Genomic DNA, 60,948 nt, shown 5'->3' on the forward strand with positions numbered 1-60,948 from the left:
AGCCCGTTCTTACTCCCAGCTCGTCACATACCAAAACTTGGTCAGGGCCCCTTGGCGTCACTTTTTAACACGCTGAGTACCCCTTTAGTGTCATTTGTCAACATGCAGGGTAGGCCGGTAGACTTCTACAGAGCTCCCACAACATCTGAAATAGACACCATGAGACTGATGACATCTATATAAAGTGACAAACTTCCATATTCAGAGGTGGTGGGTTGGGTGGATGGCTAGATAAATAGATGGCAAAAACTGGACTTTGCTGCAGGAGACCGCTGTTTGCTTTGCATTTCCAACCTCAGTTTTTATCCACAAATCAGCGCAGTTTTAATCGCGGGTCGGGACAGTTTTTAACCCAAACCATGATCTTTCCCTAACCCTAACCAAGTGGTTTTTGTGTCTAAACCTAACCAGACCTTAACTACAGCATTGTCACACCATAAAACATAATTATTTTTTTAATAGTGACTGCTGTGATACTGCACATTGAAAAATGACGCTAAAGGGGTACCCAATGTGATAAAAAGTGACACCAAGGGGTGCCGACCAAGCATCGGTATGTGATGAGTTGTTAGCAAGCAAGTAGCTCCCGGTCAATGCCAGCCAATGCAGAAGTGCCTTAAACCTGCATTGTTTCTAATGGCCAGCTCCACCCTCATGCCCAACTATGGTCACTTCTGGCTCCAAAAATCCAAGATGGTGACATTCAAATCCAAGATGGCAACGGTCAAATTGCTAAACTCAAGGCTTCAAAACAGCAGTCCACAAACCAATGGGTGACATCACAGTGTCTATGTCCATATTTTTTTAGTCTATGGTTAGGAGTGAGAATGTGTTGGTCCCTGTTGGTTAGATTCAAATTGTGACTGCTGTTTCTCTTTGCCAACTCAGTTTGTCTGTTTGTCAAGTCTTGTCTTGGATTTTGAGATGATAAATTATTTTGCAGTTTTTTTGACCCCTGCAAAGCCTCAGCCTTTGGTTCCCTGCAAGATTCTACTCTGGAAAACATCCACTGAGAACAGATTGAGCCTGGCAGCTGATAGCTGGTCTAATCAGCAAACTATTGGGAGTGGTAAGTGGAAGATTATGATGTGTCTCTCAAAACCCCTGTACCTCCTAACAACTATATAAAGTAGATATGTAATTAAGCTTGATTCTGCAAATGCATAACCTATGCCTTGTGTCTAGATTCATTCAAATGACAATGTAAGTTGACTATTAGGAAAAAATAGACCATATTTACAGAACAGGGGCCATAGTTTTCCTTGCTGCACAAGAATTTACTGCAATAGGACTAGAGCCTGCTTGAAATGTTGAGCTTTGCCAGACCACTTCTAACAATGCTAGCTGTGCTAAGCTACAGTGCTCCTGCATTCTGCTGAAATGCCCACATGATTTGGTATGTCAGATCTCTCTTTTACAGCTGACAAGCCCTGTTATGCTGTTTTACCTGTGAATAAGCCCCTTCAAAGCCCTAGTTATTGTAAAACCCTTCTCCATGAGGTGTTTACATTATATTATCTGAGCAAACTCCATTGAAGTTCTAATGTCACAAGACAATATCAGAGGAGGAGAAAACATTTTAACAATCTGACCCTTAGGGAGAAATTTAAGGAGTAAATCCACCATTCCTTCCTGGCTATCTTATCTCAAGTTTCCCCTCTAACTAGATGTGGTGTCACCTTAAAAGTCATATATCATGGCCACACATATCACACAACTGTCAATTTCAGATATTGTATATTGTAGGCAGCAGTGGTTCATCATAATCATCTAATCAAATTCTGTGTTGCTTGCAGGGCATGATTTCTTCCAAGGGCAAATCAGTTCAAATTGTCAGCTTGTAGAAAGGCTTCAAATCCTATAGTTAGCACCACCTGTCAAGCTTTTTAAACTTTTTTCCCCCTGTAGTCTTGATAACATTATGAAAAAGTGGTACAAAGTGAAAAGTCAAACCTCTGAGACGTTTATATTGCCTAACCAACCCCTGACAGAATTATGTAATGAACAAATTTTATATTGAAAACAACTCCTGCTGAGTGTCGAGTGATTTTGAGATTAAAAATGCAATAATGAGTTTTATGATAACCATCCCTTCCCTTTGTCTCCACAGAATGCGTGCCTGTCTTTGACACTTTTTTCCTAATGAAAGGCACAGCAATGCCATTTCAAACATGTCTCCTTCCTTACCTGAAATGGGGTGCTATGATTGGGTGACACACAAATCTGGTGTCCCAACCCCTGATGTGTAATTTATGGAAAAAGCAGGAATCCTTTATGCACTCAGGTGTCTCGCTGTGTGTACTAATCAAAAGATATGTGGTGACAGAATAGAGCAGGAAGAAGCACTTGATGTTTTGTCAGTTGGAGTGGCACTGGGAGACGCAGGAATGCTGTACGATTCATCATTTAGGTGCTTTTATCAAAGAGAAAATACACTGGTGCTCCAGAGAGAGAGCGAGCAACAGAGAGAGACAGAAATATGGCAAGTGTGTCTGCATGTGTATGTGTGTGTGTGTGTGTGTGTGTGTGTATATGTGTGTGTTATGTAAGCACCATTTTTGAAAGATCCACAGGGAGTCAAAGTTAGGGAAGTTTTTTCTTTGAGTGTGATGCAGTGATAGATAGGTTAATGGGTGTTTCAACAGCATTTTTACTAAGCTGTGGTTTCTGTGATGGCCAGACACAGATGTGTTCATCAATGTCCTTATGAGTCACTCGCCATAACAAAAAGCAATGATAACTCAATGATTTTCTTTGGTACATGAATCAAGGACAATCAACGGGGTGGTTTTGCTTTTAATTAAGACTCAGATGGAGTGTTTCCAGTCACTGGGAGAAAATGGAAAATAAGATGAGAGAAAGTAAGAGCAAAGGTAGAGATATAGTGTCATATTAATCTGCACAGAGTTCTGCTTGAATGTAAATCAGGACATTAATATTGAAATTTCATAACTCAACATTTGCCAATATGTACCGAGATTTGTAAATGTGTGTCCATATTTAGGTTAGATTTAGATTAACTTCCAGTTTTAATGCCCTATCCAGCTATTTGTGACACTGATTTGTAAATCTAGGCATGCATTTACAAATATCTGTATGTATTTTCAACTCTAGGTATGAGAAATCTTGTTAAATATTGTTGTTGTACCCTTAATATCCTCTTCTTCTTCTTCTTCTTGTACCTCTTCTTTCAACTGTCTCCATTAGGAGTTGCTACAGTGGATCATATGTTTCCATCTCTTCCTGTCCTCTGCATCTTCCTCTGTCGTGCCAACCACCTGCATATCTCCCTCAACATATGCATAGACTTCCTCTTTGTCCTTCCTCTTTTCCTCTGGCCGGGCAGCTCCATTGTCAGCATCTTTCTCCAAATATAACCAGCATTTCTCCTCTCCAAACCATCTCAGTCTCGCTTCGCTCGCTTTGTCTCCAAACCGTCCAACCTGAGCTGTCCCTCTAATTTACTCCTATATATATATTCCTAATCCTGTCCATCCTTGTCACTCCCAATGAAAATCTTAGCATCTTCAGCTCTACCATCCTCCAGCTCCACCTCCTGTCTTTTGATCGATGACATCACCTCTAAACCATACAATATAGCTGGTCTCACTACCCTTGTGTAAACCTTCCCTTTCACTCTTACTGGTACCTTTCTGTTGCAGATCACTCCTGACACTCTTTTCCACCCACTCCACCCTGCCTGCACTCTCCTCTTCACCTCTCTTCTGCACTCTCCGTTACTTGAAGTATTTAAACTCATCCAACTTCACCACCTCTACTCTTTGCATCCACACCATTCCGCTGTTGACTTTCATTCCTTTTCTCTCCAGTGCATATCCCCACCCGTCCAGGCTCTCCTCAACGTGCTCCCTGCTCTCACTACAGATCGCAATGTCATCCATGAACATCATAGTCCATGGAAACTTCTGCCTGATCTCATTCGTCAAGCTGTCCATCACCATTTTAAACAAGAAATGACTCAGAGTCGATCTTTGATGTAATCCCATCTGCACCTTGAACCCATCCGTCACTCCAACCGCATGCTGCTGTCACATTGCCCTCATGCATATCCTGCACCACTCTTACACACTTCTCTGCCACTCCTGACTTCCTCATACAGTACCACATTTCCTCTCTCAGCAACCTGTCATATGCTTTCTCTGGATCCACAAAGACACAATGCAACTCCTCCTGACCTTCTCTATACTTCTCCATCAACATTCCCAAAGCAAACATTGCATCTGTAGTGCTCTTTCCTGGCATGAACTCATACTGCTAGTCACTAATCATTACTTCTCTTAATCTAGCTTCCACTATTCTTTCCCATAACTTCAACATGAAGCCACAGCATGAAGTTATGGGATCAACTTTATATCTCTGTAGTTACTACAGCTCTGAACATCAGCCTTATTCTTGAAAATCGGTACTAGTACACTTCTTCTCCACTCCTCAGGCATCCTCTCACTTTCCAAGATTGTGTCAAACAACCTAGTTAAGAACTCCACTGCCATCTCTCCTAAACATCTCCATGTCTCCACAGGTAAGTCACCAACCACCTTTCAACTCTTCATCCTCTTCATAGCTACCCACACTTCATTCTTGCTAATCCACCGCACTTCCTGATTCACTATCCCCACATCATCCAACCTTCTCTCTCTCTCATTTTCTTCATTCATCAACCCCTCAAAGTACCCCTTTCACCTTCTCAACATACTCTACTCGGTAGTCAGCAAATTTCCATCTCCATCCTTCATCAACCTAACCTGCTGCACACCTTCCCAGCTCGGTCCCTCCCTCTGTCTAGCCAATTGGTACAAGTCCTTTTCTCCTTCCTTAGCGTCCAACCTCTCATACAACTTGCCATATGCCTTTTCCTTAGCCTTCGCCACCTCTCTCTTTGCCTTACACCGCATCTCCTTGTATTACTGTCAACTTTCTTCATCTCTCTGGTAATCCCACTTCTTCTTCACCAACCTCTTCCTCCATAGACTTTCCTGTACTTTCTCATTCCACTACCTAGTTTCCTTGTCTTCCTTTCTCTGTCCAGATGACACACCAAGTGCCTTCCTAGCTGTCTTCCTCACCACTTCTGCAGTAGTTATCCAGCCATCCAGCAACTCTTCACCACCACCCAGAGCCTGTCTTAACTCCTCTCTGAACTCCACACAGCAGTCTTCCTTCTTCAACTTCCACCATTTGATCTGTAGCTCTGCCTTCACTCTCTTCCTCCTCTTGGTCTGCAAAGTCCACAATCAGACCACAATCCAATGCTGCCTAGGTATGTTCTCCACTACCACCACTTTGCAGTCTCCAATCTCTTTCAGATTGCACCTCCTGCATAAGACATAGTCCACCTGTGTGCACCTTCTTCCACTCTTATACGTCACCCTGTGCTCCTCCCTCTTCTTGAAATATGTATTCACCACAGCCATTTCCATCCTTTTCGCAAAATCCTCCACCATCTGTCCTTCCACATTACCTATTTCTCCTCCCATCCACACCATGGTAGAACAGTTTGAACCCACCTCCGATGCTCCTGGCCTTACTCCCCTCCCATCTGGTCTCTTGCCCACACAGTATATCTATCGACCTCCTCTCCATCATATCAGCCAACTCTCTCCCTTTACCAGTCATAGTGCTGACATTCAAAGTTCTGAGTCTCATCTCCACACTCTAACCCTTCCTCCTCTCCCGATACCTCCCAACATTGCTTCCCCCTCTCCTTCTCCTTCGCCCAACAGTAGCATAGTTTCCACCGGCACCCTGTTGGTCAACAGTACCATTGGTGGCTGTTGGTAACCCAGGCCTTGATTGATGCTGTATGGAAATCTGATTTATGATCTACATATTTGATTTGGCATAGGTTTTACACCACATGCCCTTCCTGACGCAACCCTCCCCATTTATCCGGGCTTGGGACTGGCACTAAGAATGCACTGGCTTGTGCATCCCCGGTGGCTGGGTTAAAAGTTATACATTAAATATAAAAGTCATAATTTCACTTCAATTTTCTCCAAAAATTGCATGACCAACCAAAAAGATGACATGTGTGAAATGGCCAAATACTGCTAGAAATATTTTTCCATAGCCCAAAAATGTTAAGTATAGTCACAGCTAGAAACAGGTAGTAATTTCAGTGTAAATAATCTGACATTGAATTACTTCAGTGGAAAGGTAATAGTGTTACATTCAGAGTCATGGGTGGATGGATTAATTTAACCTCAATTTTGGCTGTGTCTCAGGAGGTAGAGCGGGTTGTCCACTAATCAGAAAGTTGGTGGTTCTATCTGTGACTCCTCTTGTCCACATGTTGAAGTGTCCTTGGGCAAGATACTGAACCCTACATTGCTCCCACGAGCACCCTGCATGGTAGCTTGCTGCCATCAATGTGTGATGGCAGCATGTGTGTGTTTGTGTGTGTGTGTGTGTGTGTGTGTGTTTGTGTGTGTGTGTGTGTGAATGTAAGTGTGAGTAGGTGAATGAGCTGCAGAAGCATTTTAAAGTGCTTTGGATGAAAGTGCTATATAAATGTAGCCATTTACCAAATGCAGCCAATTTGGATGACCGTGGCTTTATTCCAGATTTGTGTGAATTAGTTTTCTACAGTGATTCAAGTCTTCATTGTGATAGTGTTTTACTACTGACAGTAAAATTTGATTGTAATCTTAATTAAATGGTTTTACCTGTGTCATCATGATTGGTTAACTTTTTTCATGAATCAAAGAGTAAGAGAACCTGATATGTCCAATTCATGCTATTGTTAATCAAATAACGCACTCACATTTGGGGAAGATGCTATGCGGACTGTATCAGGTTCTGCTGAAATGAACTTAAGACACACACCCGAATTGGACAACAGTTGCCACACTTCAAATATACTGAACTCTTCGGACAAACTGTATCAGGTCTGGAAGAAACTCAAACTCATCTGCATTCTTCAAACTCCATGTCACAACAATTTCCAACTTCCCCAACGCAGCTACCAGAAGACAACGCTATTACTAATCCACCAACCTAGACTTTAAATTATAGTGCCTCTCTCAGAGACATACCTGGGGGACAGTCTTGACTTGAGTTTGACTTAAGCCTGCTAAAGGATACAGTATTTATGCTTGCAGACACAAACAGATGAGCTCATACTGAAGTATTTCATTATGAATGTGGATGTGAATCTTTCAGTTTGTTCAAGTTTTCTTAATACCAGTTTCTCTGGAATCAATGCACCTAATAAATAGCAGCTTATAGGGCTTGACCTCAAGGTCTAAGCTGATGAGTGTATTTGTCTGAGTGAGAAGGCAGACAATAGGCAAAGCTAATCTTGCTATCATCATCAGCGCAGGGAATCAGATAGAAAAAGTGAGAGAGGCAGAGAGGGACAGAGGAAATGAAGAAAGAAGACCATGGGCATTTTGGTCATTATTTACCCCAACTCCAAATAAAGAAAGAGAGATGAATGCTGCTATGGTAGAGTGACCATAGATAATACAACCTTTTCTTTTCATGCTCAGTCATGTCAGCAGCAATATACTAGAAAGACAGCTGTTTTCACTGTGAAGATAATGAAATCAACGCAGTATATCCTTAGTAAATGTTCAAATGAAAATTGGCTGTATCTCCAGTCTCTCTTTAAGGCTCTCGGATTGTAATTTGTTTGAAGATGGGCCAAAAATCTAATTCAGCCAAAAGCAGCAGAGAGTCTCTAATCTAGGTGGATCATTTCCCCAAAGCAGCATACTAATGTCATGAAGTTCTTGCTTTAACATTTGCTTTTCACTGCAGGTTTAGTAGGGTTTGTGTTAACTAATTTTACCTAAACCAAACGCCTAAATGGGCATTCTGGAAACACGGTACGAATGCTCAACAACTTAAACAGGTGAAAAATATTAAGTCCATTTTGAAAAATTTCAAAATGTCTGTTGAGGTAATGATTGCAACTCTGGTGGAAGATGACAAAGTAATTGCCAGCCTGTGAAGGGAGACGAAACAAGACTATTCTGGTGTTCTCTTTTAGACCTCATGTTTTCTTTGTATTGTAAAGTCTCATCTAACTCAGTTGAGATTACACAGAATCCTTAGCTTCCTCCCATTTCCCTTCATGCTCTGCTCACATATGAAATAGAAAACCAATTAGATTTTTGAAGAACAAGATACATAGACGAAGCAACATGCAATGCAGATATGGCAACTAAAAAAAAATCACATTGACAATAGCTTGGTAATTTATTGGATAGTACAGTTCTCTTGAGACTTTTGCATGGATTCATGCTTGTGTATGTAGTTCCTCACTCTTTCAAGCTGGTCAAATCAGAATTTTATGTGGCGCAAGTAAGCATTGTTCAAGAGGTCGCACATTGTGACAAACACAAAGGATCATCATCCAACTCTGCAGATCCTCTCAGCTCTATTGAACATTTTGGCATCTCTTAACTCATTGTTTTATAGCTGAAAACGTCACTGTTCTGGTTCATTCTCAATGCTCTGATCAGTGTTGTTTTCAGATGCAAAAGCAGTTGTTTTCAATGAATATTCTCTAAAAATCCACTGTACACTACCTGCCCAACAGTTTAAGAGCCAGATATTTCCCATTGGAGTTGGTGGATAGCAAAAAAGAGCTGAAAGGAAAGTGAATATTGGAATTAGATTCATCAGGTGGCCAGATAGAGGACTCCATATGAATGCTAATGTTAGTCCATGTCTGCTGGATTTGTAAATAGCCAAATGTTTGAAAACATGTTCACCACATCAACTTTATAAGATAATGATATGTTAATGTTGTGTTTACAGCTTGTTGCAATGCCCCAAGTGGCCAAAAAAGTAGTTCTGTTGTGTCTCCTTCAATATAACATGTCTATGATATTTTTTGACTTTATCCATGATGTCAGTGGAAGCAATGCATTGACCCTTAAATTATTATTTCTGTTTCAAATTCAAACAGTTTCATCAAATAATGTTTTTGTCTCTTAATTCACCTTCTAGTGGTTATAGTGACAATTTTACATAAATCAAATGTTGATTACATAAGAAAAGTTACTGCTCTAGAGCTTTGACAGTCACCATAAAAACAGTAATTACATGTTAATGATTAAAATAGCCACCTTAAGTTATTCACAGGGTAATGATACTGACTATCCACGATATTTGACAGCAGCATTTGGCTATAACTAAATCATATAAACATAGTTGTAAGCAACAAGGGACCAGTCAGAGCCAATGAGACAACACAAACAGATTACTCAACTTCCAAGAACAAAACATTTACATTACAGGTTTCATTAAAAAGACCACTGTTGCGACAGGCAGGTTAAGTTGTCCTGGCCTGTAAGATTTGCCACCATATTATATACGCAAGCAGCAGAAAAATCTGACTTGGATCTCAACCGCAAAGATTTTCTATTCCTGTCCAGATCTCTCTCGCTTTACTCCCAGAGATTTGAAGTTATAATGCATGTTCCCCCTCCAATCATTGAAGTGAATATGTATTTCCGACCTGTCAGCTTAAGTCCCTAGCCACCACTGCGGACTTCCTATTCTAATGTCAGTCTTTAGAAATGCCCTACATCTGCCCTCAAGTACTTCTTACACTCAGTCAGCCATCCCCCCACCTCCTCTGAGGCTCATTCATCTGTGTGAGTAATCAAGTGTTTGCGCAGGAATGACTTTTGTGATTGGGATGAATTTTGAAAGATAAATCAATTTTCAAAGTTTAATATTTAAAAGAAGAGAGCGCACAGGGCATCGTTGAATAATGCATTTGGTTATTTAGAGTTAGACAGAGGGAGAGTCTGGACAGGCTCCAAGCCGGAGGATACGAAAGCTCCAAAACAGTCCGCTAATGAAAAGGAGACATATTCTTCTGCCCTCTCGTTTGAATTTCATAACTCTGAAATCTGCCTTGTTGCTTTTAGCACATGCAATCTCTCTTTCTTTCTCTTTCTTCTTAACACACACTCACACACACACACACACACAAGACATTTGCCTTTAAAACAGGCTCAAATTCCCAGTGCACCTGACTCACTCTCATTTCAAGCATCTTCTCTTGGGAAGTCATTTTTTGAAATACACTGTGCACCTCTAAAAACATGACTTCAAAGCAGCATTTAGAGCTCAGTTACCAAATGAATATCCCAACAAGTCCTCCAAATTAAACAACCGTGTTTTTAATTGGTCTCTAGATTGCAATCATGGGTAAAAGAAACCAGCCGTGTCCATGAAGGAGATGAGAAAGGAAGTCTAACTTTTTGTTAACCTATCCAACTATTCTGACCTCCTCTCCCTGTGGATGTTGTGGCTCTTTAACAGTGTCACACTATTTCTTTATTTGCTCCTGATGCACATCATTATTCTTCAAGGCGCTCTCTCACTTGAACATGCTGTCGTTTTTGGCTATCCACTGGAACAACTCATGCTTTCTTGGGAAGACAGTTTTGAATACCCATAGGGTTTTCTTATGTTTGACCTTTATCACTGGTGGGCTTAGTATTATTTTTAATACTAGCACTTTTTTTTTCTTACCTGCAATTATTTTAAGACAGAAGGGTGCAAAATCACAGACGCTCTTGATGGGATTAAATCACTGACCAGCACAGGTTATATAGACTTCCCCTGGAGAAATAAATCCTGATTGAATGTGGCGTTAGAGGTTTTCTTTCATTTGTTCAAAGTTGAGGCATGTTCCTTGGATTTTCTGACCATATTACAAGCTAAACTGGTACCTACTGGGTCACAAAGTAAATAAATGTGTAATAAAGTCATGAGTACTTGTTAAATGAGTAATAAGTAAAAAGTAAACAATTACATTTTCCAAGTAACTCACCTGACACTGCAGTGGAATATAATGTGCAAATTCATACAAAAAGATGTGTTCACGCAGTATTGTGAAGCAAGTTGGAGGAAACAGTACATTAGATGGAACAGAGACTATTATAGTATAATTGTCATATTTGTAAAGCTCCTCGTCTCTCTGAGGAGCATGTTGTCATGTGAATAGAGCTCGGTTTTGTTTCTCAGCATGTATCTCTCTTCTCATTTCTGTCCTTTCACTTTATCTCTATTTGCTGATCCCACTGTGCAATCAGATATGCAATTGTTACTATTTCTTTAGACAAAAACATGTTTTGAATGAAGGCATCTGCTGAAGCTGACTCCCCAGAAAATTAAGCAACTGTGGTTTAAAGGTGCAGTGTGTAAAATTTAGTGGCATCTAGCGGAATGGACTTGGCAGAAATATTAATAAACATGTTTTAATCAGTGTATAATCTCATGAAAATAAGAATGGTTGTGTTTTTGTTACTTAAGAATGAGCCCTTTACATCTACAGAGGGAGCGGGTCCTCTTCCACAGAACCTACCATATTGCACCACCATGTTTCTATAGTAGCCCAGAATGGACTAACCAAGCACTGGCTCTAGAGAGAGCCTTTCATGTTTTTCATGAGTTTTGCGGCCACCGTAGGTTCTCCTCTCCTTCCTCTTGGAAGGGGAGGGGAAGGAAAAGGGGTATTCATTTGGTTGAAATCTGCAACCTCACTGCTAGATGCCACTAAATCTTACACACTGAACCTTTAATTGCTTCTCCTCTGCTCTAGCAACTATACTAGTCTTTTCCTTTTAATTCATCTTCCCTCCCTCTTAATACAGACAGAGAATAGAGGCACAAAATCCAGTTTAATAGGTTTGATTCACCATGACATTATTAACCCAGTGTTCTTGTCTATGTGTTCTTGGGAAAGGGTACAATTTGTATAGCTAAGATAAATCCACAGTGTCCTGTTAACTCAGTTTCTGCGGGATCACCCAATTTGAACTTTATGTCCTGTTGGTCTATTTGTGTTGACTTGAGGGTCTGGTTAAGCTACAGCCTGTGAAAAATCAATACAAGCCCTGGGAAAGTCTTTAGGGAAAATATTGCAGGCTTGGGAGAGAAAGTGCTAAAAATTGGGAAACAGAACTCACTTGGTAGGTAGGTTGGTCTGTGTGCACAAAACATATACACTCATGTCATAGCTGCAGTTCAATACTGTCATCATTCAGTATGTCTCGAATATAGAGAATCACAATTGATAGATTGCCTTTTGCCTTACATCTCACTTGTGTGAGTGGAGGATTGTGTACACCTCACCGGTGAACTTCATTTGAGCAAACAGGTTTTGAGTCGTTGAGTAGTTGTAATCTTCACCTCATTTTGGAGTTATTTTTTTCAACAGAAAACTTTAATTTTAGACTTCTTTTCAGGCTCAGGGCCACTGCTAAACACCACTGATAATTGTACTGGAAGGAAGGGTCTTGTGCTCATGGTCACTTCGTTCAAACAGCTACTAGTAGTCATAGGGTCTTAGGGCCCAGTCGCACCAGTATTTATAGACAGCAAAACTTCACACCAAATTCAATTAATGGAATCACTGTGGAAAGTGGATTTCCTCACAGCAGGGAAGATAGGTTCAGCTCAAGTTCAGCTCTGTAGGACGGTCTAACTAGAGTGATCCTTTTGAAGAGGCAGTCAAAAATGTGTGTCTAAACTTGAATAAGATGGTGTTTTAGCTAATGTCTTGACTGATGAAAGAAAAATTCCTGTGGTGTAGCTTGCACACAGTCACGATGCTATGATGCTGTGTGTTGAGAAGACGGGGAAATGTGTTTTCATCCACTTGTTTTCATGTGCATTTCAATTTGCACAAAAAAAAAAAAAAAAAAAAATTAAATGCCAGTAAATAAAAAAAAATTGAAGTAAGAAAAGTTGCAATATCCCCAAGTTTTGTATGTTTGGCTGAGGTGGAGTTATTGATAAGAGACAATATGACAAAGTAAAATGGGAAGAGACCTAATAAATCATGACGTACTTGAAGGGTGTGACTTAAATGACTTAAACATTAGACATAACCTTTTTCTCCACTCAACAGATGAAAAATAGTGCCAGACAAAAACATCAGATCTGTTGAGATGCAAACATAAATGCCATATTTCCATCACATACATTTGACGTTTAACTGGCACTTCTCTAATTACGTAATTTCATAGCACCCTCTGGTTTAATGGCACCCAACAGGAGAATTTGTACCACCAGCCTCTTGACTTTGTGCTACGTTGTAAATTTCTAAAAGAACTTCAGTATTAAGTTAAGAGGTTGTGATATGTAGCACAACAGGCTAACAAAGCTCTGTAAATAGAGCCAACTGAAAATGTGATAGCTATTATCACTCTTTAGAGCCATTTCTAAACAAACTATGGCAACTGTTGTCTTCATGGAGAAGACACATGTCACCTAGTTCAGCAGTGTGACTCATTGATGTGTTTTTAGTAGTTTTTGGACATCACGGAGCAGAACTTTTGCACACCTGCAGATCGACAGGTGTGTCAAAGAAGACCATGGGCCGACAATAATAGAACAAAGAACTCCTACGCACTGTCTTCTGTTCTTGCAATTAGAGGAGATTTATTGGGAATGACGTTTTGGTACACAGACCTTCATTAGGTTATTTGATGAAGGTCACAGACCTGATGAAGGTCTGTCTACCGAAACATTATTCCCAATAAATCTCCTCTAATTGCAAGCACAGAAGACAGTGCACAGGAGTTCTTTGCTCTAATAGTTTTTGGAACACAAAGGAAGTCTACGGCACAGAGGAATATGTTATATCAAGCTTTGGATCAATTCATTGTTGGTTTGACTCTACATTTTGGGATTTGCTGTCAATCAGAAAAAATATAGAAAATTGCCAGCCTTATCCTTTCAATGGTCTTTGTTTTGAACTCATACAGCCCTAGCTAGTGTGTGGTACTGCTCTAGAAGGAGGAGGTGACAGAAGTATTCAGATCATTTACTTAAGCTAGAGTAGCAATACCACAATATGAAAATACTCAGTTACAAGTAAAATGTGTCCTCTGTGATTATCAAACCTCTCTAGCTTCCAGACAGCAACTGTGTCAGATAGATCTGTGTCTGTGTGTTTCACATGTCTCTCTGTGTGTAGCGGGTTACTGTAGACTGCAGACAGTGAAAACACATAGAGATTGCTCTACTCCCAGCTTGACTGATCAGAAGCTCCCTGGTGGTTGCCGCTAGATAAAGTGAAGAGGAGGATATAAGGGAGTGGGAGTTAGGCTGGCTGCCGATGGATTAGCAGCCATGTTTACATAGTGGCTGATTTAGTCAACTGGAGCTGCCCAAGAATGATTTATTGATACTGGGAGAGATGGGGAGAGTATTAGAGAGTGTGATGTAGAGGATATAAAGAGACATACAGAGTGGGAAGGGACAGTTAGATGTATCTTAGTGTATGAGATATCATGCAAAAGAGCCTGTATGTTTTCATACTGTGGTTGTGTTTATGTATATTATCTATATTTTAAAGTATGAGGACAGATGTGCACATTGCATGTGAGCCAAAGGAGGCAGCTCTCTGCTCCTCTGCAGCAGGAGACAGAGGGGCAACAGAGGAGGTGACTGGAAGCAGTCAACCCAGATCTGTCATACATACACTGCATTACCCATCATTCAGTGCACCTCCGGGGTGAACGGAGCAGAGAGGGATGATGGGGGAGGATGAATGGAGCAAAAGAAGGTGCACACACCTCTCAGGGCCTCATCCTGCCACTCTGACTTCTGACGACTGACCTCATTGTGTGGTGACAGGCTTTTAAAGCATGTCAGACAGAGAATCTGAGAAAAGTGGGGGATGTGATGTAAGCCGCTACTGGGGGAATGTGAAGTGCAGCAAGAAGTTGACTTTAAAAGAACGCTGAATAGAGAGATGATCCAGGGCTCTGTGCTTCAAAAACTTATCATCAAACTTGTCCTTCAGAAGCAAAATGTGGGCCAATAACCACGAACACTTCCATGATGAATTCAGTTTAAAGATTGCTCCCAAACAATAATATGCTTTAACCAGTGTTTCTGGCTTTCATGTGGTTTATTTGGAAATTTGGCCCTAAAGTTAAAAAAATCGAGGATATTACGGTAGGTGACACAATAGGAGACAGCCAATGAAGAATATCTTGTCAAATGTTACCACACTTTATTTATAGTTACTACAAGTTCTTTGTTTGAATGAATAAGGCATGGTGTATGAAGGAGGAGTTACTTGTACTTATTATGACACAAAAGCCAAGCTGTAACTTTAACATTAATGTATTCCTCTTATTTGTTAGGTATTCATGGTCTCTGTTGTATTATATTATGAATCATTCAACCATATACTTGATTTACCTTGAAGAAAATGTGGGAATAAAGCAACTCTGACTTAAAAAGATATTAACACATACTTTCTGAGCCATATCACAATTTGGAGCTAGAACATTCTTTTGGAGTTTTGTTTTGGCTTTGCTGAGGTTTTAAAAAGGTTTAGGCTCTCCAAGTTATAAATTTACAAAATAATGATTTTTGTTATCGAACTGTCCTGGAACTGAGAGGTAATGCTCGTGAATTTTTCAAATGAGTGATCTTCTCCCTCAGCCGATGTTTGAATGTTAATCAGATTTTTTTATTTGAGGAAAACAACGTACAAAACAAAACTGGTATAGTGTGGGACAGAAAGTGATTAATAAGAGATGGGTGAAAGAAAATAACAGATCAGACACTGATCCTGTAATTATGTAGCCGGTGTAATTTATTTTTCTGAAGGTGAAACTGTGAGTTATTTTTGTCACATGCTGATACTGCATCATTTTAGCACCTAGGTGACAGACAGACAGACACACACATACACACACAAAAAGGGCACCTGAATTTATTAGCATTATCCTCAAAGATGTCTATGATGTGTATGTGCACTGCCAACATTTTCCTACTTCTTTTTTCCCCACTCCTTCTGTCTGGTCTTGAAAGATACAGGAGAAGAAGTAAAGGAGGGAGGGATGCTGGACAGATGGAAAGGAGTAAGGAGTAAGAAGCATGTACAGGAGATGAAGGCTGGTTTTGAGCTGGAGCCCTCCGCATTAACACCACCAATTTATTCCAGGCTCAACACACACATACACACACACACACACACACACACACAAACACACACACACACACACACACACACACACACAGACTATCGGGCAACTGGACATACTGTATATAGCCTTTGCTCCATTGCTGCTGTGTATCTCCTGCTGATTGATACATTAAAACATATTGCTGCTAAAAGCTTACAGGCAGAACATTAATTACCTTTAAGGGACTAGTGCTCACTTTACACCTGTTGTTAGCATGTGGTGTACTATCTGGGTTGCGTTTGGATTGGATGTAGCTGGCATTCAAGTCTGATCTAATTGTGAAACCAAAACACAGATTTTCACACAAGTAATTTTCTGATGTAATATATAAATCCTTGTAATAGCGCATTCTTAAGAGTTTCTTACTTCATAATCTTTCTCACTTTATTTTTGTAGCAATTTAAAGTATTAAATTAAATTATAGAATTATCATTAAATACATTATATGTATTTATATTTTATATTTATATATAAATAATTCATGGAATTCAGCCATTTTTAATTTGATTATTTACACCTGCTTTTCTTAATGTGAAATGTCTGTCTAATGTTTGCCATTACTGTGAAATATGTGTAAGTATATACAAAAATGTATTAAGGAAATTATGCAAATTGCACTGCATCCCACTGCTATCTGCTAATGGTGGACAATAGTCTTTTGTTGCTGAGCATGAGAGTGGCTATCTTGAGTATAAACAGGCTATTTTTGTGTTATTAAATAAAGTATTAATTTTAAATTTTTCATTTTAAATAATTTATATTTGGATTAGCTGCTTTCCCCCTCATTACCATTCACAAAAATATGATTTCAGGAAAACAGAAACAGTAAAAGATTCTTTATGCTCAAGTTTAAGTTGTTTACTGCTGTTTTAACCAAATTCAAAACTTTAACCCAAGCAAATTTTTTACCGTAACATTTCTGTCATGAAATGTAAAAAATGACTAAGTAAAAAAGGTTGTGGGTTTTGATCACAGTTCTTCACAATTAGCACAGTTATATAGGTCTGGGTCATACTGTATTAGCCTAGCTTATAGCACAAAGCCTGAATGAAGGATGTAGCAGCATATAGCGCTGTCAAAAGTAAATGTAAAGGCAAAATTATATGAATGAAATGAATGAATGACATTTTTATTATTGTGTCATGCATACAACTGTATGCCTAGCCCGCATGGGCTTACAAGACACCATGAATTCCAACAAGCCAGGACCAGAGTACAACGTATATATTGTAAAAAGAAAATCTTTCATCTTCAGATCTAGAGACCATCATTAAATAGTACAGACATTCTACAGTTGGAAGCTTGCCATATATTATTGAAAAGTCTAGTAAACACTAATTAAACAATCTATCTTGCCTTCTTTTCCAGGCTTTTGAGATAAAGTTAGCAAACTTAAATACATCAAAATTAAACAGCCATTCCAGTTTTTGCTCATCTGAACACCAAAATATTTCAGGGTTTAGTCGAGCCATTTCATGAAACAGTAGCTCTCATAAATCATCATAATTTGTACAGTACAACAGAAAATGGGACTCACTTTCCACTTCACCCAAATCACAATTCTCACACAATCTATTTTCCTCTGGAATATTTTTGAATCGACCAATCTCAATGGCTAGAGGAAGAATACCAACTCTCAGCTGTGCAATCAAAGATCTTTGGCCTCTAGATAAACGAGATGTTACATATAATTCAGGGCCCAAATTCTGTTTGATATGCATATATGTTCTTAATTTTGGCTTTAACAGAACATTTTCAAACCATTTTTCTTCAAATTTCAATAGAAGCTTGTTTTTAATAAAGTTAACATTACAGCATAGGTTATTCCTATAGATATACAGCATATCCACCTCCTCAAAGATTGAGTGAAGCTCTTTTGCCCATGGAGAACTATATAATTTACTCCACATAAATACTTTCTTATTTATTCTGTCCTCTGCCATTTTGATTAGACGGTTCCACAATCGGATCATTTCACATTTTCGTTGTATAGACCCTGGTAGCCAGCCCATGTCTCCTTGAACTGCTGGGATCGGAGCAAATCTATGAACCCCCAAAAAACATCGTATAGCTCTATTCTGTATAGAGTCCATAGTTTTAGATTCTTTTATATCTCCTGACAACTACACAACTACAGCATTTTAACATTTAACACATGTAGAAGAAATTATAATAAATTGTGGTTTCCAAAGCAGATCAGTTTGAATTCATGTTTACTCTATTTTCGCTGAGCACATACCATTATGAATCTTATAGGCCTCAAACACAAACAATGTGTGAACTGTCTATTGCTAGTTTGGTACAGAATAGTGACAGCATCTCTTTCAGCCATACAATAGAGTTAGTGGGAAATAAATCATTCCTATAAAACACAAATGCACATGTCATGTTTGCTGTAACAGCTCATTTCAAAAACACACAGCTTTACTCACATTTATCATCTTCAACAGCACCTGGGGCGTTTTGTTGTTGCTGCGCATTTCAGCTGGCTCCAGCACCAACCTCCCTCTCACACCCCTTTTAGCAAATTAGACCGTTTAATTAGGAAAAGCTCATTTGTATCAAATCATTTACATGGTGCAACCAGCCTTTGCCAGGATATTCTAATTGATTATTGTTGCCTGAGGTGCTGTTGGGGTGTGTGGATGTGCCTGTGTGTGTGTGTGTATTCATGAAAATTAGTTAATGACTTTGTGGTAATGATGTATGGAGAGAAACTTTATCAGTGTGGTGCTATGATCGTGCATCCATGTGCAACAATGTAATAGCATCTATTCACTCTTTGTAATAATAAACCAGTATTTTCATAGCTACTTTGTGGCAAATATTTGCAGTAATTCTTGTAAAAAGCTGCCCTTCCTGTTGTTCATTTTTCTTTTATTTCCAGAAGTGATTGAACACATCTCTTTTCTCTGCTCTGAAGTGCCTCTTAGCACTCTCTTGTGGTGACATACTCCATTCAATCACTTCTGCAGGCACCACCCATCAACAGGAAACAAAGTTCCTTGATTTCATAGTTCCCTTTCATAGAGCTCCATTTCTCAATAAAACCCTTTCTATAGTCCCTCCAAAATGCTTTCCCATTAAGGAAAGAGCAAGCCTACTTCCCTATTGAGACTAATAAATGACCCATTGATGAGACTGCTCTTTGACCCTTTTTACAAAGCTGAGTGAACAAGGGAGAGCCGAGTGCGTGGAGGTTTGAAGGATACAGGATAAAGAACAGAGAAAAAGCGACGACAGATTATTAGAATTCATCTGGCAGTGCAATGAACGGCCTTTCAGCTGCAAGTTCCTCTTTCTATTCAGCAGCTGCACAACAAAGAGACATTAAATTATAACCAAATGGTTACCATGGCACCCCATGTGAGTAAATGTTTCAAATCTTTCGTCTCTTTCTTTGCATCTCTGAGGCTTTTTTAGGAGCATCCTAATAATTATAGTCAGACAGGAAGAGAACAGTTCAAAGGTGTCAGTAATAAAAGGAGAAGAGCTAACTTTTTCCTGCAAAAACAGCAGGAATGGAGCTGGAGACAGAAGTATGGAGAGCAGGAGATACAGGGAGAATGACAGAAGCAGCTGAAGAAGCAGTCTAGATATAGATGGAGCCCTGGTTGCACACACTTAACTATCACTGTACAAAAGCAAAAACTTACAATTAGATCTACTGACACACACACACACAAATATCACAGAATGTAGATACTTAGAATGTACTGTAAAATAGAGCAATATGTTCAGATTTCCTATGATTAACATTTACCATGGAAATGATGTACAAGCACTTTGCATCTTTTACAGAAATCCAATACATCACAAGTAGGTATTCAGAAAAGTTACTGTTAATCTAAAGAAATTTCTCTGAAGTAAAAGGAAAAATACGATTGATGATGATGATAATGTTATAATAATTAGATTAAGCAGAATTTGGGCTGCAAAATAAATAATTCATTATTCCACCCCTGCTATGTAGAGTCAGTAAGTTATTAGCCCAGCTTAGCATAAAGACTGGCAGTAGGGGAAACAGCTAGCCTGACTCCTGACACAGTTTAAAAATCTGCCTATTCTAGTACCTCTAAAGCTCACTAATTAACACGTTATATCTCATTTGTTTAATCTGTACACAAACAAAATGAGAATTGCAAGATGTGGTTTTACAGCAACCCAGAGCAGTGACAAATTAGATATAGTGTGTCAAAAAAACACCCAGAAAACATTTTTAATGCCTACATGTATGCATTAGACTCTCTCAGCCAGAGCTCTCATGTTAGTACATCAGGCCTTATGTAAGAACCACTCATACGAACAAATTAATTCTTAATTTGCACTTAAAAGTGAAGTAAAGTCAAATTTGTGACATTGTACTTAGAATTTTCTCATGGCTATGAACAAAATTCATGAGAAGTCCAGACCTGTTGTAAAAGTCATGAACAGGTAGGGCCTTTTTCAACAGGGGAAAAAAAACATTCATTTCACCTAATATCATAATGCCTTTATCTAATGAATTTGGAGTTGGTGTGAAATTTAGTGTGAAATTCTTCTACTTTACTCTTTGGTGACATTTTTGTGAATAAAACAAACGGAGCGGAACAGTTAACTTTATATGGCAGTTTTAGTGCCATCAAAAAAATCTTACAAACGTACACCTCCTCATGAACAGGTGCTATTTATCAGACTGAAACAAACAATTTACAAGTTAAAAGAGTTCGATGAATCCAACTTGGAACACTCATACAAGCAAACCTCACAGACAAAAGTAGGAGAGATTCAGGATAAGAATATGAAAATATTCTTGCATGAATCCCAGTGTTTTGCTCACTGAAACTTATATAAGCAACAACTACGACATGTAAAATATCTGAATTTTTCTTTAATGACTGTATGGCTTAATACTGTGGAAACGCTGTTGCCAAACAGAGAGACATTCTGCTTTGTGTTGTAGGTTCCAGGCATGAGACGAAGCAAACAGTTATTCTGATAAAAAGGTTAAATGAGCAGACAGGACTATGTTAGGCTGTTGCTGCATTGACTCCTCATAGCAGAATTTTTAATAGTATTTTCATACTTGAGACAGCCAAACAGTTACTTTTTCTCAACAATAATAATATGAAAATACATTAAATTTCTCATGTTACTGTATGCAATTTCAGGTTTTGACAGATATTAACAAGTGTAAATGTGTAAAATAACCATACATATTTAAGTTAATTCAGTATATAAGTGAATAAGTATAAGTGCAATGTAATTCTGGTTAATGGAGCTCTGAGTTTTCAGCCCAAATAATTAAGGAGCAGGTATACACAAAGTAAACAAACTGTTAGACCGCCATGACAGCAGGACCTAGGGACAGTGTTGGTCTAAAGCACAAAAATGAATAAAACACAACTCTAAACTTACGTACAGGCCCCCTGCAATGCATTCAAATATTCTATATAATTCTTATGTGTTTTTGTGCTGAGTGCCTCTCATTGAAAATCTCTGAAACTTTTCAGAAAGGTGCTGGTGTCGTCACTGTCACTCCTTTTCAGGCAACCAATCATATATTAGATGGGGCGGGACTCGTCACCCTGCTAACCAAGAAAATGGAGGAAAAGCTTATTCTGGCTGTGTCTGTCATGAGCTTTATGATATGTCAGACAGAAACTATCATAACAAAGACAGAAAAGCCCATTTGTGGGAGCAGATCGGCTCGACACTGAATGTTGCTGGAGAGTGTTGTGCTTTTATCACCCTACGTGTTGTAAGTCTGTTGTTAACTGTATAGTCAACCCTCTGTTAACGTAGCAATAAGTTAGCTACCTAGCTTATGTCATTATCCTTCCTTTTACATATTGTTATACATATTGTCCCATAGAATTTGTCAAGATATTGTTGTCATAGAAACAAAAGCCATGCGCAGCTTTTTTTTGACTGTCGCCATCTTGGATTTTTGGAACCAGAAGTGACCAAGACTTTTTTTAGGCAACCAAAATGTTACAGTGAACTTTCATGAACTGAAAACACATTGTGAAATAGCAGCAGCTGCGCCTACACTGTGAATCGGGGGTTACACTATGGTTACGTTACATTATCAACGTTGTCGCCATGGTAGCGACATTGGCAATCACAAGGTAGCCACGCCCTAAAGCATACCCTGCTTTATCATCTGTTTCACTCTATTTGGGACCATAATTTACAAAATGAATATCATGCTGTATTGAAGAAGAGTTGAAACTAGCGATCGAGACCATAAACTCATTAGGAAAGAGTTTACTGAGGTAATAACTCAAGTGAGAAGTAGGGTCATTTTCTCATAGACTTCCTTCTTTTTGCAACCAGTGGATTCACCCCCTGCTGGCCATTAGGAAGAATGCAGGTTTAAAGGCACTTCCACATTGACTTCACTTTTCAGACAGGGAGCTACCCACTTGGTAAGAGCACAAAACATCCTGCTGGCACCTACTGATATTGTTGGGTATTGCACCAAAATAACCAGTCCACAAAGACTGAATAAAAGTCCATCAAAACTTATAATAAATCACTAGCAATAGCTTGAATACATTTACTTATTGACCCTAGAGATACATAAAACATTAACCAACAATGTGACCACATCTTTTGTGTGCGTCACATTTGCATTAAGCTCTTGTGTGTTTTTCGACTATGGGAACTGATTCTAGGCCCGGGGACAAGGAATAATTCCACAACTCTTCCAGCAAATCGGGGAGATGACAACTCAACCAATTTCACTCTGCCTCTGGACAGTTGGATTTACATGCAAACAAACAAACAGAAATATTTGAAAATATATGAATATTATGGTCTGAAACCGTATGGTACAGTTAAGAGAAGTGGCCTATTAGGCGAGGCCTAAATGTCATTTAATGCAAGGAAAGGGAAAGAATGGAGAGAAAAAGACAGCATTTTCATTCTCATTATCCCTTTTTGCCCACTACTGCACCTGACAGATCCTTGAGCAAGCCAAAAAATCTGAGTGGGTGTGTGTTTGTGTATGTGTGTGTATGTGTGTGTGTGGGGAGGGGGGTGTGTGATACTGTGGATCTCATAAAGAGATGCCATGTCACATCATATGGACTAACATCTTATGATCTGCTAGGGTTTGGCCAAATTGACTCATCCATCAACAACACACAGCCAGGTGGTGCAGAAACAAAATGTGACAAAGGGAAAGAAGGAGAAAAAGAGACCAAACAAGAAAAATGGAGACAGTTTGAGGAACCATTGAATTTATAAATGCAAAGTTCAAAATTAAACATTAAAAACAAAAATATGATGTGACTTTTGAACCCTTTAAATGTGGTTTCAATTTGTGTCGACAGTTTTTGGTGCAGATGTTACACATACACACCCTTACCTCCACAAAGCTCTACAAATTAGCTTTATTTTCTTTTTACTCTCAGAAACCCTACTGTGAATCAAATTTAGCTCATCTATGACAGAACCAACAGGCTCATTTTCTGTTGTGTACGTTTGATCAGATTATTTGGACCAGAGACGGATGGAACAAAGCACTTCTTCCTGTCTCTGATGTATCTCTTGTTGTCTCAAATGCCAGAGTCAGTGTGTGGACAAATCCAGTTTTTTTTTTTCTCTCTGTGATCGAACCCAGACACATCTGTAGTCAGATCAGTGAGAGGGGGACTGTGGGTAGGGAGAGGTGTTTGAGGTTCCTCTGTCTTTTTCGGTAATGAATTGGGTACAGATGAAGGGAATGTGGACAGAGATAACAGCACTGTTTTTAAGGTTTTATGAAAACAGATGTGAGAAAATATTGGGTTCAAATTGTCAAACATCAGTAATGAAAGCATGTTGACTCATAATGTAAACACAAAGTTTATTAGCCTCAATATCAAAGGCAGAACAAGCTTTCTGATAACTTCTGTTGCAATGTTGTAAGCTAGCAAAATAATGAGAATGTATCTAATTAGAACAATTAAATACATTATCTCGCGATGAAGTTTAGCATTTTTTGGGTGCACTAAATACATTCACAAGCAAACACACTGACACACACGTTATGTAATAGAGTGACTGAATGAGGAATAATTACCCTGCACATCAGCAACCCTCTGTTACCATGAAGGTTTCCCCAACAGCATTGCCCAAATCCCTTTTAACCCAACACTATTAAAATAACAAAACCAGTTAAACTGAACACTGCTATGCCTAAACATAAATCCAAGGCTGGGAATCCATTTATACTGAACAGTTGTCAACCAGCATGTTAACACTGACCTCGCTCAAATAACCATTGAAATCTATAGAAGTTTAAACCTGCATTAATTGATTTTTTTTAGACTGGCCTCCCAAGAAAAACAACACCATAGGTCGTAATGTCAGTTGCCCAAAAATGAAATATAGTTACATTTGAGTGACAGATTCCATCTAGTGCCTGTAGTAATTGTTCAGATGACGTATATACTGTATATGTTGACAAATTTCCTCCATCGGAGGTGGAATGGTGAAAGGAGGTATTTACCCAATAGTAGATTTTATCATTTCCTGTTTCTAACTGAAAGTGTCAAATTTCCAACCGTGGGTTGGGACAGTTTTTAAAAAACTTTAATCACAATCATCACCCTACCTTAACCCTGTGGATATTATTGTAACTATGATGATGAAGGTTACCTAACTTTAAGGAAGTAGTATCTTTAACCCACACAGCATGTTCCTCTAACCTTAACAAAGTGATCATTTTAACCTAAACCATGATCTTTCCCTAAACAAGTGTTTTTTTGTGCCTAAAGCTAACCAGACACCACAGCATTGTCACATCATAAAACATAATTTTTTTATTTATTTTTTTTATCAAAAGATAAAAAACACTCCTCTGGAGAGCAGAAGGTCAAATGACATATTTGGTCATTTAATTTGGAGGACTTCTTAGATTTTTTGGCCACTTGGGATCAGCACAACAAGCTGTAAGCATAACACTGACATATATTATCACCCTATGAAGTTGATATGGCTAACATTGGCTTTTTTACACATCCAGCAGACACAGAACAAAATTGGAAATCATTTGGAGATGTTTGTGCTCACCTAATAAATATAAGTCCAATATTCACTCTGGTTTTAGCTCTGGGTTTGGTCTCCACCAACTGCTGAGGGAAATATCTGGCTCTTTAGCTGCAAAATGCTTCACTCTGCTCACCAGCTAGTTGCTGATTTTTTTCTGTCGTTTGTGGGGTGGGCTTTTAGAGGTTTTTCACTGAAAACAGCCGCCTGCCAATGGCTGGAAATGAGGCAGATGAGAGCATTGGAGTGAATCAAAACAGTAAAGTTGTGAGCCAAAATAATCTATTAAAAGACATTAAAATACTCAGTAGAATTACGGAATCAGATTGATCATTTTGTGTGGGTTTGTGTGTGGGTTATAAGCAATCCCTTTCACACGACACATAGCCATTTAAAGCCTTCAAACCACTATTAAAACAATCCAAAAGCTATGGTGTTTTAGTCAGATATAGAAGCAGAAAACATTCAGTTTGGAACAAAACTTTTACGCATACACAAGAATGAAGTGATCTTTGTGTAAGTTACATGGTTGTCTTATAGCTTGTGTTTATGTCAGAGTTTATAAATGACTAGCAACAGAATAACCCATATCAAAACTGTGCTTTTATGAAAATCCCAAGCAAAAATTCTATGTAGAAGCACCAGTTCAGTGAGGACAGAACAAAGCAGGTGTTACCACTATGCAATGTACTGTAGTGTCAAACACTGTCATACAACAAATCAGGCAGATATTGAACTAATAGGCAGCCTCCCTATCCAACATGCTACCTTCAGAGCACATAGTTATCAGCAGAAGGATTTCCAATAGAGGCTGCTAAAAGATCTTCCACCTGACTATCCCCACACCAAGGTTGCTGTCAGTGATGAGGTGAGTGGGGAGATAAGAGGAGCTAACTGACCAGATAATCAGGAGGAGTTAGTTTTCCGCATTTCCCCCCTTACACTGCTGCAGCTGGGCCTTTGGAGATCAGCGGAGCAGACAACCTGAGCTCTCAGGTAAGGAGAGGAAGGAGGAGGAAGTCAATATCTCTGACTGCTCTGGGATCCCCCAAAGAGGCTGAGCAGAAAAAAACAATGAAAATAGACCCACAGATAATAAGAAACATGCAGAGGCACCTACAAATGTGCACTGCAAGTATAAAATGACACAAACATACATAATTGATCAATCAGTCAAACTACAGTATTGTGTCTGACAACATACCTGTCAAAAATAACCGTTACATACAATATGTCCTCCTTTACATGCTGTCAGAACACATATGTATACACTTCTTTTCTCTGCTCATTTCTTGTCACTGTTTATCTGTACCATACCATATAGCTTTCAGCTGAAAAGAAAGCTCTTTTCTTTTTGAGAAGTGAGGATAGAAAGAGAGGCATATAGAGAAAAATCCATAAGCCTCTTCTCTGTCTCTGATCCCCTTTCTCAACTAAAGCATTATTTTCGAGAAGCACTGGCTTCAAGCGGCTCCTGAGCCTCAATCGTGTGGTACTCAAACATGCAACAGGTGTGCTTTGTCTTCCAATCTTCTCTTTCTCTCTCTCTCTGTCTTTCTCATGCACTGACAGCAGTACAGGTGATTCTCTCCTCATTGTCATTCGGCAGTCAGTCGTGTATGAAGGTCAATACTGTGAAGGAGGTCATGAGAGGAACAAGCCAATCAGAGGGAAGAGATGAGACGAAAGTGTGATTGACTGGCTTGGGGGTGAGGGGGTGGTGGTGGGGGGGGCGAGGGCGCCAAACGGAATATGCATACCCAATGAGGAATCAGGAGATGAAAGGGTTGTGTTGCTACGGCAACACACATGCCGTTGTGGAATATCGGTGTGGCTTCATTGATATGAGGGCTACGGGGTTTTAGACCACGGGGGTTTGAGTGAGGTTGGGGGGAGAGATCACACACATTTATATGTGTGTTTGTGTGTGTGTGTGTGTGTGTGTGTTTGCACGTGTATGTGTGTGTTTGTGTGTGTTCATACTTGTGTGCTTGCACATATGTGCTAACAAGCTGCTACATAATGACTTGAAATGCAATCAGTTTCACTCCAACCCCCTTGCTCTATATGATATGAACCCAAATCTAAAGCTTTATGAGACATTTATAGTTTCTGTTTTCCTCAAACCATGTGTCTACATTGTGTCTAGCAAAACAATATCTGGTTGTTTTGATGCTTATATGTCATAAATCTCATGATATGACATAGCATTGAAATTTATGAAAACATCACAGATGATACAGTTTCACTTTTATCAAACTGTCCCCAGCGACTGACCTGAAGGCTGAACACATTGTCCTCTCACGATTTTGAGTCTGCTAAATAAATGGACAGATTATCAGAATTGAGTTGTCATTTCCTTGATGCTCCAAGGGTCGCAGCCCCTTAGCTGATAAAAAAACACAGATAGCGCTGATCAAGCATGTATAATAAAACTTATTGTAAATCCCACATGGTTTACAGCTGATAAGGAAATGATATATTTGTTTGGCTTTTTGCTGAGGCCATTTTTCAATTTGCTGGCACACTAGTATCATATATGTGTTGTATGAAAAGATAAAACCACCTGTCATAGAAATTTATTATACTGACTGTATGGTATAAGATAACCTTGGTAGACTGGTTCCATGTACGATGCAGAAAATGGTCATTTTATTAAAATGTTATGCATCTTAAGGGTCTTTTGAATGATCTTGGATGCGCGCAAAATTAAATTTTTCAATCTGTTTCAATTTTGTGTCTTCAGTCTTGTCAAAAATACCACAACATCAACAGACCTGATAACAAAAGCCTGGTCACCACTAATATAGATGGACAAAGGGCAAAGAGGTAGAGTGGAAGACTTCTGACTGCCAGGAGATAGAAACAGAGAGATATTAGAAAAATACATGAGTTATCCTCCCTGCAAGGCCATATGGAGAAAAGGCCTTGTCGTCGTCCTCCTCCTCCACGTCTCCTCTCCTCTCTCCCTCTCTCATTTATTTCAATTTGTCATGCTTTACTTTTCCCTTAAGAGAGCACGCTTGCTGGTGAGCGGCCGCATATAGGCCGCGAAATTGTGTCTGCGCCTAGGCTGTAATGAAACATTTAGATGCAGGGGAGAGTGATGGTTGCGCATTAATACAAGTGGTGGTGTTGCCAATGCAAGCCTGCAATGCTCCAAGCAGCTGGCTCAGCTTGCCACTCCAAACAGCATGGTGGTGAGAGATGTCCTGTCTCTCAAATCTTCGCTCTTATTTTATTTTGCCCCAGAAAGGGTCAAGGGGTGTCCAGTGGAGCATGAAGGCTGAGTACATTTGTTGACATCTGATGAGGTGATAATGGTTCTGTGTAATGAAGGTCCTGTGCTTACATCGATACAAGTTAAAACAATGGTGATATTGGCAATAGTGTAGTAATGTACAAGACCATCGTATTGCTGATATGAGCTGATAGAAATGGTTGATTGGATTGAACCATTTTTTTGCACAGCAGCTCTGCATACAAAATGTAAAATGTAAAATGACACATTAGGTAACTCCTAAAGTGAACACATTAGGTAACTCTTCTAGATTCTATACTTTCTGTACATATCTCTCCTTATATGGACTGTAGAAATATCCATTCATGTCAAATATAACATACATGGTATATAATATATAAATTATCATTATTGTTTATGCAGTCATCATAGCAACTGTTAATTAAATACAAAACACATTATCAAGAACAGATGTGTAGTTATTCTATTTTTATCTGCTGTGAAGAATATGAAAATAAATGTGCCACTAAGTGTTTCTCACTGGAGGTTAATTAACCTCTGCAAGTCCCAGCTGTGTAAAATCTAACCATGAACCAAATCCTTATATAGTCAACACTCGACCACATGTTGCTGCATACCATATGCTGTTAGCTTTGTAGGTGTTAAAATTTTAAAGCAATGCATAATTTTACTTCAAATGCATTAGCATAAACCTGCTAAGGGGCTAACCCTTGCCTTAGGTTGCTCACTAAAAGAAAAGCAACAGACACAGCTTGTACTTACTTATGTATGAGTGCTGTACACAGATTTTGCTTTATGCAAATAGTTCCTCTCATCTTGCTCAGATCAATTGGAACAGCACCCTTAATATGTGAATTTAAAAATGATTAACATGCATATCACATTATATGAGAAATGTATTATATATGAAACATTTGTTGACATAGCACAGCCTTAATTTGGTCATCTTTGAGAAGAAAATGCAAGCTTTAAGCAAGTAAAATTATTTCAATGCACCTGTTTTCTTTGGTGACCATAAAACATTGTTTTTTATCCCATAAGCAGGCAGCAGCTACAAAACCATTAAAATTCACCATATTTAAATGCAGATGCATTTTGACCACATATTCACACAGCACTCCCTTTGATATAACGCCAGATTTTCCACATTGCAATTCTCCATTCAACATTTCTGAAATAAAATAAAACCAAAGGAATATCCAGTGAAGTTGACAGCTTCCCTCTTTTTTTATCCAGTGCTGGCTGTGGCTTCAGGCACACATTCTCTTCATTACATGCATAGCTCCAATGAGACTTTGTACTTTTTCAGAAGACTGATCTTTTCTGTGTGTGTGTGTGTATGTGCGTATTTCAGAACCTGGTTAAGGGTCTGACATTGTAAGACAGGGAGAATACTCTTGTGTTATTGAGAGATCAAAGGAAGGCATGTCATTGTGAGATCTTACATCTCTTTGCTGTTGGGGCCAATAGGCAGACTGAAAAAGTGGTCTGTTGAATGCTACTTTTGAGCTTGTCAAGAGATTGTGTGTTTTGTATGTGTGAAAGAGACACAGACACACTTAAAGAAGGAAGAATCATCCATGGGTTCCTTCAACAAGCAAACTTTTCATTGCTCTGTTTTAAATTTCCACCATCTGGTTCTCAAAAATAACTTTCACCAAAACAGCTGTCTCTTGTTTATTTAAAGCAAACAGACAAGTAATTCAAAATGGAGGAAAATGTGTGTGACATTTGAGTAAGGTAATAATTACTATTTGGTTTTCTTGTGGTATGTAAGAACAATAGTGATACTGTTCAGAAGTTGCTTAACAAATAATTGAGAGGTTTGTTGCATTTGATCTTAAAAAACCCCAAACACATAGCTCCAAGAGAACACATGGGTTAAATTACATATGTGTTAGTTGTAATCAACATTAGAGGCAGAGCTCACAATTCATCACTCCAGGAGACGGAGGCTGTAGCAGCTGAGGACAAGCTCCAGTACAAACACACCGTTTACTGAGTCTGTGGGTCACAAAGGGGAGTATCTTGATGGGAGGATGGTGTGGAAGCAAAATCAGTAAGGAGAACAAAAAGTGAGAGACTGAAGCTGAATTAGCTTTTGATAAAAGACACCAGAAATTAGCTTGTCAGATATTCCTCATCTAACATGACTAATGTCTGCGTAGTGAGACCACCCTGTATGATCATCGCTTGTGTCAGTGCCATAACCTCCAGCAATAGCATAACTTGTTCTCTATTCTGTAGGCTTATACATTAGCCTCATAGGTTCCCAGAACCAATTTTTAAATGACTCAAATCTTCCCCAGTCAGTCCATTCATTTGCACTATGCAAGCAGCACGACAGACTTATGACATAACCATCATGGCTAATGTAATTAGTCTATAGTTATAAAAAGAAAGGCGGTAATGAATTGTTTAATTCTGGAGTGAGAGTAATCCGTTTTCCTGCTTAAAAGTTCTATTATCTCATTGTAACACATCCTTTCTGAGAGGAGATGTTGGACTTGCTTGTTGAACATTGTAATTGTATGTAGTGCACAATGAAGTGATGGAAATATCCAGCATTAACACATGAAAGCACAGTGGTAATAACAGTTACACAATCATGCACATGCACACAAGCTAGGAGCATCATAACTCCATGTCCTGTTGGCCCTGTCAGTCTGATCTCCCCCTCAGGCGATGAGGTGAGCAGAGGTGGAAGGACTCTGGGTGGGAGTGCCTCAGGTCTTTTACTGAGGGGCCCATATAGACTCTCCTGTCCGCTGGAGGGTGAAATGAGCCCAGGTAGAGCATACTGAGCAGTGGCTGGTGTAGCGAGACCAGATAGAAGGCTCTTCCACCTTTAGCCCTCCTGCATGTTTTCCAGCTGATAAATTGCATATCTGGTCTGGGAGTGTGGAGCGGGGACGGTCTGTCAGTTTTTTGAGTTGAGGCGCTCAGCTTGTGAGTGTGTAGGATGGCGGTGATGCTATTGGTGGCTGTGGGGGTGTCAGCTCAAAATTCACTGATTCACTTGCAGTTGATGTTTGCTTGGCTAGTCATGAGTGGCTCAAAATCAATCAATCAATAAAGCTCAATAGGGCACCAGGAATGAAACACACCCTAACCACTAAGATAAGATTTTCTTTTGACTGTGTATCAGTATCACTGGACATACATGGTGTACTACTGTCAGCTACACATCACAGGCATTTTTTGATGGTAAATGTAATCTCAAAGTTAATATAGCTTTACTAGAATTGTGGAGTCCTCATGTTGAGGCCACTTTATACAGCACAACAAACTGTAAAACCTAGCACTGTTTAACAACCCAATGCATCACTTTCCCTAAGAGCAAAAACCAACAACTTTCATCAGATTGATTTAGATGCAAATAGTGTACTCACACATGGTGGAAAATGACACTTGTTTCCTATTTTCTTACCCCCACACCCCCACACCCCCCTCCCGTGCACTGCTTTGCAAATTAAGTGGAGTGTTTGTGACAGCTTGATGCTGGCGGAAGGAACAGCAAGCAGAGCTTTGGATTGCAAATGTTCCCTGAGGGGGCCGGCCCTGGTTTGATATACTTAATAAACTTCAAATCCGACAGGCTGGCAGAGGCAGCACGCTGCTGCTTATTTCTCTCCCTTCCCACAGTGAGATATGGGGCCCTGTGGAAATGGGAATGGGGAAAGTTTAGACACTTTTCTGGAAAGGCTCAGCAAAGAAAGGTGTGTGTGTGTCTGTGTCTGCTTGTTATGGAAAACTGAACAATATATTGTAGAGGTGCCATAGTGTTTCTATCAAATAAAGAAGTAACAACAGGGGGTGGACACAGGGATATAAAAACCTTCATCTCATGATGCAAGTCGGTACAATAGCTCTGCAAAAATACTATCTTCATGGGGCATATCATGTTTAAAATCTGTTGAGACTTTGTAAGAGAGGAGCTGATTCGAATTTATGGTATTTTTGACATTTGTCAGATGTCATATTGTGTACGTGTTCCTGTTATTGTGCCCACCACCTGCAAATACTTATTTTTGTGTGAAGGTTTATACAGTATGTTCCATTTATTTTGTTAGGATTTCACATGTTTACTGGCTTAAATTTACATTCAGATGTTCTATTGGCATGGCATAGCTTCAGCAGGCTGGTCTATAGCAGGATGTCTCGATAACTTAATCGTTATGACATTTGATATAAATATTCATGGTCTCCAGGAAGTAAATCATGGTTTGGGGACCTCTGGCCTTTCCACTGGCACCATAATCAGGCTAAAATTTTCACTTGTACACAAGAAATATTCAAATCTAATGTGCAGATTGCAACAACATGTTATTCTTTTCTCCAGTGCCATCATCAGGCTAAAATGTTGACTAAGAACACAAGGGGCTGCATATTATCACTGCAACTCTGTGTGCAAAATCCTTTACTTCAGTAATGCCTGGATATGATACAATGTGTGCAGAATGAATATTGGTCAATAATGATCAGTTAACCATTCACCAATTTACTGCCAGTAAGTATGTTTGTAGTTATTTAATAGTAGGCTTGGGTTTGTTGCATTGATGGATCATGACTCTCACTATTTTCAAACAAGTGTGCGTACATTAGGTATTTGCTGAGTTATATCCCAGTATAGAAATTAAAAGCAAAGTCAAGGGATATCAGCCTGGCCCACTCCTAGAACATGTAAAAACTTACCAGCAAAAAGTGCTATAGCATAATCCAGCAACATCTCTCATGAGTTCCTTTTAATCCTCCCCTAGTAAATTAAAGTGAGAAATTGAATTAGAAGCTTTTCTTGTCCAATAATACAGATTTAGAACAAAGTATCTGATAGAGAGCAAATACGGCAGTCTCCTCTATTCTGACATATTCTCACAAGTCTAATCTCTCACGTACATGCTGTGTTTGATGTCCAATTAACTAGAATGCACACAACTGAATATCCCATTTAAACCCCATTATCTAGACAAGGGAAATGCTCACAGCTACCTCCGAGTTTCCTGTCAAAATGCCCATGATCTGCATTTCCAATGGTGCCAGCTATTTCCAGACTTAAAGAAGAGATAAGGGAGAGTGGTGAGGAAAGAAAATAATGCTGGCAGTTATGGATTTCCATTGAAATGAATTTAATGTTTACATATATATTCTAGGCAGCCCAAATTAAAATAAATGAACACAAACCATTTTGATGATAATGATAATGGATGTTGTGTGAGACCCCATAAGAGCTGTTTTTATTCCCATGGCAGCCATATTGAGTTGACATTAAGCTTGGGATGGGATATTCTATATTAACAGATTAAAAAAAAGCTTGATGCAAAATGGAATTCACAACCACTTGCTTATTCTATTATATTTGTTAATAAACATTGAGCCCCAACAAGCTGTCATATGTCATCTACCAGCATGCACTTGCAGCAGACTGGTATGAATGGATACCCCTAGTACTTGTCTTCAACATATGTGTGGATTTCAGATTGATCAAATAGTTATTAAATTATCCAGGAATAACTATTACTTGACTTTAGAGGGGAATTTTGCAAGCCTTAAGAGTTCAGTATGCTTGAACTGTACTTGGTTGTACAATGTGTTGTCAGATCACGTTTAAGCATTTAAGGCACCAGTGATTTATACCTATTCTGAATGGCCACATTCAAAGACAGGGCAAAAAGCCTGCTGCTACAGCCTCCTCCTGGCTGCCTCCTTAAGCTCTCTCCAAGAACACTTGTGTCTTTTGCTTTTCTTTGTACTCTAGACACAATGACACATACAAATGGGGATAAGGGCACATAGGTTCGGGCAGTCTCTCCTTGAAGACATTCATGATGTTACACTTGGATTGTTTGAAGAATGAAAAAAAGTTTAGACAATAATGACAAGCAATATTAAGGTCTTCATACTATACCTAGTTAGCTCTCAGCAAGCTAGGCTAGATTCCAGTATCAAGCTACAAATACTGTATTGCAATATATTACAACCTATTTATGTCTTTTTCTTGATTTTTTTCCTTTTTTACATCTGAGGTTTATTAAATCTATCTCCAGTTCCATGCATTTTCATAATGTGCAGTTTGCAACCGAAGACAGTTCATCTCTGAAACACACAGTTGGTGCACCAGAAGTATAATTAGGGCAAAATGAAGTCTAACCAATTATCTTTATTATTTCTTATCCTGTGATGTTGGCATGTTGTGTCTTGCTAAACCAACAGGGCTACTCTCTGTTGTTTAGCTGCAATGCTTCAGAGGCTATTTTCTAAAACATATGTAGTCTGAGACTTACAAGGCCCTACTTGTTTAATGAAATTGAGAATATTTGGGCTTTGTGCCTTCCAGAAACCCTGAAAAAAAATGTACCCTTGTTAAATCACATTTAGCTGGTTATCCCTGTCCTAGCCCTTTCTCGTCCACTATCTTCAGCGCACAATAGAATGATGTAAATTGGCTGTCAGTTTCCTGGTCTGAGTGTGACAGAAGTTTAAACAGGCAGTGACAGTCATCAACATCTGCAGTCTGTGGGGCTAGTGTTCAATGGATATCACATTTGACTATAGATCAGAAAATTACAGGTGTGACTCCTGACTAGCTTGGAATAAGCTTTAACTTGGGAATCACTTGTTGTTCCTTCCCAGTATCCCTCCTCTATTGACTGTGTAACAGAGGAAATCCATATCCGAGAAGACTCAAATGAGGGGTATGTCATTTTTTACATGTTCTGAAAGGCATCAATACCCTACAATTTAAGTGTCCATGTGGCAGGTTTTCTAAAATTCATACCATGTAATCACCATCCCTGATTTGATTCTGGCTTGGGACCTTTGTTGCATTCTCTTGTTTTCTGTCAGTATTTACTGTTGTTTGTTAAAAAAAGGACAAAAACGTCAAAAAATAATCTTTAAAAATGTGTTAGTTAAGGCCAACAAGACGCTGAGTGGTGGCTCTCTTTATGTATCCTTGCACAGTAAGCGAATAATGGCCATGAATGTGGATAACATTATCTACTTTATGATTAGAATCTTTGAAAACAGAATTTCAAACAAGCCAGTGACCTTTCTGCTTAATGCTGCAGAGCCACTGCAGTGAGAATGTGTCTGAAGTCCGGGTGACGTGAGCCTGGTAATTGTGAACCTCTCTCCCCTTTCTCCGCTGGCTGTTGTGATGGGAGCCAGCAAGCGTGTGCTGAGGTTGTGAGAAGCCCTACCATTCCCTCTAATAAGCTCCTGTGGGACCTGCAGGAACACTGCCGCAAGTACACGCAAACCGTCTGCAAAGTGAGAGCACTAGCTACTTTTGGGGGGTTTGGAGGAGGGGCACTGTGTGAACATTCACAGTTATAGAATAATGACCTAATATCACACTCTGCTCCCTGACAGGTTATTGCCAAACACAGTGGGGTTACAATAAGATGTCAGATTCAATGATGGCATGGTGCTCAGTGTAGCACTAATGTTTCCTTGCACGAGAGCTGGACTTGTGAGAATATGCATGTATGTGTGCAATGTGAGGATATTAGGAAAGACATTTATCTAATAATAATAATAAATTTAATTTGTACCGCACTTTTCGTTCATAGTGAAACTCAGAGTGCTACAGTATTAACATAAAACATAAAGAGAATAGTAATAAGAGTTAATAAGATGAAAAAGCCTTCCTGAATAGAAAGGTTTTTAGGCCTATTTAAAAAGAGTCTAGGGTCTGTGCTGCCCTCAGATGGTTAGAAAGGCTGTTCTACAAGTGTGATGCAGCAGAACAGAGGGCTCGATCCCCCATATATTTTTGTGTTTTTGCACTCTCATTAGGATCCTGGCAGCGCTGCTCTGAATGTACTGGAGCTTCTGGATGCTCCTGCCAGGGATCCCTGTGAAGAGTACATGGCAGTAGTCCAATCTTGAAGAGATAGAGGCATGACAGTGTTAGAGAGGGGCAGAGATTAGAGATGTTTTTGAGATGATAGAAAGTAGAAAGAGGTTTTGCATAGATGTCTTATATGGCCATCAAAAGTCAGCTGACAGTCAAACCTAACACCCAGATTAGTGACTGAGGAGGAAGGGGGGATGTCCTGGCTGTCAAAGGTGAGATGAGGTATGAGGGATGACTGAATCTGGTGTGGAGTAACAATAAGGAGAACTTCAGTTTTGCTGCTGCTTAACTGGAGGAAATTTGTGCTCATCCAGGCCTTTATCTCCTTAAGACAGGTGCTGAGGCGTGACATGGCTGCAGAAGGCTTTGGGGCAGTTTTGATGTACACTTGGGTATCATCAGCATAGCTATGAAAAGACATCCCATGTCTGCTGATGACACGTCCAAGAGGGAGCATGTAGAGGGTAAACAGGATGGGGCCAAGAACCGATCCTTGCGGAACACCACAGGTGACAGGGAGCAATCTAGACCTGCATCCTCCCAGCGAGACATACTCAGTCCTACTGGAAATGTAGGACTCAAACCACTTAAGTGCAGTCTGACAGTCCAATGGTGGTGTGGAGGTGCTCTAAGAGGATAGTGTGATCCACAGTGTCAAATGCAGCGCACAGGTCAAAGAGAATCAGGAGAGAAGGGGACCTTGCATCAGCTTCCATCAGCAGGTCATTCACAACCCCGAGCAGAGCTGTTTCAGTGTTGTGTGCTGAACGAAAACCTGACATTTTTCAAATAAGTTGTTGTGTTTAAGGTGGTCTTGAAGCTCAGAAGCAACCACCTTCTCCAACACCTTGGACAGGAAAGGGTAGTTGGAGATAGGTCTGTAGCTGGTAAGAACTTCTGGGTCCAGGGTGGGCTTCTTGAGGTGGGGGCGGATAATTGCGACCTTGAGGGCAGATGGAAGACTACCGGTTTGAAGGGACAGGTTGACAGTTTGGGTGATCAGGGGGCTGAGAATGGGGATGTATGATTTGAGCAGAGCTGTGGGAATGGAGTCCAGGGCACAAGTACAAGGTTTCATCTTCCTGAGGATTTCCTCAATGTGACTCTGCCTGACACAAGTAAAATGGAACAGAGATGGTGAGCTCCCAGACAGAGGGTCAATGACTGGAGGAGGCAGAAAGGAAGAGCTGGACATCAGAGAGCAAATGTTGACCATGGCTCTGTCAATGAAGTCAATTAAGCTATTACATCACTCTTCTGTAGCCTCAACTGGTGAAGAATGTGGCTTCAGGAGATTATTTATGGTTAAAAAAGATGCTTAGGGTTCCCAGGATTGTTATTAGGTTCGAGTAGAAGTGTGACTGAGCATCTTTAAGGGACTTTGAGTAAGTCCTTTGAAGTTCACGGAAGGCCGGTTTAAGGACAGCGAGCCCAGAGCATCTGAAGCATGGTTCCAGGACACATCCAGCTGTTTTTATTTTCCGCAGGTCATGAGTGAACCAGGGACCAGAGCAACTTCCCTCAGTGGCTGAGGTTTTTAAGGGTATACATCATTAAATTACCTGAGAGGTTGATAGAGCTGCCCACTTCCTCGGTGTCCTCATCGATGCCTGACTCTGTATTGTTTACTCTGCAGATACTCTATCTGTATATTGAAGATATTAGTGTAAAATATAATGGGGCCTATAGAAGGAATGTTGTATTGATTTTTAAAAAGATTTCTTTAAACTCTTTTCCTAGAAACATGATTTATGAGTAATACATGTCAGTGTCAAGCTCATGCAGATGAAAGGAAGAGGACAAGAGAGATTCACTGAGGTGCCGCCTTTCCTCTTACGCATTCAAGTTCCTGCAAGTTGATTTCTCCAAAATGAGGTTTCTACTTACCCCTGTCTGTTGACACACAGACCTCCACAACAGCTTGTTTGCGGTCTCCAACCAAGGCACTCAAGCAAAATGTCATCGGGTGCTGAAGATGGCGGCATGGGGGCGTCAGTGTAATTAATTTTCTGGGAGCCTTGGCCCCTGAGCCGCAGAGCCTCTTCCTTTCATTTGCTATCAGGTCCAAGGATCTCCCCCTTATAGCTTGTGGTTCTGCTGCAGGGGTCTCCAGTCTTATCTGTAGCCCCGTCTTATCTCTAACTTGTCCCTGCAACCTGACTGCAGGAAGATTAGCTCTGCACCTCTTGTCAGTTTCTGATTTTTCCTTCAGTGATGACAGAAAGGAGCCCAACATAAGCCAAGATTAAGCTGGTTCTTTGGATGTTCCAACCATGTTTTTCTTGAGGTCCTCTAGAGCTGCTGGCAATTAGGAGAGAGGTCTAACCGGTTTAGTTTAAGCCTTCACTTTTACATAGTAATTAAACAATGAAGAGAAGTAAGAAATTCAACTTGCAAAGATACAATACTTCTTCAACAACACCTATAGATACTATGCAGTATATCCCCTCTCTTCTTTTAAAGCTCAAACCATCTCAGTTATGACCAGTTGAACAGAAGATCTGGGTCAGTTGCTGGCTCTAAGCTGTCACAGCAAGAGGGCTAAAAGCAGGAAGTTGAAGGCTCTGATGATGGGACCTTCTGGGAGAAAGCTCACAAGCTCAGCCAATTAGCTGCTGAAAGGCTAGTGTTGAACTTTGACCCTGTCTGCTGCACTTTTATTCTACAGAGAGATCTCATTTTGTTCATTAAGCCCGGTGTGGTATAGGCTCTTCTGTCTACAGCTTAGAATTACACAAGCATCAGAGGCAGGGCAAGACCACAAATGGTCCAATTACAACTGTACCTCAGCATTTTGACATTTAGAAGAAAGAGAGAAGAAGAGTTCCACTGAGATTTTGTAAAATAAATAATATAATTGTAATTCCTCTTAGAGAAATAAAAATCCAGACCTTGTAAACTTTTCACCTCCTTTTAACCATCTGCACCCTAATAATTTTGGTATTGACATGTTGTGTATTCTACTATTTTAATTCTATACAGCATATGGGATTTTTCAGTATCTGAATAGGGAATGGTTTGTCAAGGCTTTACCAAAACTTTTACTCCAAAGACATAAAGAAATGTTTATATTTAAACAGAATTCAGCTGTTGCTGTTAGTCAGCTCCATTTTAATGGTAGCCTTTTTTAGGGATATTATTGTGAATATGTGTCTATTGCAAAAAAAATAAAAACCCCACAGCTGTCTGCTTCTTCTTCTCCCACAAAGAAAAAAAACAATAACTAAAAACAAAAAAATCAAAGCATATCCTCCCATCATAACTGTTGGTGTTTCATAAATAAAAAGGCAAATTCCAGTACATTAAGCTGCAGCTTGAAGTTTTAATTATCTACATTCCCCAAAATGCACTTTAAGAATCTGTCAGTTGATTGTTTCTTTCTATGGAAAATTGTATGTAAAACAAGAGTAGCGCAATACATTACGTGTGAGGCATCCTTTTCTCTAGTATTTCACTCTGACAGAGTTCAGCTGCAGAGATATAATGAACATATGGACATATGTAAGCTGTGTTAAACCCTTCCTCCTTTTTTGAATATAATGTTTTATTCTACAATAAATTACAGTAGAAAAAATATTTTGTGATTAAATTAAACTTTTAGGCATTGATTAAGCCCCACCTCCCTGAGTTACTGTTGCTATGCCTGTCAAGCTTTGTATTTTCACACAGCACATAATGTGGTTTACAGTGATAATGGTGGCAGGTTTAGAAATTTGCAGTAATTTGAGTGCAATGGGTCTTCAGTTTCACACAATAGCAAACAAAAGCGTCTTTTGTTTGCTAAAGTCTTCTAATTTCTTGTCACCTGAAATTAAATTTTCATTTCAGCAAATTTTCTGAGCTGTAGCTAGCTAGCATGAGCTAATGCTAACACTAAAACTTTTTGTCCAGTTGACTTGTTTTAAAACGAGAAGCCAGTAAAGTGTCTTAAATATGATCGGGATGGCTACATACCTTATATAAAATATTAGGCTGTAGCCACATATCCTAGGCAAAGTCAGCATTCTCACAGCTGATGACTGGAAAACATGGAAGAAACAGAATTTTTCTTGTATTGCAGGGTAGAACTAGTTAATATTTTAAATGATTTAATTAAAATGTGATTTGTTACATAAACTTTGGATGGTTTTAAAAGCTTACTACTTGGACAAGCAACACAATAAATCTTTCTGTTCATTTTCAAAGAGTATGCTTCCACAGTGAGAGAAGTATAAAATATAACATTGTATTATAATGTAAAGATAACTGATATTGAAGTGTTTTTCATATTTGTTTTCTGTTTCATTAGCTGGTCTATAATGATGGAATTGTCCCCCATCTACAACATATAACTCCACTGTGCTTGATTTGGCATTTTACATCTCAGATATGCAGCAAAGTCATACTTGTTTGTACAGCAAGCGGCTCTGTGTTTGTGTGTGCATATACTGAGCACACAAGGATATGCACATAATCCTGTCATCAGTATTTAAATTGGGACTGTCTTGCGTCATTTCAAAATACTTGACCATCTGCAGGCGTTTCTCTCCACCCTCAGAGGGACTGCATGGCAGTGGCTAAGAGTCAGCCCACTGTGTTTGCACAGGAACACAGTCTGAATCTGTCATGCCCTCTGTTTATACTTAGGCACTGCAATGGTGTCTCACCCTGCTGACAAGTGACGGTTTACAAATCCGTGGGCATGAATTCATAATTTGAGGTCATGGTTTATAAACCGTGCACACAGATTTCTAAACCAAGAGCACAGATTTACACATTGGGCTCCATACCTTCCAGTTGCCAACAGGCCAAGGTGATGCAAAATTTTGGGTTGGTTAATGGTGTTTCATAACACATACTGTATACACACTGAAAAAAAGGGTATGCTGGACTTCAACTTTGTGCTTTGTTGTTGGGATTTCAGTAATACATACATACATATCTATATCTATATCTATCTATCTCTCTCTCTCTCTCTCTCTCTCTCTCTCTCTCTCTCTCTCTCTCTCTCTATATATATATATATATATATATATATAAAATACAAAGTATGCATGTATATCTGAATATGAATGTTTGCATCCTCATGTAGGCCTTTATATGTTTGTTTTTTATGTTTGGTATACTGATTATTACCCTAATTGTGCAATGACATAACCCTCCAGCAAAAAGACATAAAAATAAAAAACTTAACCATACCCTGATCATATCTACATTTGCAGAAATGCACTTCAACATTCTGTGTATCAAGTGTTTGTTATCACACTACGTTTACTGTAAAACTACACATTAAGTACCTCAAGGATGATTTTCTTGCAGCCAGATTAGTGAAGGGAATAAGGTGTTTACTGGACCAAAACAACTGTTGTGTGAACAGGTGGCACAGCTACCAGCCCTCGCTCACGCCGCAGTGTCTCATTCTGCCCACACCAAAACTAGGAAGTAAACACAAAACAGCTCAAGCACAATAGAAACTATCAAGATGAATAAATCATTAACTTAAATTGCAGAAAGAAAATTATTGGGGGGCTTATAGAAAGTGATGTGTAAAAATGGATATTTTATAATATCCAAGTGCACTTGATCGGCTTTATTGTTGTGTTTCCATGGTGTTTGAAGCACACTGTCAAGGGTTTGTCTTATTCTATTACCACACTGACTGAAGGTGCTTGCCTCTTGCTGTGCATCCAAACTCTTTTTGATACTCATAATAAATGTTTCATTTGAGTTGTTTGGAAAAAAAAGTTGAAAGGTTGAATGTTTGTGGTCAAAATTCAAACTAAAGGGGATGTATTATCATCATGTGCAAATGATCTGACATCAGTTCAATAACTTTAGAAATGGAGCATCAGAGCAGACTGAAGGAGAAGGGTCTATCTGCAATCTTGCAGACCACACCCACTTTACTACACAACACACCCCTCCTGATGTTGTCACCATAACGGCATGTTACACAACACATGCCTAAATGTAAGAAAGTGGACGTGTTATGTAGTAAAGTGGGTTTGTCGTGTAGATGCTGTGAGTCTGCAGAAAGACCTACTTGGGCTGAAGCCTGGTTTTTGACTTTCAGGGAGCATTTTTACATATGTTCACCTCAAGTTTTAGAACTTTGACTATGTTTAACATAGACATCCAACATTATAACAGTATTTAAATGACAGAAAATAACAATGATACGTTCCCTTTAACCAGTGTTTCAACTAACATAATGGTGAGTGCATGATGATAAAATGTTCATTCCCCCAAGGTCCAGGGACACATTATACAATTTCTGTGTGGTGAACTCATTAAGCTAAAAAAAGAGAAAATCATTTATCCCTTGCTGCCACGGAGGACCACCAAACAGAGAAGGCAGCTTTACAAATGTGGTTCTATTTTGAGACATAGAGAAGAGACAACTTTGGAGTGATTGACAAGTAACAGCTGGGAAGGAGGATAACACAAGCCTGGGATACAGTGTCACAGGAACACAGGTGTCAGTCACAACAGCTAATTAAAACAAAGCCAGCAGTGTTAATGAGAAATGATCAGTGACTGTGCTGCAGCTCTCATTTCTGTCAGTTTACCTTTGACAAACTTATCAGCAAAGAAAGACTTGGTGATCTCAAGAAAATACGTAGAGAAAGGAGAATTAATTGACTGAAAAGTACTTTTCCTCATGTTTGTGCCTGGATGTTAAAGCACACATAGTGAGTAATGTTGGATTAGCAGCGAGTATAACCACATTTTATGGCTACAAATCTCACATTTGCAACATGAAGTCCTGATTTTAATTTGCCCACTCATTTATATTCATGTATTAAGCTTGGACAACGACAACAAAGAACATGCTGAATAACTTCAAGCAAAATCCTTTTTTGACATGAAAGCTCTACACTACACTCCACTCACTGAGTGCCATTTCCCATACACTGTAGGTTGCCTTTCATAAAGGAAGAGAATAACAAAATCTAATTTTATGATTTAAATTAAGCAATTAAGGTGAAGTCAATAACAACCTTTCCAACTATTATGTATACAGGAGCCCTTTTTGGGAAGTGCTTGGTCTATAGAAACTAACATGGGTCACACCCCCACATTCTCACCTCATTGAGAGGGATCAGAGGAGGCCTATCAGATACAGAAATTAATGAGATTTTTTCTCACATTGTTCCTTTGATATTTACACAGTGTTACTAAAAACTATAGTCATACAATATGTTGTGTAACTGACACTGCTACATTGGTCGGAGTACAAGGTTGATAACTGGCAACTGAAATGGCATTATTTTAGAGGATGTGAGTCCAGTCAGTACCACAAGAACACAAATGCCTGAGTTTGTTTCTTTCACTTCTCTGATTGTCAAGACGTCTGTAAGAAAAGCAACACAGACAGTGGCTTTTATTTAGAATATAAGGAAATCCAGCCGATGTGGTAGAAAAGGGAAGTTCTAGCTGCACGCAATTAGGAAATCCCAGCAGTTAGTCTAGCAAAAATGTTTATCTAAAGCTGCATTTGTTGATTTGTTGTCTACTTGGGGAGCAGCGCAACAAGCTGTAAACAAACCACTGACATACACTCACCGGCCACTTTATTAGGAACACCTGTGCAATCTAATGCTATTCAATACAACAGCTCTGCCATAAATTCTACTTTTACTTATACATTTTCAATTTTTGTTGACATTGTCAGAAAGGTGATAATTCTACTTTATGTTTATTATTGAGGTTGTAGTGGATGGTGTTGGTGTACATTGGAGTGCATTTTATTGAAAAGTGCTTCCAATATTTCCCCCCCTCATGTATGTTAATGGAGTGGACAAAATATTATGAACACCATTTAATATAATGCACCCCAGTACACCACCACCGCCACCCACTACGCCCTCAATAGTAAACATAAAGTAGAATTATCACCTTTCTGACAATGTCAACAAAACTGAAAATGTAGAAGCTTCATAAATGTTGAATTTATGGCAGAGCTGTTGTATTGGATTGCATTAGATTGCACAGGTGTACCTACTGAAGTGGCTGGTGAGTGTATTATCACCTATATGGCAAATGCTGCCTATTCACACATCTAGCATAGATGGAAAAACATTAGCAATTATGTGTTTGTGTTCAACTTCGCAAGTCCAGTTCTCACTCTACTTATAGCTATACTCTGGTTTCCACCAACTCCTGACGGAAATATCTGTCCCTTTAGCTGCCAAAAGCTCAACTGTGTCAACCAGTAAGAAGCTAACTTTGTTTGTTGTTTGGTGATGGGCAGATAATGTACAGTGAGCTTATCAGAGTTTTGAAAACATCACACAGGAGAGTGAACTAAAATAATGAAGTTGCAGCCTGTAAAACCAAAACAATCAGCTCAAAGATACTAAAAAGCTCCACAATCCACATCATTAAACTGTGACTAAATAACACTTTTTTAATTCAACACCAATGTTTCAGAATATTTGAATTTACATGTACAGATTGGGGTTCACTCAGTAACATTTTTGGTTTAAGAAAAAAAAGGGGAACATATGAACATATGAAAATACTACAGTTTTGCTTATAATAGTTTTTTCTTGTGCTGTTTTAGTTAACAGTCCATTAAATATAATCATATTTGTTTGCAAATCTCATACACCTGGTGTATGAGATTTGCAAGGGGATGGTTAGAACAATATTTCACACCATGAACCAGTAACTCGCAGGCAAATGTGATGCTATGATGGGCACTTGGCAAACAAGTTGGCTACTAGTATATTGTCCTTTTAGCTGAGCTAATGTCAACTAAGCAAACACAAAACATTACTGTTGCATGCTTGAAGCCCTAACACTGCTGTTCCTAACGCCCAAGAGTTCATTCTGAACTGTAGGATCCATCCAGGAAACCAGACCCAGACATCTCGATAGAATCTCTACTCAGTTGACCGACCATGTCCTGTAAGCGGTCTCTCAAGGCTGTATTTTCCCTTATTAGTCTTCTGAGCAGTTTGTTGCAGCAGGAACAGAACTGGGTTGAATTCTGCTGAGACTGGTCAATCTGGCACACCTCTTTTATTACAGAGCTGTTGAAGGGAAACTGATCTGTATCTTCTTTTGAATAAACTGAAAGAAAACAGAAGTTGTGGGTTATGATTGCGAGAAGTTCCACTCAGGAAATACTGTATGTTACAATTGTGATTGAAAAACTTATAGAAATAACAGACATACGTGACATATGCCTTAGCTCATTTTTTGCATTTGTGAAACACAACTTACAGGCAAGGTGCAAGGAGAAATTGAGAGCAGCTTGTATGATACATATCACTCCTAAAGTCAAAAGCCCAATTCTGAGGAGTCTTCTGTCTGTGGATGTCACACACAAACACACACACAAACAAAGTACAGGCAATCAGTCTGTAAGTATTAAGACACTTCTATCTGACAAACTCCAAACTTTGACCACTTTGACTTGTCTGCTAATACATCTGGCAAAATGTGAATTGAGGTTCTTAAATGGCGATGATGACGTTGTTGACTGTTGTCTGATGCATCGCCTTTCTGATATAAACATATTATCATCATCTAGGCTATACACAGTGAAACAACACTGATGTTTAATCTTCTGCTAGATCCATCTTTTTTCACTTTTCAGCATATTTTTCATTTTTTTTAGTGTCTATTTATTTGTGCTCTTACCTGATTGTTCAGTTTTGTTAGTTTCAGTTTGCTTCAATCCCCTAAACTCATGTTCATTTATGTAGTCAGACAGCTCCATCTCTTCCATGGTAGTTCACTTCCTGGGAGAAGATCTGAATTCTCTGTGAATCTGAAAGCGATCTCTCCACTGCTGTGCTGAGGGTTTTGTGTCACATGTCCTTTACAGGAAGGAAGTCATTGAGGTTAGGTTTTGTTGTAACTCCTCTGAGTGCAATTTAACTTGGGTCAGTTAAAATGGTTATTTTGCCTTAAATATTACATGTTTATTATTGGATGTTTTTGACATGAATGAAGGCACATAATTTCTGAAGGAGTTAATACTAAGATCTCAATTACCTCTTTTTGCTCATTTCCCACAAGTGCTCAGTAGATTGCCATGAAATTTGCTATGGATATCAATGGTCCCCAGCAAATGATTTTGGTGACTCCTTGACTTTTCATCTAAAGCCACTATCAGGTAAAAAAGGTCCACATTTACTCAAGAAATGTTAAAAATTCAATGGGCAGGATATCCTATTGTATAATTAAATTAATACTATTTGTGCCACCTTCAGAACAGACTTTACATTTTCTCTGATGACACCAAATAATCTAACTATGTTGTTTGTTCTAACACTTTTGTGATATCATGTGTAGTTAATATGGCAGCCTTTATGGGAGCCTTTAGCTTTTACAGTTTTTTCTCAATTCATTACACACATTTTCTGAAAGTAAGGCTCATTTTCTCACAACTCGCACACAAAACCCCACAAACCTCTTGCAAGGGAAAAACCGCAATAGATAAAATGTTCAAATATCACATGTACACCCACATGATGAGACAAGAAGCAGCTAAACTCTGATGTACTCAATGATAGTGGAGAATATATTGTCTATCATATTTTCAGAGTTACACTATACTAACAGAATAAATAAAGAAAATGTTCAAAACAACAACAATAAAACACAAAATTAGATTTTTTTTCTGAAATATTGTAAACAGTTGGATTTATCAAGTCTTCAGCATGTACTGGAATTTTTTTTTTTAATTATGCTTTTTCTTTTTTGCTACAGGGCCTCACTGACATCATGGGCAACGTTCTCTTTGGCAAAGCAGCAGGGAAAGTATCGCCTGGTATGATGAATCCAGCCCTGATGCGTCAGCAGCTACATCACATGCTTCCGTGCTCCCTCCATTGCCTGTATAAAAGGGACATGGACTCATGGGGACAGCATTAATAAACCTGCCACACAAATCTGTAAAAGAATAAAACTAAATTTAAAAAAGCCCTCAATAGGTGTGAGGAATGGAGAGCCCATCTTTCAGCCCTTTTATTTCTAAAGGCTTGATTGCTAATTGAAAAGCAACAGGTGTGGGGAATCCGTGGTGTTATTGGTGGCTTAAATTTAGTATTGTGAATGGGAGCATTTACCATGTGAACATATGAGATTCTATCAAGGACTTTTGTGCCAAACAAGCCTTAGAATGGTTTTGGCCATTGTGTCTGAAATACCAGTGAGACAAACTGTAGGAGGGGTTTCATAACCATTCTGTATATGTTAATTTATAACTACCATGGTTTCACAACATTGGAAAATGTTTATCTCATAAACCTTTTCGAATCTGCAAAAATGTCACACACAATTTGGTCATATCATTTTATCATGAAACATTGGTCTTTTTTATCATAATCCAGCATCTAAAAAGAACGAAAAAGCTATTGTACTGTAACAGTATTACGACAAAAATGGAACATTTTTTACTCCTTAAAAACAATAATCTGAGAGCTACATATTTAAGCATTTTCTCCAAAAAACTATGTGCTCATGGTTCACAAAAAGCTGAGCTAAATCTTATATTGGTAAGTTACAAGTATATCAAATGTGTTCAATGTTTCAGCACAGTACAGCACATGCAGAGCTAATTCACAATTTATTAATGGCACACACAGAGCACAGTGGAGGAAATCACAAGAAAAATTGACAATAGTGACAGCTGGCTGTTGAACATTTAGTGACAGGTATCAACTAACACAAGCAGGGTGTGATAAAAGTAGAATGCCTACATATGCAAAACAGCTGTCGACCTTACAGTTAAGATGTAACCATGAACATGTGAATTGCATGTGTGATAAGGCTCATACATACACTGGTGCCTGTTCTGCTGACATTTATGTATGAACTCTGATCCACCCAATTTAATATTTTCCCTAGAGGTGAAATCCAGGGGAAGAAGATGTTAATATCTGTCACCTGTGCGGCTGCCGCAGTCAATGCAAAACTTTATCAGTTTAAATTAGAGCTTCAGTGGTGCAAATGATGCAAATACTGACAATACCACTCCCATATCCTAACAACCACAGGGGAACCATACATGATAGAGTTGCGGAGATGGGTGAAATTAATGGGTGTGTTCCGATGGTGAGGGGCTGTTTCATGACACCGGGGTGGATTACAGGGTGCAACAGTGCATTCTAGTGACCAATAGGAGAATCGCAGGAAGAAGGTTGAAATATGTGGGGCTTTCATGGCCAGTGGGAATGATGAGAAATGTTTACAAAACTGAATAATGCTGCGAATGATCTTGATGTGTAACAGCACAAAGACCTTTTCATTTATAATGGTCCAGATTTAGATAAAGCTTGTTCGAGAGTGTCTTGTCCTTTAGCTGTGGGAATCATCATGAGAGGAGGCGTAACTGCTTTATGTCACAGCCTACTAGAGTTCTTAGCTAAACTGACAATGGCAGTGGTGTATGCTGAAAGTGAAGCTCATGAAAAGAGACTACAATAACTACTGAGATGAGATTTGGGGTGTGTGGTTCAGAAGATATGAGTATATCATATATGATATATATACAGTATTTATAGCTGTGTCTACCCATGCAGAAAAAAACAATCCCAAACTCAGAGGCGGAGGCACACACATACCTTCACACATGGTCACTGCACACATTCACCAGAAAACACTCGACCATTCATGCACACAGCCCCTCTCGCACTATTCCATATCATGCACCCCTGCACACACATTCACATTCAATCTCACGAATTCAGATGCACCCATGCAGGAAGGCGCACACAAACACCCACCTGCATGCATACAGGTATTTTAGTGTCTGAGTGTGTATGCGCATGCACGTGCGAGAGCCCAGCTTCTGAAAACAATACATAAATCATAAAAAAAAACAATGGCAGCCGTCATGTGTGTGTATGTGGATGCACCCAGTAGTGTCTACGATATATGCAGTGACAAGCCAAACTACTGGCAGGAAATGGCAAAACACATTTTTTATTTTTTGGAGACTTAATTTGTTTTTTTTTAATATTAATGAGTTTAATTGCCTTTGAATTGTCACAGTTTATTTAAAGTGCTTTTAAAAGGTTTCTCCAACTGTTAGTAAGGGCTGCATGATGCTACAAACCTTCTTGACAACCAGTCACATCCTTTTTTAAACACTATGTCACCTATTGTCAGTGTTGATTCTGAATACAGAGGCGTGCATGCTTGTTTAAGATGAACCTGTGCAGAATGACCAAAGATTCATCTTTTGTGAAGGAAATGAGCCAGATGTGGCATGTTGCTTCTCATTAGTGCCACGCAGCTCACTCTTTTCCATGTTAAAACAAATACTCTGCCTTGACTGTGCGTGTGACAGCTGGAGATGAGTACTCAGTTAAGTGGAAGAAAATAAATCAAAGCGCTCGCCATCTTTTTGTGATGATTTGTCTAATTCTTGTCTGGAATGTCCAGGGGAGGGGAGGGGGGAGAGATGGAGAGGGAGCTGGGGAATGAGGGGATGGTATGTGTGTGAGGAAAAGGGGGAACAGAGCAAGTCAGAGAGAGAGACAGAGAGAAAGTGCGTGTTTGGACCAGCTGCACAGCAAATCTGTTTATTCTGCACAATTTGGCATCAAACACAACAGACTGCTGAGTGCCTGCTACTGCTTGTGGTGCCCCATTAAAATGGAATTTATTGCTGCCTTAAGAGCAAGCCAGAATCACACATTTCCCCCTCTCCGCTCCACACTCTCTCTCATTTGCACTTTTTCCTTTTCCCCGGCAGTGGTGGTGGTAGTGGTGTGGGGTTCCCCACCCCCCCCTCCCACTTCTAGCAGCAGCTGTCAGACAAGTCGTCAGAACGGCTCATTACAGACCCGAATGGGCAGGTAGGGTAGGCAGAGAACACCGCCATGCCCACCTACCCGTCAGCCATCCCTGACACCACTGCCATCTCCCCTGTCACCTGAGGGAGTGGCGCTCAGACATCAAAATCCTGCTCTGTTTATCAATATGGTGGCATCCCATGCAACTACCACTCAGTATGCAGCACACCCCAACAGATGCTAAACCATTTTGGTGTTTCCTTGTCCTTCACTTCCCCCTCAGAGGCCAGTTATTTGGTTTAAAGGTGTGTCATCTGAACAAGAAGACATTCTTGTCATCTGTAGGAAGCCTATATTGTGGTATAAGATGGCATATTGTCATATCTCTGTTTCAGTTGCATCCAGATAAGAATGACCCATTTCTACAAACTGAAATAATCAAGTCACTGGCTAAGCTTTAGGACACATACAATCACCAGTGTGACAACCTGTTACCCACTTAGTTTACACTTGTAACCAGGCTTTGAACTTCCGCTGTAAAGACAGCATGAACTCAGGCCCGCATCTTGCTCCATAAATCTCTTCATCCAATGATAAATTCATATTTAATGACCACGGCCATCGTCTGGGAAGGAGGAGCATTCTTTCATTATTGCTTCTTTCCCCTGCTGCTTGGTCGAGATAATTGATTTCTCTGTGGTAACAAGGTATCGACCACGCATGGTAGCCGGCTAAGACGGTGGTTCGATTCAAAGGAGGGGTGGAGAGAGAGCAGAGGGGGAAACGAAAAAAAGGAACGAGGGATGAAGCAAAAGAAGAGATAGACTGAGAGAGCAAGAGCATTAAAAGCCAACAAGCCATACAATTATTTGCAGTTAAAAAAAAAAACTCACAGGCTTTAGGTGGGTGTAGATTGGACAATGACTCTTGTCTTGTTTTTCAGGGGCTTTATAGGCTCAGTGAGGAACGTAGTTTTGTATTTCAGCTGTTCACCAGTATTGTATGTTTAATGCAGCAAATGGAAAGCATATTGATCACACAATCTGTCACATAATTCACTGAAAACAGTGTCAGAAACAAATCTGGAGGCCCACTTTTCAAGCACATGCTTAGCCTGCTAAGGAAGCAGTATGTTGGTCCTGGTCCTCATGTTTATAAATGTGCAGCATTACACTTTTGTTCCCTAAACCTGACTAAGTGCTCCTTCTCCCAAGCCCATTTTCATACGGTTTCAAAAGCCAATCTGCATGATGCCTGGCCTAATACACCAGTAAATCTTCCAAACTAGCGAGCAGGTTCTACAACACAGCAGGAACACAGAAATACCCTTAAGCAAGTGACAAAATACAGTATGTAAAACAGTGCGTTTTCTGTAACAAATGTACATTCACAAGTAGTCGAACACAAGACATACAAGGACCATTTGTCTAGTGGTTAACATGGCTTTTTACTGTAACAACCGTATTGATTAGATATATGATCAGATGGGTGGGTTTGACTGGCAGTTATTGAGTTGACACGTCTGAGGTGCTGACATTATTGGCCCTGACCTCAAGCAGGCAGACACCCACTACATGCTACATAGCTAGAGTGTACAGACCCTATATTCAATCAGTCAATAACAGTAATAACTAAACCTTATGAATTGAGTAGTGTATTGGTGGTATTCAGCTTCCAGAGACGGTAATAGCACTGTTGTTTCCTCTGGCATCACTGCTTGCAGTTCACTGTATAAATAGAGGAATTAAATAGTGCTGTTGTTGTTGTGTGTTTACCAGCTTACATTGTAATTTATTTAAGAGCTCTTAATTGGACTAGTTACTCATTTGGTCCTCGTGGTCCCACAGCAGAGTGGAGCTCCATCACTGTACACTGGGGCATGCTGGAATATGGAGCTACAGAGACACACTGTACACAGCCAGCTGTTTGATGTCTGCAGCCGCCGAGCGTATGCTGCACCGTACAGCATAAATAAACACGCAATCCCCAGATGAGAGGGCAGATCGACACACAGGAGACCTTATTTCAGGCTAATGAACTATTAATGCTGATTTGAAATTCAAACCTTTTGGAGGGTCTTCTCTGCAGTCATTCACAGCTCCGTTAGTGTGTGTGTGTGTGTGTGTGTGAGAGAGAGAGAGACAGTGAGAAGAGGGGAGGGAGAATAAACTAAATTTTCATTTCTCCCCCAAACAGCAGGGCTTGGATCTCCAAGGGCCTGATGTGTTGTCGAAATTCTGTATTGAATGAGGCCATATAAAAATGTATGTCAATGGGTTCAGCCTAGCTTAGCGCTCTGCACAGTAACTGTTAATGGAATAACTATAAGATGTATAAATGATCCTCGCTTTAATTCATAATAATGTTGGACCTCATCGCCTGCCCACTCAGCCCAATAGATTATGGAAATAGCTGTAATGACTATTGGAACAATGAGCCAAATTGCATTATCATTCAGTACCATGTCAGCCTTGGAATAACTAGCGCTGTGCTTTTTGCTCTTTCACTGAAGATCTTGCATAACAATGGCCAACATTCAATTTCCACCAGTTAAAATGAAGATGAAGTGTGTTAAACATGAATGAAGGTTTTAGGCTGTGAGAATGTGGCATTAATATACAACATTAACATACTCACAGTTAATAGGGTAACACTAATCCATGCCCAGGTGTAAGATGGGTTTTTCAGGGGGTTGAATTGCTAGCAACAAAACCCACGCAACCACTTGTATGCCTCACATGCTCTAGGGCCTCATTTCAGCAAGGTTCTTCGTCCCACATGCTTATCGCAAGCATGAACAGCACCCACCAAGACAAAAGAACCAGTCTTTTGATGTTTTATTTTTAGCTCAACCATGGACTTCTGTGTGATCTCATTTGAGTCCAATATAAGTCTTATTTCAGTCCACAAGATCTTTGGAGAAAGTAACTACATCAGTTAGACAATATTTCGTTAAAGAAACAAAACCATAACATGAAATAAATGTACAAGAATGTATAAAATACATATAAAACAATGCAGCAGTACAGGAGTATTAAAATATAGAACTATGCTGATTTCTTACTGGCAAGGAAGACTTGGCTGGCTTTGGCTTTAATGAATAAATACTGTGGATCAGCTTTTGTCAACATGATCATTACTCCCCTAAATAACATACGTGAACCGGTATCATCATCACGCTAAAATCTGGAGCTGAAAGTGGTGACGCTGAGGAAATATTCTCAGAGGAAGAGTAGCTTCTTGTGCATTACTGATGAATGTACAGGAAGGCTACTGTGGTTACAAATACTTAAATACTGAGTGTGCATGCAAATCAGTTTTCACATTCATAAATTAAAGCTCCAGATGTTATTTTATGATGACCACACAGATCTCAGGTTTGTGAGGGAGAAAATATTGACTGAGCTGTCCTAGGTTAGAAGAATGAATTAAGGTTTTTCTAATGATTTGTTGATATATCAGTGTAAGGAGTGTCAGTAATACTGACTGGTTGTGTGCATAATATACAGTATATCCTCTTCATTGGTTAAGGCTTGCATATCAAAAGTGATGCACTAGCAGCCTCTAGTGGTGTACATTCCTGGGTAGAAAATATCATTTACTCAGATTGTCCCATAGTAACAGTGCAAAATCCCACATTATTCCCCTTTCATTATCAGTGTTCATATTGTAGTATTGTTAAAGTATATAAATTGGTGTAATTGGTGTGATTGGTATACATGTTACCACACAATCAACATAAATATAAAACAAAATGTTAAATCATGACAACAAAATTTCAGTTTCAGGACAATGACAAGCAAACCAAGCCAAGACAAAGTGACACTGGCAAATAATACAACTTCTCTCCTCTTTTTTCAATCCAGCTGTGTATTTCATGTGTGCTGGTGCATCCTTGTTGCCGTGGTTACAACCACAGGTTCAAAGATGGACCAACACCAGTGAATGCATAGCTTATGAACATCACAGCTCAGTGTTAAACACAAAAGAAAAGATCCTTGAATTGGTTTACTGGAGTGGTTGCTTGGTCATTAAAGCCTTGAAACCTTGAATCACATAGGTGTTACCACAGTTATGGTAAATAATAAATCATTAGTAATCAAAGATACAAAAACAAACTTAAAAATTTGTATGTGCAGGAATCTTTTCAAAGAAAAAAAAATCTGGTTAGAAAGACTTAAAGGCTTAAAACATTTGACTAAGAAAATCAGTTAGTTGTTACATGCTTAAATTGCACAGTAGTTTTCCCCACATGATTGTGTTAATATATACTCTGTTATTGCAGTAAATACCCAAGCAGTACAATATGAGTGACCTTTTTTTTCCACTTTGCCATTACTTCAGCTGTGGAGAGGCGAAGAAGTTGCCCTGGCGGTTAGAGGCAGCTGATGCTTTGCTCTTGCTCCCAAATCTAAGGATGAAGGGTCAGAGGTAAGGGGGTAGGGGAAGGGCAGGAGGAGGATTTTAAGCTTAGTGATAGTAACTTTGGCAAACATAATGTGATTAGCTTGGATCAGGCAAAGCTACGTATGAAATATGCAGCTTAAGTCTGATTTGTATGAGATGATAATGATGTGTGTGAGACAGTGAATGAGCTTACATTGTGGTGCTGGAGAGGGTCTGCATCATACGCTGGGACAGCGAGCTGGAGGAAGGCGTTTTGGTCATCATCTGATGTTCTGGAGTAGTCACTGGTCCCAATATGCTCACTGTAAATACATTTAAGATTAATACATCTTCAGTTTGAGACAGCAGACTATTATTTGTTAACCAAACGCAAAACTCGTCATCCAGCGGACTTTAGAGATCTGCCTTAGACTACAAACTATGTTTCCTCATTTTCAGTAGTGGTGCCTTCAAGGACGGTAAAATGTGGGTCTCCTAAAACACTCTGTCTTCCATGTTACACTAGTGATAGGGAAAAGAAGACACTAAAATATCATACTACTACATACTTTAAATATCAGTATATTTGGAAGAAAACTAGTTTCATGATACGGTCGATAAGGTCGAATATCACGCTGTTGAATCAGACACAACAGAGTGTGGAGGAGGAGCTTACGGCAGCTATAACAGCCAAGAGAGATGTGCCTGCAGCTGGCTGCACCATCGACTGGTGCTTAGTGAGGATCGTCACAGAGAATGGAGACAGACAGAAAACTCTGCACTGAAATAAACCTGACTTTGTTTTTCTGACAGACTATTATATCTGACTTTTCCAATTCTGAATACAGAACAACAGTGACTGTGTTACCTGTAACTTGCGGCTGCATCCAGCGGCACAATGCAGCACTCGGTAAGTTTGCATTGATCCACATAATGTAGAGTCAGTCAGTCTGATTGGGCGAAACGTGCACAATGCATTCTGGTTGTTGTAGGACTCCCCCTTAAGAGCAGTATGGGGAATCTACAGTCCTTTTCCCAGTTTTCTCTAGTCATATGGCACCAATTTCAAAAATAACTGCACTACATGTGTGACCCAGTTTTAAGAAATCATATTCACAGCAGTGGATTTTTCCTTTAATCTCGCACTATTCATTTTTGGAGGAACTTTTAAATCTCGTTTACTACATGAAAGGTTCTTCATGTATCTTTCAGTAATTTACCTCTGTGATCTGGAGTATCAATGTGGTGAGTATTGTCGATGCCTAGATTATCTGGATAGGCATATTGGCTCCAGAAGCTTCCTGGAATACTGAGCAAACGCTCGATAACCTGGAAAGACAAAAGGAAAAAAAAAAAGATCAGTCGTCAAACAGACATAATATGTGGTCAAGCTATCCCAAGGAAACACTGATGCCAAAATTAACAAAAGCACACACAGCCATACAAAGGCCCTGTTTACACCTGGCATTAAAATCCGTCTCCGGTGATCCGATCACAAGTGGACAGCTCTAAATACAGGTGTAAACGCACCCAAGACACATTGAGGACGGATTGAGATCCAATCACTCAGACCACATTTGGAGGTGGTCTGGGCCGCATGTGGCCACATTCTTTCAGTTTTAGGGCTCTGAACATGGACTTATTCTTTATTCTCTTTTACTTTACCCTTGGTTGTCTATTTGTGTCATGTAAGATGGTCATAGGGTCTGGGTCAGGAACGGCATGACCCACAAGAGTAGGGCCAAACACCCTGGCCAGGTTGGTCACATCCATCTTGGTATCCACACACTGAGACACCCTGGGAAAAGACAGCAGTGGGAAAATGAGTCTTCTCAACAGTGAAAGCTGACCCGTACGGCAGAGATGTAAGGGATTACAACATGGCTGCTCACTCTTGTCTCAAACATCTGTCTGTCTTGCATCATTGGTTTACAAGAAGTTGTTTACAAAACTCCTGCCTTATTGGTGGAAGGTAATAAGATAACTAAATGCTTCTTAGCACTGCTGAAATGCCAGTAATGAAAATTACTTCTGCAGATGGATCATCACGCAGGCCAGAGTGTCTCGGTTGGGTTGAGGCAGCTCACTGATGGTCTGGTACAATATGGCAAGACTGTTGCCGTCATCCTTGATTTCTACAAGAACATTAACATCAGTCATTTAATACACATGTAGATGGCTATTCCATTTATCCAATGCACCATTCAATTCAATTCCTTGTTCTTAAAAGAATGTTACATATATATTCAGACAAATAAAGACAAAAATGTTCTGTAAGTGATTCTATAAATCTCAGAAACTAACCGGCTGCTTCCATGAAGGCTTTGTTAAGCTGGAAGGTGAGCAGGGGCTCTGGAAGGTTTCTGAGGAAGTCTTTGAGAACACCTGTAATGACATTGATGTCTTCTACTTTGTTCAGAGGAGGCAGAGTCTTTCCTCTAATCAGCTTCTCCTTCAGCTCTTTCACTGAGCGCTCATGGCCAGAGATTCTGTACAGGCCAACCTGGGGCAAGGAAGAGATAAAAGAAACTAAGTCTCATTGTTTGGTGTTGCGATACCTCACTACTGAATGAAATAACTAATTAGAGAAATTATCTCTTGTAATCACTCAAGGGGACGAATCAGAGAAAAACACGAAGGTGACGAGTAAACAAGGACTTAAATAAAGCCTGTCTCACCTCATGTAACCCTCTGTGTTCAATCTCCTTAATACAGTAGATAACCAAAGCTGGGATCTTTGGGGAGGTGACCGGAGCAAAATCAGCCAGAGTGGTCTGCAGACAGAATGCAGATTTTATAGGTAACATGACAGGAACAGGAAAAATAATGAAAAATTATAGAGCGGAAACATGCCATTAAGTACTGAGAAACATGTACCTCTGTGTTCCTGATGGGAGTGCTAACAGCTGTAGGATTACAGGGCAGAGGACAGCGGTCACGACACTCTGGATGAGTCACAACCCTGCAATCCTGGCAACGAAGGTACATCTTGCCAAACTTTGTTCTTCTTCCACATGGTACACAGAACTCAGATTTGATCACCTTAGTGAGAGGAGGAAAAGACCAGACAGTCACATAGAACCCAAGGTGACAAGATTACACTTTGACGAGCTGAACAAGCCTGTAGTAATGATGGAGCTGGAGATACAGTCTTAAGTTAAAATGCTTAACTGTCACAATGATAAGAATGTAGTCTTACTGTTTTGGGGACAAAGTGGTGTGTCTTTCCTCCTTCATTAGCTCTGGGGGTTCTGAGTTTGGCTGGGAAATCTGAGACTGGTGTGCTGGGAACTTCACTGGTTGTCTCAGATTGGTTAGTAGAGGTTGTATCAGCCCACGCTAAAGCAGCTGTAGAAACAATCACATGTTGGTCAAATCCCAAAACCAGTGAGGATATTAAACACTATTATTATGTAAACTATACAGGGGTTTTTACTTTATGAGACCAATCTACTTGTAAAATCCCAAATACAGAACCAAAAAAACCCCAAAACTCACCACTCCTCTCTCTGCTGCGTGTTCTGTAGGGCACAGTCTCAATGGTGGAGACAGCCTCGACAGCACCACCATTTATAGGCACAGTGATGGTGGTTTTGGCCACTATAGACTCATTCATCTGAATTACATAAACAGATTTTTTATGAGATTTTCAGCAAACTCATGTACATTTGAAGAGAAATCATGGATTCACAGACACAAACTGCTTTTTAGATGTTATTGAGCACAGTCAGCTGCAGAGGTCAGCATTACCCTATCTGATGCGCGTCCAGTAGAGCGAGGTTTCTTCACTGCCTGTGGAGGAACCTCAGAGAGTTTTCTGGAGGAACGCTGTGGATTACAATGTAACTTTCAAAAACACATACAAAGACAAGTTTGTGCTGATGTACAGAAGAACATGAATAAAAACTAAAAACTGCCTTTACACTTAACATGAAACATAATTACGTCATCATTAATGCAAGCAAAGAGGCATCCATTTAAAATGCAATAAAGGCATGACTCACTCGTTTCTGGCGTTTCCGCAGTCTCACCGTCTTCATCGCAGAGGAATCCCAGTCCTACAAGAAAGGAGGAAAAACAAACCATAGTACTTAAAAGGCCAATTTATTATTGCTGTCCTTTAATGAGGACTGTTGTCCCACTATTTGATCCTCACATCAGCAGGCCTACTACAATATACAGTGCAGAAGTTTAACACAACATTTAACAAAACGGGTCAACATACTAGAGAGTCGTCTGTTTGATCATAGCTGATGTCCGACAGCAAGGAGGCCGATTCATCGATGGTAGTTAACCTGTAAGATAATAAAAGTCAGTATTTAATCTTCCTGTCTGAAGTACTTTATGTGTCCACGGCTAGTTGGAGAACATCATCATGTTTTGCTGAATTATACAAGCTTTAATGTAGGAACCTTTTTACAAACTGAATTGGATTCCCTACACTGTTCACTATGAATACCTTTACATTTATCCATGAAATGGCAGTTTATCATCTCAGTGCTCTTTGTGCTCAAAGTCTAGCGTTCACTCTGGTCATTTTTCAGATAAATTGAATAATGGTGTAGCCTAACTGTTTCAGAACCAAATGAGGAGGTTCTCACTTTCGACTGGAGTTGAGGTTGGGTTTAGCAGCCTGTGCTGCCTGTGAATGGGCACTGAGGAAGGCCAGGGCGGAGCGCTGCTCCTCACTCAAGTGGACGCTGCTACCGTTGTTGTCTGATATCAGCAGCTCCCGGATCAGCTGTAACTGCCGCTCCTTTTAGACGCACAAATCAGCAGGTTGAGAGGGACAGGTCCACACATAAGAAAACACAGATGCAAAAAAAGTAATAATTAATTAGTGATAATGAGCAATCACTAGTTAAAAATGATTCACATTTGTTGCCCTATGAGATGAACTTTACCAAGAACATTATCTGAAGATTAACTTCTAGCTTCTTTACTTTTAATCGCCGGCATCACATAAACAACCGTGCAAGTATACAAGACAGTGTTGCACTAACCAGCTTCTCATAGACTGACTCAGCCTTCTGCCGCCGCCGGATCTCTACATCCACCTGGTTGCGAGCGTGCTTTAGCTTGACCTCCAGAGCTCCCCTCTCAGTTTCTGCTTTAGCCAGCATCTCTTTACAGGAAACCAGCTCATCATCAGCCCGCAGCCACTTCTTACGGCAATCCTCAAAGTTCACTGCCATCTGGAGGAACTCTAGACGACAGAAGATGAGATTGTTGTATTGCTGCTGTGCAGAATATACTATTTTTCTCTTTGGTGGTTGCATGTATTATGTCTTCAAAATTCCATTAGTTTTCATTAGAATGGCAATGGTGCAAAATACCTTAAGAAAGAGGACAAAAACACAAAGTGCTTTGCAGTATGAACAAAGGAACTGCTTTCTTGTTAGTTAAAATTGATATGCCCTGCAATGTGGACTATTGGAATGGAAATTTCAACTGCGCCCCACTTGCTATTTCAAACCACGTTTTAGCCCTGGCCTGGTCAGCCTTTACATACTGAAGAAGTTCAATACTCAGTGCTGAGTGTGCATTCATAATCTGTGGTTAATAATTTATTGCATCAGCTGACGCATTTTTGAAAAGGACACAGTAGAAACTAGACTGCAGCAGAAAAAGCTTGACTACACCACGCATGCACCTAAACTCCCTTATGTTTCACTGGCAGGCTTTTGAAGAGGTGGCAAATACCAGAACAGAGAGTGGAAATAACTTACGTGGTTCAATGCTCTCATTCAGACCGTCCATCTGGGCTCGCAGAGTCTGGAACTGGTTGTACAGGTTCACCACAGACGGCTCCATAGTGTCTCACTGCAGCAGAGTTAGATTAAGTTAGAAGTTATGATAAGTGGGTAAATTGGGTGGGTAAAATGTTAGTTTTCTTTTACTAACGTTTAATATTGTTGCTAGCCTTGAATGAGCAGTAATATTGCCATTATTGGTAGTGAGTAAGTTAGGGGGTTAAACGAAGACATTAACCTACAGTAAGTTAAAAGAAAAACAACGTGACTTCTGCTTCAAATGCTATTAACGGCCATAACGGCAACGTAATCTCCACTGTATTCATACTAACTAGGCCTGTTACTGTAAGCAAAATCTATTTTACCCACTGCGTCAACAATGAAGCTAAATATCGGTATGTTTGCATTAACGTTAGCAAGTTTGTGTTAGCAACCTACCGTTATTTTAGTCAGAAGACAAAACAACAAACATTTCACGCCAACGTTTAAGTTACCTGTGCAATATATTTCCTGTGAGAGCGCGGCTGGCATGTAGTGTAACAACGTCCGATATTAAAAGCAGATGTTAGTTTATTACCGCGGCAGCAGAGCCACACCTGCCTGATAAAGTTAGCACATTCCTCTGCAAAGTTCAAAATCAGCGCCGGTTTTCTTTTTCTTCGTCAGCTGATCTGGTGGAGAGCAGGTATACTCTACCGCCCCCACACTGCCACATCTGTAACTGCAGGAGAAGGTTTCCTCTGGTTTCCAGCTGGAGTCATCATGATGACAGTATCATTCACTAGTGGGTTTGTTAGCTGCAATAAACACATATTATATACAGGACGTACATATTATCATAGAGGACATCGGAAGTCTCCTTCTGTGTACAACTTAAAAATAAATACAGCATTTTATAGTTTTCATATACAGTATAACTCAATAAGGAGGTCAAATTCTTATAATTTTATATCATCAT

General features: G+C 39.6%; 1 protein-coding gene and 1 long non-coding RNA gene across 2 annotated transcripts; both read right to left on the bottom strand.

The window, feature by feature from the left end:
• Positions 1-44,356: 44,356 nt before the first annotated feature.
• On the bottom strand, positions 44,357-45,923 carry LOC137182283 (uncharacterized). Its single transcript, XR_010928298.1, has 3 exons — positions 45,746-45,923; positions 45,326-45,412; positions 44,357-45,172 (listed from the first exon to the last, which is right to left on the bottom strand). It is a non-coding gene; the product is annotated as an uncharacterized lncRNA (long non-coding RNA).
• A 6,750-nt stretch (positions 45,924-52,673) lies between these two features.
• On the bottom strand, positions 52,674-60,642 carry LOC137181838 (rac GTPase-activating protein 1-like). The gene is made up of 17 exons (XM_067587892.1): positions 60,485-60,642; positions 59,967-60,060; positions 59,241-59,443; positions 58,839-58,993; positions 58,463-58,532; positions 58,242-58,295; positions 57,988-58,065; positions 57,736-57,853; positions 57,437-57,585; positions 57,115-57,279; positions 56,916-57,011; positions 56,542-56,740; positions 56,267-56,372; positions 55,903-56,035; positions 55,458-55,566; positions 54,452-54,560; positions 52,674-54,262 (listed from the first exon to the last, which is right to left on the bottom strand). The coding sequence occupies exons 2-17, from the start codon at positions 60,049-60,051 to the stop codon at positions 54,187-54,189; spliced, it is 1,905 nt and encodes a 634-aa protein (XP_067443993.1). The 5' UTR covers positions 60,052-60,060; positions 60,485-60,642; the 3' UTR covers positions 52,674-54,186.
• Between the last annotated feature and the right edge of the window lie 306 nt (positions 60,643-60,948).

The sequence above is a fragment of the Thunnus thynnus genome, chromosome 4 (assembly GCF_963924715.1).
Source record: "Thunnus thynnus chromosome 4, fThuThy2.1, whole genome shotgun sequence".
NCBI classification, from domain to species: Eukaryota; Metazoa; Chordata; class Actinopteri; order Scombriformes; family Scombridae; genus Thunnus; species Thunnus thynnus.

Bases quoted from the DNA above. Each gene is read 5' to 3' on its own strand.
- LOC137181838 (XM_067587892.1), bottom strand. From the start codon at position 60,051: ATGGAGCCGTCTGTGGTGAACCTGTACAACCAGTTCCAGACTCTGCGA. The intron at 57,280-57,436 runs GTAAGACTACAT...CCTCTCACTAAG, and splicing joins ACCACTTTGTCCCCAAAACA to GTGATCAAATCTGAGTTCTG. The intron at 56,373-56,541 runs GTTAGTTTCTGA...ATGTTCTTGTAG, and splicing joins AGCCTTCATGGAAGCAGCCG to AAATCAAGGATGACGGCAAC.